Source organism: Sarcophilus harrisii, chromosome 3 (assembly GCF_902635505.1).
Source record: "Sarcophilus harrisii chromosome 3, mSarHar1.11, whole genome shotgun sequence".
NCBI lineage: Eukaryota > Metazoa > Chordata > Mammalia > Dasyuromorphia > Dasyuridae > Sarcophilus > Sarcophilus harrisii.
Genome location: NC_045428.1, coordinates 19,097,696 through 19,169,784, shown reverse-complemented (window position 1 = coordinate 19,169,784; position 72,089 = coordinate 19,097,696). Strand labels below are relative to the sequence as shown.

The 72,089-nt window shown below is 41.3% G+C and overlaps 1 protein-coding gene and 1 pseudogene across 3 annotated transcripts; both read right to left on the bottom strand.

The window, feature by feature from the left end:
* Window positions 1–17,301: 17,301 nt before the first annotated feature.
* On the bottom strand, window positions 17,302–17,871 carry LOC100914124 (annotated as a pseudogene).
* Window positions 17,872–36,908: 19,037 nt separating this feature from the next.
* NMD3 (NMD3 ribosome export adaptor) lies at window positions 36,909–59,177 on the bottom strand. Of its 3 annotated transcripts, none has more exons than XM_031957607.1 (16): window positions 59,079–59,177; window positions 58,450–58,506; window positions 57,106–57,240; window positions 55,172–55,268; window positions 50,750–50,830; window positions 49,919–50,047; window positions 49,255–49,345; window positions 48,114–48,192; window positions 47,539–47,635; window positions 45,440–45,557; window positions 44,280–44,425; window positions 43,359–43,471; window positions 42,846–42,918; window positions 41,773–41,879; window positions 38,302–38,372; window positions 36,909–37,241 (listed from the first exon to the last, which is right to left on the bottom strand). In XM_031957607.1, the coding sequence occupies exons 2-16, from the start codon at window positions 58,491–58,493 to the stop codon at window positions 37,111–37,113; spliced, it is 1,512 nt and encodes a 503-aa protein (XP_031813467.1). In that variant the 5' UTR covers window positions 58,494–58,506; window positions 59,079–59,177; the 3' UTR covers window positions 36,909–37,110. The 3 variants fall into 3 exon arrangements, with proteins under 3 accessions (XP_031813467.1, XP_031813468.1, XP_031813469.1); XM_031957608.1 differs by lacking the exon at window positions 59,079–59,177 and adding an exon at window positions 58,991–59,063; XM_031957609.1 differs by lacking the exon at window positions 59,079–59,177 and adding an exon at window positions 58,987–59,044.
* Window positions 59,178–72,089: the final 12,912 nt, after the last annotated feature.

The following is a 72,089-nucleotide window of genomic DNA, read 5'->3' as shown; positions in this document are numbered from 1 at the left end:
CTGTGGGCATTATATTGACTTAGAAAACTACATATTAACATTATCTCCGTTCTATTGTATTTAAAAGAGTGCCAGGTCTAAAGGTAGGAAGACCCCATTTTCTGAATTCAAATCTGGCCCCAGAAACTTACTGCCTGTGTGACCCTGGGCAAGTTATTAATCCTATTTGCCTCAGTTTCCCCATCTGGAAAATGATCTGGAGAAAGAAATGGCAAATCACTCCAGGATCTTTGCCAAGAAAACTCCAAAAAAGGTCATGAAGAGTCACCCGACTGTACAAATGAACATCAGCAACAACAACAAATTGTATTTTTATTTATTTTGTTAAGTATTTCCCAATCACATTCCAATCTGATTCTTAGTATTGCCATGTGTTTAATACCTTTGCTTTAGAGTACTCTAATTTAATTTTGTTTATTTTTTTGTTATATTTTAGGTTCTAAAGTGTCTCCCTCCCTCCCCACCCCACACTAGAGAAGGCTACCACTTGATACACATACAGATATAGATATATGTAAAACCATATTTTACATACTTCTATTTATCAGTTCTTTCCCTTAAGGTGGAAAGCATCTCCCTTTGTAGGTAAGCTTTGTTTTGATTTGAGTATGTTTTAGAGCCCAGCTTCTTAAACTGGGGGTCATGTAAACAATGTGACAGTTGCAAAATCATGATTTATTATCAATAAACGTTAGATTTGCATACTTCTTTTATATATCTATATACCCGGGGTCATGTAAAAATTTCTCCAGTGAAAAGGAGTCACAAGTGGAAAAGAAATTAAGAAACCTTAGTCTAAATTACTCTAAAGCACTATGCCCAGGATTGTTCTGGACCTGACTCAGATCGACTTGAATCAATGGTTAAATGTTCAGTGTGAGCATTTGCACCCTGAAGTCAGCAAAGGCTTGGTTTATTGTTTTGTTGATTGTCTAGACTTAATAAAGTGATAAAGGAAATGATAATAAAGATTAAACTTAAAAGTGTGCCCTGCCTCAATTCAATCAATAAACAAACATCAATATCATCAACAAATCAATAAAATAAATCCTAAATGCCTACTCTGTATCTGGCCTTAAGCTAAGCAAAAAGAGACAAATGACATTCCCTGCCCTCAGGGAGCTCACAATCTAATAGGGTAGATTACAAACACATAAATATTCATCTCTAGCTATATCTGTATGTGTGTCAAGTGGTAGCCTTCTCTGGTGTGGGGTAGGGAGGGAGGAAGAGAGACACTTTAGAACTTAAAATATAACAAAAAAATAAACAAAATTAAATTAGAGTTCTTTAAAGCAAAGGTATTAAACACATGGCAAGAAAGCTATTATACAGGATAAACAAGAAATAATTAACAGAGGGAAGACTTTAGAACTCAGATGAGTTAAGAAAGGCTTTCTGTTAAAAAAAAAAAAATGAGATTTTGCTGTATAAATTTTTCCCCAAGAGTCAGTTGTTAAACATTTACTGGCACGCCTCTAGGTGTCTACATGAGGGGTGAGATGGAGTTGGTAAAAAGAAAGAAAAGAGAAATTCATTTTCTTGTCCCTTCTGGCTTCCATCTTCAAGAAAGATGATGAGCAATGTCAACCTTACTTCAGGTTGCTGAAGGGAGAAAGAGACTCTAGGCAGAAGCTGACATGAGAAGGGCTGTCAGGGTCCAGAGCGTTCCTGTCTTCATTTTGTTTCAGGGAAATTTCTTCCTTGGACATGATCTAGGACTCTCTCTAATAGTTGTGCTCAGTCACCTGACTCTCAATGGCAGAATTCCTTCAATCTATACATTTTCAAATGTATGTTTTCTCTGATTTCTCTGACTTGGACAAATAAGTTTCTTCTGTTTGCTATACATATTCATGATGAACCGAAGTCTTAGATATAGAACTTAGGGTTCTCCTTTCCCCATTAGTAAATAGCAATCAGGAATATAGCTTGAACCTGGGAACTACATCCCCTAGAAGAATAATATTCAGGGGAAAAGATGTAATTCTAGCCAGTGCCCCTCTTCTTGAGGAGAAAAGAACAGTGGCCACTCTCTGGATCCTCCTACGGGAAAACTTTATTCCTGAAAAGAATTAAAATGTCTCAGGGGATAAGAAATACGTCTAAACTTCATCTCATGGCATATACACTTGATGAAAAGTTATTTTCAGATTCTAATCTGTCATTGACATCCCTTGCGGTCTAATAACCCAAAATTTGGATAGATAAGGCAAAGCAAATGAATCATTTAGTAACTTTATTTTGGCATAATTCTGTTGTTTTCCAAAAGCCCATTCTCATTTTGGATAACTTTCATTGTTAGGAAATTTTTCTAACATTCCATCTAAAATTCTCCTGTGCCAGCGTCTTGATCTTCATCTGGGCACAATTAGAAAGAATGAGGATGGCTCACATCCAGCCCAGCCCAAACAAAAGCTCACCTCCCTATGAATCCATCGAAGTGGAATTTTTAAAGGTCATCTAGTATAGTTTTCTTCCACCTAAATTCCCGGGTATTCAATAACTTGAAATTGAAAGCTTATCAAGCCTGGGTTTTGCACTGCCCTCAGAAATCTACTGGCATTCAATAAAAAACCACAAGGATGCTTTAAAAAAATAATAAAGCTGGAAAGGCCTCAAATACAGAGCTTGTCAAGAACAAGATACAGACGCAGGAAGAATGCCAGATTTTAAGTCCAAGAACCTCAGTTTGAGTCCTTAATGTTGTTAATACCTATGTATCCTAAGGCAAACCTCTTAATTTCTCTGGGCCTCAATTTCCTCATCTATAAAATGAAAGGATTAGATTAGATGGCCTCTGAGGTCCCTTGTAGCTCTAAAGGGATGGTCCCAGAGGGAGTGTGCTGGAGTCAGCTCTACCCAGCTTTCAAGAGTCAGTTTGTTCACTTTTCAGTGTGAGCATCTATACCTTGGAAATTGGGAAAGGCTACAGATTTAGGCTGGACTTATTGTCTTGTTGATTTTCTAAACTTAAGAGAGTGATGAAGAATATGTTAATAATTCAGATTAAGCTAAAAAAGTATGCCATACATATGCTTTTTCTGAGAGCGTTGTTAAACATTTAACACCACATCCTTGCCCATCACCATTCTTAAAGTGAATCATGTATTGCCTTGAAGGCTGTTCTTGGAAGTCCAAAAGGCTAAAACTTACCTTTCACTTTTGATTCTTTATTTATTTATTTATTTATCCATTCATTCATTCATTTATTATTTTATTTATTTATTATTATTATTATTTAGGTATTTTATTGTATTTATTATTAGTTGTGTGATCACAAACTATTCAACCTATTTTAACCTCAGGAAACTAAGACTTAGCTACAAATTTCTTCACACAGAATCCAAGAATGATGTCTAGTCAAATATATCTGACACAAAATGCAGTTCTGTCCCTTACATGTTTATTATTTTATAACACATCATTTATGTAAGTTAAAGATGCTCAATCCAATCAAAAACACCAAATGTTGCCAACGTTCCTACTGTGTGTGGAATAGCAAGGATACAATTCTATTTTAGGAAGCAGCATGTATAACCTCTATTTGCTTTTGATATAATACAATGGAAAACAGAAGAACCCTATCATGGAAGAAAGCTATCACATTCATATACAAATATATGTGTGTGTGTATATATATATATATGTATATATTTATATATATTATATGCACACATATACATATTTGTATGTATGTGTATATATGTAGATATATGATATATATGCATATACATACAAAAACATATATTATATCTTTTCCCCAATTACATTAAAACTATTTTTTAACATTTTTTAAATTTTGAGTTGCAAATTGTATCCGCCCATCTCTCCCTGAGATAAGCCATCAGATGTAGGTTATACATGTACAATCAAAAGCTATCACATTTATATCCTATTTGTTTTGTACTTTCACTTCGTGATCTTGTTCACTTCTTATCAGAACCATAATTAAGGACAGTAGGAGTAACCAGAGACAGAGGCTTTGCCCAAGGGCACCAATATGAAAGCAAAGCTTCATTCCAAAGATCATGCATTCTGGCATTGCCCAGTGTGATTGCCTCACCTCACCTGATCTTAGGTTATCATTCCCCAAAGGCCCTGTTACTGGAACACCTTTCTCTGAACAATCAATCAACAAACATGTGGGATACGTCTGCTACATACCAGGCACTCTATTGAGCACCGAAGAAGAGAAGATAGTGAAAGAAAAAGAAAGGATAATGAGAAGAAGAAGACAAAGAGAAAGAAGAGGAAGAAGAAGAAGAGTAGGAGGAAGTAGAAGGGGAGGAGGAAAAAGTAGAGGAGGAGAAGGAGGAAGAGAAAGAGGAGAAAGAAGAAGAGGACAAAGAAGAAGAAGAGGAAGAGGAAGAAGAAGAAGAACAAAAAGAAGAACAAGAAGAGGAAGAACAAAAAGAAGTGGAAGAGGAAGAAGAAGAGGAGGAGGAGGAGGAAGAGAAAGAGGAGGAGAAAGAGGAAAAAATTATTCTAATTTCAGAACTAACGCAGCCACACCTCTATTGCTAGAGATCCCTCTGTGGAGCTGTGCTATTCATTAAAGGCACAAGCTGGTGAGGACTCTATCCCTGTGCACTCTGCCCCCACCTACCTGAGCTGCTGAAGCCTTTTTGTAACCCTCAGTCTTCCTTCAGTGCCAGGAAGGAACAGTGAGTGCATTTCAGGCAATGGCAGACAGCTTTATGGTCCAGGCTGCCAAAGTTTACCTACCTCTCTCAAGTGCCCAAAGATGCCCCTGCTGAGCCTTCCAGTTCCCATCACTCTCTCCTGGCTGAAAACTGAAACCCAGCAAAGCCTTGAAAAATTAAAATGGCCCGAGGTCTTGTGATGCTCTGTGGAGATAACAGAGCCAGCACTGAGAAAATAAAAATTTCTTCCTTTTCTCATTTCAGACACATATGTACCCTTAAATAATCCATTTGGGTCTGTAAGAGTGCAGGTCTCCAAATACCAGGGAAGGAAGGGGAGAAAATGAAATGAGGGAACAAGAAATCAGATTTTAAAATGTTAATCGAATGAGTTTTTGACCAACTTCGGCCAAGTGCCAAGTTTTCTATGTTAGAATCCCAGAATTTTAGTTGAAAGGAACTTCAAAGCCTTTTGGTTCATCTCATGACCAAGACCATAACCCAAAATAGAGCCACTCATTCTTTGCTTTTTGTTGTTGTCATTGTTGTTGTTGTTTGTCCTGTGTTCTAGAAGAGGACCGTGACATGAGGGAGGGAATGCAATGGAGATTTCCATTCCACTTTTGCAAGTCCCAATTGGGAGTTTTTCCTGATTTCAGACTTAAATGTTTGTAACTCTCTTCATTTCTTCTGGTTTTGGACCCCAGAGCAATGAGCACAGATATAGTCCCTATTCTACACTCATCCCTTAAAACTTCTGCATCCAAATTTACCCTCCTCTGGATGATCCCAGACTATAATCAGCTCAGTAGTATGCTTACTACTAGACACTTACTGAATGACTCTAGGCAAGTCGTTTGCCTCAGTATCCCCAAATTGTAAAATATTAGCAAAGTTGTTGTGAGAATTAAAGGAAATAATATTTGTAAAAGTGCTTAGTCAGTATCTCCCATATAGTAAGTACTATGTAAATAAATACTTATTCCCTTCCCATCCTTGCCCTGGTATTATTTTCTCCCTGAATTATAGAACGAAAAAGGTACCTAACTGACCCATCCATTCTAATGCATACCAGAAACTACACTACAACATCCCTGACATGTGAGAACTGTCCTCTACTTGAAGACCTCCAGTGAGAGGGAACCCATGACTTTTCAAGATACCCATTCCACTCCGGGATCATTCTAATGGTTGAATTTTTCCTGATAGCCACCAGCTACTCTTAGTCCTTCCTGCTAGAGCCAAGTACAACAACTATAACCCTCTTCTATATGTCAACCCTTCAATATTTCTTGAAAATTCCCGATAAATCAGTAGAGTCACTTTGCTGTAGTCATACGTTTAGTATGTATGGAGTATCAAAGCCCTCAGTATTTGTGGTTCCTTGTTCTGAGAAACATACGCCAAAGAGGAAGCTGAAATATCAAAAGTCTTGCCAAGTCCCATTAAATCATTTGTTCAGATCTTTCTAGATAAAATTCAATCAGGATTTATTGAGCACATGCTAGAGCAGAGTGCTCTCCAAAGAGCCAAGTCGCGCAATAATTACTTTAATACTAAATTCAGTCTATAAGCTCAGCCCTGGGGTTCCTCTCAGCTTCTGACAGGTCATAATCTATCCAGGATTGTCCATGTTTTCCCAAGGAGGATCCACCCAATATCCTGGAGATCCCACTCGGAGGCTTGAAACATTTAACACTTATTTGGGTTGTCCATCTTTGTCTCTTGGAGAATTGGTCCAGAGCACAAATAGTGGATAAAAGATCCCTTGCTGACCAATAGTGGGATCAGACTCACTTCCAGTCTGAGCAGAGCGATAGATCCAGCCTTGGAAGAAACAAAACCAAGATGATGCTTCCTTCCTAAACCACCATGGTCTCTGGATCATCTGCAACCTCAATCCTTTGACTCTCTTCCTTCTACTCCAAGAGTTCTTAATCCAGAATCTTTGAACTTTTAAAAATATTTTATAACCATATTTCAGTAAAAATTGCTTTCCTTTATAATCCTGTATATTTTGTAATTTTATTTATTTTATTTTGCACATTGAAAAATGCTAATCTGAGAAAGGTCCTTTAGGGTCCATGGACTGCCAAAGGAGTCCATGACTCAAATAAGGTAAAGAATATCTTGAAAAGAGCCTAAAAGAGGGAAAAGGACCCTATGTACAAAAATGTTTGTGTCAGCTCTTTTTGTTGTGAGAAGGAATTGGAAACTGGGTGGATGCCCATCAGTTGCAGGATGGCTGAATAAGTTGTGGTACCTGAATGTAATGGAATAGTATTGTTCTACAAGAAATGATGAGCAGGCTATTTCAGAAAAGCCTGGAAAGACTTATGTGAACCAATGCTGAGTGAAGCAAGCAGAATCATGAGGTCACTGTACATAATAACAGCAATATTGTATAATGATCAACCATGATAGACTTAGCTTTTCCCAGAAATACAGTGATGCAAGACAATTGTAATGGAAAATGCCATTCACATCCAAAGAAAGAACTATGGATTGAAACATACTACTTTCACACATTTTTGTTTGTTTTTTCTTTCTCAAGGTTTTTCCCTTTTGTTCTGATTTTTCTTTCACAATGTGGCTAATATGGAAATATGGGTTAAATGATTATACATGTATAACCTATATCAGATTTCTTGCTGTCTTGGGGTGGGAGGAGATAAGAGAAGGTGGGAGAAAAAAAATTGGAACTCAAAATCTTACAAAAATGAATGTTGAACCGTACACCAAGATAAGGTCAAAATGGGTTCATGATCTAGGCATAAAGAATGAGATCATAAATAAATTGGAAGAGCATAGGATAGTTTGCCTCTCAGACCTGTGGAAGAGGAAGGAATTTATGACCAAAGAAGAACTAGAGATCACTATTGACTACAAAATTGAAAATTTCGATTATATTAAATTGAAAAGTTTTTGTACAAACAAAACTAATGCAGGCAAGATTAGAAGGGAAACAATAAACTGGGAAAATATTTTTACAGTCAAAAGTTCTGATAAAGGACTCATTTCCAAAATATATAGAGAATTGACTCTAATTTATAAGAAATCAAGCCATTTTCCAATTGATAAATGGTCAAAGGATATGAACAGACAATTTTTAGATGATGAAATTAAAACTATTACTACTCATATGAAAGAGTATTCCAAATCACTATTGATCAGAGAAATGCAAATTAAGACAATTCTGAGATACCACTATACACCTGTCAGATTGGCCAGAATGACAGGGAAAGATAATGCAGAATGTTGGATGGGGATGTGGGGAAAACAGGGACACTGATACATTGTTGGTGGAATTGTGAATACATCCAGCCATTCTGGAGAGCAATTTGGAACTATGCCCAAAAAGTTATCAAACTGTGCATACCCTTTGATCCAGCAGTGTCTCTACTGGGCTTATACCCCAAAGAGATACTAAAAAAGGGAAAGGGACCTGTATGTGCCAAAATGTTTGTGGCAGCCCTGTTTGTAGTGGCCAGAAGCTGGAAAATGAATGGATGCCCATCAATTGGAGAATGGTTGAGTAAATTGTGGTATATGAATGTTATGGAATATTATTGTTCTGTAAGAAATGACCAGCAGGACAAATACAGAGAGGATTGGCGAGACTTACATGAACTGATACTGAGCGAAATGAGCAAAACCAGGAAATCATTATATACCTCAACAGCGATACTGTATGAGGATGTATTCTGATGGAAGTGGATTTCTTCAACAAAGACAAGATCTAACTTAATTTCAATTGATCAAGGATGGACAGAAGCAGCTACACCCAAAGAAAGAACACTAGGAAATGAATGTAAACTGCTTGCATTTTTGTTCTTCTTCCCAGGTTATTTATACCTTCTAAATCCAATTCTCCCTGAGCAACAAGAAAACTGTTCGGTTCTGCACACAGATATTGTATCCAAGATCTACTGTAATCTATTTAACATGTATAGGACTGCTTGCCATCTTTGGGGAGAAGGCGGAGGGAGGGAGGGGAAAAATCGGAACAGAAGTGAGTGCAAGGGATAATGTTGTAAAAAATTACCCTGGCATAGGTTCTGTCAATAAAAAGTTATTTAATTTAAAAAAAATGAATGTTGAATGTTTACATGTAATTAGAAAAATAAAATACTCCTAAGTAAAAAATAAATAAATAAATGTCATTAAATTTTTAAAAATAATTTCTGACCTACTCAATTGGCCCAGATTGTTGTTTGATTGAAGTCCTTGTTCTAGAGAGTTATACTACCAAATTAACTCAATGAGTTATTCACCCAATTGCATGCCATAATCTCAATGATATCTATTCTTTTTTTCTTAATAAAGCTTTTTATTTACAAAACATATGCATGGGTAATTTTTCAACATTGACCCTTGCAAAACATTCTGTTCCAAATTTTTCCCTCTTTCTCCCCATCCTCTCCCCTAGCTGCCAGGTAATCCAATACATGTTAAATATGTTAAAGTATATGTTAAATCCAATATATGTATACATATTTATACAGTTATCTTGCTGCAATGGTATCTATTCTTCATCCACTTGTTTTTTTTTTCTTATGTGGATTATTAAATCAATTTCTTTTGAATAGCCATGGACCATAGGGAGATGGACCTCTAGTGTTTTTAAAGATATAATAGGCAAATGAAATTTATAGAGATCAGAGAAAGTGGGAGATTTTAGCCCCTCAAATGAAACAAAATTAAAGAATTATGCATATTTTAATCCCTGAGATTAAGAGTAGTGGGTAGATATAGCCTAAAGCCAAGAAAATCGGGATTTAAATCCTGCTCTGACAAACTCTGGCTATATGCCCTTGAGATAATCAGTTAACCTGTCTGTGCCCTAGGTAATTCCAAGACAATAAGTTATAAAGGATGTGCCGATCTGCATTGATAGGGGGAGTTTCTGTGATAAATGAAATCACAATCCCTAGGTAATTTTACTAATTTTAAGGGTGAAAATTATTTGTTTTTTAATTTAAAGACTGTAAGTGGAGACTGAATGAAACTATGGGAAACTGGCTACCCTATACCTGCCCACTTCCCCCTCTATTTCCTCCCCATAGACCATTTCCGCCTCATCCATGAATCTCCCTGCTCTGAGAGGGGAGTTTTGCCTTTTCTTGCCAGAGTCCAGGCTTCCGCCGGTTCCCAGTGGTCTCCTCACCAATTCACTCCAACACTTTCCAGTAATGCTTTCTGGATTTCACTCAACAAAATGGAGGTTCCCAGAGGCAGGGATTGTCTTACTGTTGTTTGTATCCTCAGCAACTAACCCAGAGCCTTATACCTAGCAAATACTCCATCTTTATCTAAGTCTTCGTTGGTCAGTCTGTCTGTCCATCCATCAGCCCATTTTCTGTACCTATCACAAAGGGCTGGATGGGCTGGACCAGGATTCTAAGCTGAGGACACAGTGTCAGATACTGTGAGTTCCTTTGTGGATAACCAAGCATGGCTCAAAAGTGGGGTTTGCAAAAATGAGAACTTCCTGGAACAGTTTGATGATAGCGACAAGCAATGTTCCCTTCATGTACCTTCTGTCCCAGTTTAAGGAATCACAGAGCGAAACAATTGACCTCCCTCTGCCTTATGGAAGATTTGAGAAGCCTCAAGCTAAACCATCTAAGTTCTCACCGCTTTAAGGCTGGAAAAAAAGCCTTCTGGTTTAACCTGCTTGTTTTAGAGAAAGAAAATTTAGACTCATGGGAGTTCTGCCCAGATTCACAGAAAGTAAGTGGAAAAGCTGATTCGAACTCAGGTTCTCTGACTCAAAATCCAATCATAGTCTTTTTTTTTTTTTTTTTTTTTGGCTTTTTTTAGTCCTTGACCCAAAGTTTAAAAGTCAGAAAATAATTAAGCAATCATAGACAGGAATTTCTTAAGCGCCGACTGTATACCAACCATTGTACAGAGAATTGGAAAGTGTCAGTACAAAAAATAAAAAGTCTGTGCTCAAAATGCTTAATGAGGTCAGACAACACATGCATACGTATCTACATATATTCAGAATGTATATGAAACATGGGGGCGGGGAAAGCAAAACATACTCATTGTAGGTGATATTTCAGGTTGCCTATGAGGGCCTAACCTCAGACACTCAGCAGCTGTATGTTCCTGGGCAATCATTTCTCCCTGTTTACCTCAGTTTCCTCATCTGTAAAATGAGCTGGAGAAGGTAACAGCGAACCCCTCTAGTCACTTTTGCCAACATAACTCCAAATTGGGCCATACAGAATCAGACAACTGAAAAGACTGAACAACAAAAGGCCGGTGGTGGGTAACCAGAGGCAAACATTCCCTGTCTCTTCACAATGGATGTGACTCCTCCAAACCCCCAGATTTCTCCTGGAAGGGAAAGTCTCTAACTGACCCACGACCTCATCTCAGGGTCCAGAGGAAACAAAAACCCGGTGTTTCCTTAAAGGTGGCTCAAGCTCAGGCTGCCCAGCTTGGGCAGAGGCAAACAATCTTTCTCTTAGTGGGTAGTAAAAAAAAAAAAAAAAAAAAAAGGCACTGGTTTGGGCAGAGGTCATTCCCCAGCACGGCGGGCCAGTCCAGCAGAACAGTGCAGGTATCCACAAGGCCCCGGCCCAGGCTGACCTGCCTGCCCAACAACATTTGCAGCCAGGAGCCCTCCCCCACCCCATCCCCAAGGCAAACCGGTTTCATTCATGCAAATGTAGGGAAATGACATGCGGCTGCCACATAGATCAGGGGTGTGAGCCTCGTCCAGGAGTTTCAGAACAAGGCTGCTTTTGTAGGCCAGGATCTGGTTCTGCTTGGAAAAGACTCTGCTCCAGGGCTTCCTGGCAGACTGGGGATGGACCTCGGCTTTGGGGACCATCAGCAAGTCATCTCACCTTTGACTTGGGGACCTTGTTTGTAAGATAAAACAATCTGTATAGATTATATAATAGATAGATAGAAGACTGAGTCTGGAATTGGGAGGAGTTGATTTCAAATCACATCATGGACTCTCACTGGCTGTGCAATCCTGGGCAAATCAGTTAACTTTTATGGATCTTACTTTGCTCATCTTTAAAATTAAGATGCTGGACTCAATTAGCCCTAATGTCACTTCTAGCTCTAAGGCTATGATTTATCTGGTATAGTAGATAGAGGGCTGGATCTGAGTTAGAAAGCCCTGAATTCAAATCTAGCCTAAAGCCCCCATCCTGGGCAAGTCACTTTGAAGATGCTTGAACAAGGATATTGGTCGTCCATATCTAGGATGCTCTCTCACCTTCTTCTCTGCCCACTCCACAGCTCCTTCTCCTTCTGGGCTTCTCCAGTAGCTCCGGCCCACATTACTCTCTCTCTCCTGATATCCTAGTCTAGCATAGATTGGCGCTTGATTAGGCAAGAGTACTGTTCCAAGATCTAGGAGCCTCAGATTCTAATCCTGCCCCAGCCAGGTGGTCTTAAGCAAGTGAATTTATCTCTCAGGATACAATTTCCTCAGACTCCTAAACAGAGAGGTGAAACTTTGGGCTGAAAAGTCCCTTCCAACAGAGCAAGCACTAACATCATGGGACCATAGAGCACGGCTGGGAAGAGTCCTCAGAAACCACCCAATCAGAGCCCCTCATTTTACAGATGATTAAGGCCCAAAGAGGTTATCATTTGCTCCCAGTCACACAGGTGGGAAGGCTTAAATGCAGCAGGGAAAGCACACATTATTCTGTGCAATGGTCAAATTTGGAACATTCTTTGATATGTTTTAAAATCATGGGCTTTTTTTAATTTCCTAAGAGGCAAGCACATCGCTGTTGTCAACTCTTCAGCAATAGCGTCCATCATCCTAGTAAACATTGGCTAATTGGAACAAAAGGTCGTCCTTGAAATTAATTCACAAGACCATTCAGAACTTCATTGGGATCCAGCGGAAAAGGAGAGTATATTTAGAGTCCTAAAAACTGGGCTGGGATCCCAGGTCTGGCATTTTCTCACTTGGTGACATTGGGCAAACAAATACCTTACCCTTTATAAGCCCCTGTTTTCTCATCTGTACGAGAATTTTCTACAATGATGATGATAGTCATGGTGATGGCAATGGTGACACCGCAGAAATGATAGACCTGGTCCATCTTGGATCCCATCCAGGAAGATTTAATTACCGAGTGAAACAAGCCCATTCTAAAATGATCTTGTGAATGAGAAAGTCCCATATCATAAATACTGGGAGTAGAGGAATAAAAATGGGTGTATCACTTCTAATCCACTCAATAATCTTCTGATTTCACCTTCCGGGCATTTTTAGCCCATTCAATTAGCATTCAGTAGCTCTATCTCAGTGCCAACTATGGATTTTTATGGGAATGCTTGCTAGAAGTGTTGAAAGCTAATAGATCAAAAAAAAAGCTTTCAGCTTTATTCCTTCTTTTACTCTTTTAGCCTGAGAAGAGAACAATAAAAAATGGAAAATGCTATATAAATGTGAGTTATTAATAATATCATTATCATGAATTATGATTATATCAGACTTTTTAATTCCCCAAAGTTCATGGGCTCAGGAAAACCCAGCTCAGCGATCCCAGGTTAGGAGGGGCCTCACAAGGCTTCTGGCCCAACCAACCCTTGTCATTTTCCAGAGGAAGAACTCAAGACCCGGAGAATATAGGTGATGTACACAAGGTCACACAAGTTTCAGGACCAGGAACCTAACCCAGATTCCCTGACTCCAAACCCGGCTCTCTCTCCACTACACCAGATAATTAAACCCATTTCCTACCTGAGAAGTATGAACAGCCGATCAAGAAGTGCCATCCAAGTCTATTTTGATCCTGTTTCCTGGCTTATTTTTAGTTGGTGAATTGAGTTGGTGGAACAGATTGCCATTTGACAGCTGTAGCAACATAAGCCCTCGGTGTTTCTGCTCGGCAGAGAAAGGACAAGCTGCTCCAAGGACTATTCCTGGCTCCTCTTCCCTCTGTGCACTAATACCTTCACCTCCTCACTCCCCCAAGCTCAAGTCTGCTTTAGCACTGTCAAGGTACTTCCATGGCCAGGGGCTCCTTCCTGTTGAGTCCAGTCTTGAAAAAAAGAACTGGCTTGGAGTTACAAGTCAATTAAAACACAAACAGAAATCATGGGAGGCTGAATAGAAATTGGGCCACATATCTTACTGAAAACTGTATAGCAGTCCTAAAAATAATGTTATGTCAGATTTCTTTTTAACAGAAATTTACTGCTCATATCACTCCATCTTATACAGAGGCTCACATATTGGGCTTGGGGTAAGATCCGTGTTAAATCCTAGCTCTGGTTTTTACTGGTTATGTGATCAGGGGTCTTTACTTCTACTGTCTTATCAGCAAAATGAGCATGATACCTGGCATATCTTCTGTCCTTCAGGGCTGATGTGAGACTCAAATAATAGAATACGTATTAATCACTTTAAACTTTAAAGCATTATAAAGGTGGTGGATGCAAGATGGAGGAGTAGAAGCAACAACCCAGGCAAACTCTCCCAACATTCCCTTCTACACAACTTTAAAATAATGAGTCAAGTCAAATTTTGGAGTGACAGAGCCAATAAAAGCTCAGAATGAATCATTTTTCCAACCCAAGACAACATGGGAGGTCAGAAGCAGAGATCTGTGGCACTAGGGCAGAGGCTAGCCTAGAGCAGTAACATAAAATGAAAGTGGATAACCGAATGGATTAGAAATCAGAAGCCAACGATATGCTTACAACATACAACAATAACAATATTGCTTACAAGAAACATACCTGAAACAGAAAGACTCACAGGAAGAATATAAGGGGCTGGAGTAATATCTGTTATGCTTCAGCTAAGGTATAAAAGATAGAGGTAGCAATCATGATCACTTGCAAAGAAAAAGCAAAAATAGACCCGATTAAAAGGGATAATCAAGGAAATTACACTTTGCTAAAAGGTACCATAAACAGTGAAAAAATATCAGTACTAAAAATATGAACACCAATTGACAGAGAATCCCCCTTTTTTTTTTTCAGACTTGTCAATGTGGGAGTTTTATTGCTGGACAATGATGAAGATTTTCTCTTTTTCTCCCTTTCCCTCTTCCTCTCCCTCTCTCTCTTCCTCTTTCTTTTTTTTTTAAATAATTATAACTTTTTATTGACAGAACCCATGCCAGGGTAATTTTTTACAACATTATCCTTGCACTCACTTCTGTTCTGATTTTTCCCTTCTCTCCCTCTACCCCCTCCCCTAGATGGCAAGCAGTCCTATGTATGTTAAATATGTCTCAGTATATCCTAGATACAATATATGTGTGCAGAACCGAACAGTTCTCTTGTTGCTCAGGGAGAATTGGATTCAGAAGGCAGAAATAACCCGGGAAGAAAAACAAAAATGCAAACAGTTTACATTCATTTCCCAGTGTTCTTTCTTTGGGTGTAGCTGCTTCTGTCCATCACTGATCAATTGAAACTGAGTTAGATCTTCCCTTTGTCGAAGAAATCCACTTCCATCAGAATACAGCCTCATACAGTATCGTTGTTGACGTATATAATGATCTCTTGGTTCTGCTCATTTCACTCAGCATCAGTTCATAGAAGTCGCTCCAAGCCTCTCTGTATTCATCCTGCTGGTCATTTCTTACAGAACAATAATATTCCATAACATTCATATACCACAATTTACCCAACCATTCTCCAATTGATGGGCATCCATTCATTTTCCAGTGAGAATCCACATTCTTAAAGGAAAAATTAAATTAGTGACAAAGGAAATAATAAAACTATACTAGTGGAAGATCCCAACTTTCCCTTATCAGGATTAGATGGACCTAATCATAATGTAAATAAGAAAGAAGTTAAGCAATGAATATATTTTTTTTAAAATTAGGCATGTTTAAAAAATTTCTATAAGTGCTTTCATTTAACTAGGTTACATTTATGTTGAATTACTTCTACTATACCTATTTGATATGTATTCATACATGTGCATGTTGTGTCCTTCAAAAGATTATGCTTCTTAAGAGAAGAGGTTGTTTCATTTCTTATATTTGTGTTATGGCTGATTTACTGATTAAAGGAAGTGAATGACATATGCTATTTTATATCATATGCATGTGATATATATGCATATATATGTTTATGATGTTATATATGTGTAATCTATGTAAAGCAATATCAATAAAATATATTCTTCTATTTTAGTGAAAATTTAGTGGAAAAAAATTAGGTATGCTAGACATCTAGAGAAGATTGAATGAGAATAGAAATGAGTCTTTTCTTAGCATATACTTAGTATATATTTACAAAAATGGACATGTATCAAGGCATAAAAATTCACAGACAAATGCATCACCAGAAATAGAGAATCAATTCATCAGATGATAGTGTACAAAGGGAACTCAGAGATCATTCCTCCCCACCACCACCTATACCCCCTCCTTTTTTTTTGGCTAAGAAAGATACTAAGGCTCAGAGAATGTACATCATTTGCCCAGGTTCACACAGCTAAGTAAATATCTGATAAAGGATTTGAACTTGAGTCTTTGTAACTCCGGATCCTACATTCTATCTGCTATCTTTCTCCTTAGCAAAATTTTATAAGGATCATAAAAAGTCTTGTAAGTCTAATTTGTGGTTTCCTTTGGTGGGGAAATCCAGATAGTGATATTATCAGTGATGAAGTTCCATCAGGTGTCATGGTGGCTAAAATGATGAACCTGAAGTTGGGAAGAACTGAATTCGGATTTGCCTCAGATACTTAGGAGCTGTATGATGTTGGACAAATCATTTTCATTTGCCTCGATGTCTTCAAGTATAAAATGAGAGCAATAATAGCCTCTACCTCCCAGGATGGTTGTGAGGATAAAAATATGTGAAGTATTTTGCCAACCTTAAGCTATTAAATAATTATTATCAAGCAATATAATTATTATTATTATCATTATTGTTAATATAGAAGTAAGATACCACTGGGGAAAGCTATTGATGCCCCTGTTCTGCATATAAAGCCTTTAGAGAGTTACCTTTTGGCACTGGAATTGACTTGGCCAGGACATGTCAGAGATGAGACAGGAACATAGGTCTTGCTGCCTCAGAAGACAACTTCCTGGAGCTGGGATCAGTTATTGTTGCCCTTAGAACCAGATTAAAATCAAAATATTTAGCAAAATAAAAATGTAATAGACCATAGATGTTTATTTTTTAATCATTATGTAGCCTTCAAGGATAATTAAGTAATTTAGTAGACCCAGTTTTTCTGAATTTGACTCCATTGCAGCCTGTTAAGAGTCCAAATTATTTTAGTACAGCTATACAGTATGTCCCAAAAATTCTAGTGCAGTTGAAACTTTAATAGCTATTAAAACACTGAGTGTGAAACTAGAGGTACTGGGTTCAAATTTAGCCTTGAACCCTTACTGCCTTTGTGACTTTAGATAAGTCTCCTTCTTATACCTCAGTTTCGTGACTTATAAAGTTACAGTACAAATTAACGTCAACTGAGGCACAAAATTCTGAGCACAATCAATTTATTAGTTAGGCTAGCAATAACCAACAAGTTGAGTCAGTGGCTCTCTTGATGACCAGAGACCTTAAATGAGGGATGATGGGGTCCTTTATTTAACAATTAACAAGATGACAGAGCAAAATTGCAAGCAACATAGGTGTGTCTTCTTCTGGGTGCTACCTGTGACAGTCAGAATTGAGATTATATTATTTGAGCCTCCCCTTCTTCAGAGCCAAGACATGTCACAAGACAGAGATTCACAGAAATGGGAGTTACTACAATAATTAGGTCATTATCCCTAAAGCTGAATATCTGCAACTTTTTGAGCTTTTCAATATCTGGTGACATGATTTCAAAATCATTGTCACTTAGAGAAGGGCAAGTAGGAGAGTAGAAGTTTGCAGAAAGAGAATTTTTATTCAAATTATTTTAAGTCAAGTCAAAGACCTGCATGGTTGGTAAAGAGCCAAATCCTCAGGGCAAAGTATTTAGCCTGTTCAAACCAAGACTTGGTGTTTGAGTTTCTGGAGGCTCCTGATTCACAAGGGCAACTCTTGATTTTATTTTTTTTTATAATTTTTTTTAATGAAAAAGTTCAGCACTTCCAAATTCTGCAGTTCTGCCACAGGAGGGACAACTGCTAATTCGTTGTGGCTGAGAACCAGTTGTGTTATTGGGATAAAGTTGTGGGCATCCAGAATGTTAGAGATGTCATGTTTACACATGTCCACCTCGAGCTTCCTCCTCCAGCTTTTTCACAGCTTTGGACATGGCTGTGGAGGGCATCAATATCGGGGGACCTGCACTGATCAAGGGGGAACCCAGAAGAGTCGTTGGTATATATAATCTTGCTTCTGACCTTGTGCTTTCCCAAAATTTTCCGCTCCAGTTAATTCTTACCTTAAGAGGATGAGATATTTAAGAAAATCATGATTATACAGTTATCAGTATTCTTTAACAGTAGGTTATTCTTATCCCTAAATTCATTGGCTACACAAATGGACTTGTATATAAAAGCCTTATTTAATTTCATTTGTAACCAACCAAAAAAAAAGTCTTACAGTGGGATCTATAAAAATATCTCAAATGACTTGTTCACATGTAAATTGCCTATAGTTCAGAACATGATCTACATACAGGTTTTAATTCCAAATTATATAATAAACCAAAGTAAAACTGCATTTCCCTTTGAGATAACAAGAGATAGTTCAAAAGTTACTCTCCTCTAAGACAACTGCATGGAAATTCTTTCCTTTAAAACAAAAGATGTTATACATTAACATATTTAATATGTATTGGTCTACCTGCCATCTAGAAGAGGAAGTGGAGAAAAGGAGAGGAAAAGTTGGAACAGAAGTTTTTGCAAGGGTCAATGTTGAAAAAGTCCCCATGCATATGTTTTATCAATAAAAAGCTATTTTTTAAAAAAGATGTTTCTGATTTTAATCTTACAAATTAATAGATTTATACCTTTGTTCCATAATCTTCTTCATCTTTGTCTAATTTCTCCCATTCCATCCTGAGATATTCCAATGATCTTATCTTACATAGGAATATATAACCATTAACAAGGAGATGATAAGTTCAAGAAATAATTTACTTGGTTGCTTACAAATTCAGATTGTGAACAGCAAGACCTTTCATACTTGTTTCCCCTCATAGCACAGCATGCTAGAGTATTGCATCAACAAGATTCATTATATTAAAATATATATAATTTAACCTGCCCAGATCAGAGAGACTTGCAATGCAAGGAAAAAGCAAGGACATAGTTATAAGAGCATTAACTGGTCTTTTAGGCATAAGTGTAAGGATCCAGAATAACTCAATATATATATGTGATAGGATACAATATCCCTAGTTCTGTTTAATTTCAGTAAGAGTCATAGTAACCATATCAGAAAGCCAATAATACAGCAAAATTCTACCTTATTTATAGCATATAATAGCCAGACTCAGACAGGAAACAGTTCTGTTCAAGAAAATAATACCACGGGGAAACCGGTGTCAAGAGGATCCTACCTTAGTACCTCCACCATTATCCCCTCAAATTTTCCCAGGCACAAATATCTGCCTGTGATAATTCTCAAGCTGGATTTCTTTGAGCAGTTACTGGCATCTCCCTTCAATGGTGAATTACTGACAAATTATTAAACAATTATACCATATATAATTCAAAATTCAGAATAATATCAGATTGTAGTCCTATGAGATTTCACCTCAAATAGCAAAGTTTCATTAATTATAGTTTAGGACTGGATGCAGTTATTATTACTTTCATGTTGCAGTAAATTAGCAACAAAAGACCTTACGTACACATATACACACATAGGCAAATCACTCAATATCCATTTCTTCTGCTTTTTCTCCTCCAGTTTAAACTCATCTTGGTATAAAAATCACTCATTAAAAATTAAGAAAATAATTACATTTTGAAATTTCCTATAAATAATAGTAAAGAATGAATATATGATTGTTCGCTTTAAAGAATGAAAAACACTATCTAATTACTACAAGTGACTCAGAATGACAAGTATCCATTTCCTAAGTATTGTATATTAAGCCCTTAGGACAAAAACCTTTAAGACTAAAGTCTGTTGGGATTAAGTTGGATCAAGATGTAATTTCAACATATAGTAATCATTAATAGATATAGCTTCATAATTTTCATAAATTAGTCAAATAATCTTAAAGAAAACTCATTCTTTGCTATAAGCAAGTTTGTAAATTTTCTTCTCTCCTTTTAAAATAAGTAAAAGAGGGGATCCTAGTTCTGCAGTTAACCAATTCATTGTCTTGGAATTCTACAACATTCAGGAACTTCTAGTACAGGGTTGTTAAGGTTTCTTGACCTTGCTCAAAAAGATGGTCCCAAGAAACTTGTCAAGTTTACCAATAAGAAGATTTTAAAAGATCTCTCCTCCTCCTTTTCCCCCACACAACTCAAGTCTCACCACCTTATTACATGTGATAATAAGCCTTTCCTTATTAGTTTCCTCTCCTACTTGAACTTTGGATTTATCTATAAATGTAAATGATGGGGCAGCTAGGTGGCACAGTGGGTAGAGCACCAGCCCTGAAATCAGGAGGACCTGAGTTCAAATCTGACCTCAGACATTTAACATTTTCTAGCTGCGTGACCCTGGGCAAGTCACAACCCCAATTGCCTCAGAAAAAAAGAAAAAAAAAGCTTCAATAAATATAAATATTATATCTTTCTAGGCAGCTAGATAGAATACAGCATTTGAAGTCACAAAGATAAGTTCAAATCCTTCCTCAAGTCTTCTGGCTTACACCCAGCTGGGTGACTCCAAGCAAATCAACATCTCTGTGACTAAGTAAAATGTCTCAGAAAAACTACCCTGTGCCATCTGTAAAATGTAGATAACAATATCACCTGTCTCACAGTGTTAGTGAGAGGATCAAATGATTTAATATATGTAATATACTTTATAAACCATACTATGTAAACTTACATACATACATATATATATGCATATATACATATATGTATATCTAGGCCTGCAATACATGAATTATATATATTAATTTTTTATATTTCAATATAATACAAATAATTTATATATTTTATGTATATTTGTAGGTATGTGTATCTGTACATACACATGGGGAGGGGGGGCAATGTAGTGTGTGGACATGAGTGTATTCCATGAACGAGGTATACAAAGACAGAATAAAAATTTCCTGCTCTTAAGGAGTGTACATTCTACATATATACGTGTATGTACGGAGGAGAAAGAGAGAGAGACAGAGACAGAGAGAGAAAAGGAAGGAAGAGAGAGAGAAGAAGGGAGGAAGAGAAGGAAGGAGAGCAAAAAAAAAAATGGAATAAATTAAGCATTTTGCAAATGTTTAAAAATAAAAATAAATTGAATCTCTTAAATGACCAAAATATGAGTCATTGAAAATATTACTTCTGAAGCACATGAAGATTTGCAAGAGGTGAAATTATTTCTGACAATCATGTTGTCGATAAAAATCTAATGATGGATGTATTAAAATTAAAATGAGGAGAGGTACAAATGTCTGAAAAATTCAGTTTACAGTAATATGACCATCAGGCACTACTGCCATCTGGTGGAAGTTTTAATTAATTATGAAAATTCATTGGTTCCTTTCACAAGTATTCAAGTATTTCTATAGTCTAACAACTTAAAAATCCTGTGCATTGTGAAATTTAAGCGCTGTGGGTTTTTCCTTTTGTTTGTTTTTTAATTTATCATGATTTTCCCCTTTTGTCCTGATTTTTCCTTCCCAACATGACTCTTATGGAAATATGTTAAAAATAAATGTACACATATAACCTGTATTAGGTTGTTAGTTAGCATGGGGAGAGGAAGAAAGGTAGAGACAAAGGAAAGGAGAGAAATAGAGACAGACAAAAGATTAGAGTGATTTTAGCACCTTGTTCTGTATCTTCTACATTTCCATTTTTAAATTAGAGAACTTGCTGGGGAGAGAAGGGGAGAGAGGAGAGAGCCATCCCAGCTAAAAGCAATGTTGCATCATTTCAGCTTTGCTAAGGCTTCTTCTAATCAGACCTGATTCCAGCGAATTACAACAGGGCCACACCTTTTCTCCAACTTTTTATCTAATTGTGAAATTTAATCAAATGGGCTCCTGCAGGTACAATCCTGTTGCTTTTTAAATAGATAAACAGGAGCAGCAGGGTAGCCACCCACCCTGGAGGAAGGGAGGTATCCAATTAAAATGGCACCATGGGATTCCAGAGCTGCACAGGGAAAGGAAGCTTGAGGCTGGAAGGAAGACAGAGTTAGAGGTGAAAGCCCCACCACTTACTACAGATGGGACTTCAGCAAGGCCCCTAACCTGCCCTCAGTTTCCCTGTCTGTAAAATGAGATCTAATTAGATGGCCTCAGAGATGGATCCCTTCTAGCCCTGGACCCATTAACCGCTCCGAGCCTCAGTTTGCTCATTTGCCAAAATGAAAATATTAAACCAGAAGCTCTCCAAGACTTCTTTCTTCCAGCTTTAAAACTATGACCCACACTCTTCTTGAAGTAGGAGGCAGATGGATAAGACGAAGATCTGTGGAGCTAAAACTAAGTTACATTGGGGGTTTTAAGGTCGACTCGAGGTTATTGCTAAAACTGTCAAATTTAGATTTCCTTCGCTTGTCTGCAAGAAGCAGTTTTAGACACATAGATCCAAAAGCAAATGTACACCTAGAGGCACTTGGATCAAAAAGCCTTTTTGCAAAATTTAAGCTGTTTTTGGTTTTGAGCTCGTTAGATAAAAAGGAGGAGGATAGCAAACCCAGATATAATTTCTATGCCCTTTTCTGTTCTAGAAAGAGAGAAATCATCCTCCACAAGAGGGCCATATCTCAGCAGAGATAGAACCAAGCCATATGAACAAATTCCCAAGAGAAGAACTGCAACAATTAACAGCCACATGAAAGATGCTTCAATTGATGAAAACAAAAGAAATGCACCTCAGAATGCTGAAGTTTCACCTCAGAGGATTTGACTGAGATGATAAAAGATGGAATACTCTGTGTTAGGGAGATTGTGGCTGTAGGAAAGTGCCTGAAAGACCCCCTACCTTTGGCCCCAGGGATTCTCCTGTTGAGGCACTTACATCCAAGAAGATGACTGTCAAAAAGTATAGATAATAGTGCTTTTAGTGGGACCAAAGAGCAGGAAAAAAGCCCAGCAACTGAGAAATGGTTAGACAAATTATGGAATTTAAATGACTTTGCCTTAAAAGATGGTGAATAAGACAGAGAGGCAAGCATGGAAAGTCTTTATGAATGGTACAATATGCAGTTCGATGGTGTCATGGTGAATTGAGACTCATTTTGTAGAATTCAAACCTGTCCTCAGAGACATTTATTAGCTGTGTGACCCTGGGCATGTTGCCTTTTCCAGTTTGCCTCAGTTTCTTCACCTATAAAATAATCTGGAGGAAGAAATGGCAAATGACTTCAATATCTTTCCAAACGGGATCACAAAGAGTCAGACGCAACTGAAAAATGATGGAACAATGTGAAATAAATGGAACCAAATTGAAGGTAGAAAAATGACAATGACTATGTTTGGCCCCAAAGAAGAGGGATGATAAGGCACCACTTTCCTTTTTTTTTTTTTTCTTTTTTTTTTTTTTTTTGCAAATTGGGGGATCATGGATATGGGTATTTCATAAAAGGTCAGATTTTTGCGAACACATTGTTTAGTTTTATTAAACTGTAGTTTTTTTGGGGGGGTTGCTCTTTTTTTATTCTTTATTATAAGGGACATTTCTCTGGGAGGATGAGGGAGGAATGCATCAGGAAACATAGGCAAAACTAAAAAATGTCAATTATCAGTAACAATTTAAATTTTTAAAAGTAGAAAAATAAAAAAGGAAGAAACTTCCAAGAAAAAGAGAAAGTTGGAGTCAATCTGAATCAATATATTTCCAAGTAAAAAGAAACAAGCAGTGCAAATACAAAAATTTCACTTCACACAAGCCTCGAATTTTGTCTATGGCCTAACTCAAGACTGGAAATAATTACTAATGTTCCCTGAAGCTGATGTGCCTTTTGTCTGAGACTCCGGTTCTCTTCCTTCCCAAAAGGAAATTAATCTACTCAGCTGAAAGCAATATTCCGAGAAACAAAGACAAATCAGTTCAAAATCAGATGATTTAAATTTAAGCTCCTATGTTATGTCATGGCCTCAGAGTTAGAGATATACATATTAATTAAATATGTACATGAATTCAAAGTGCCTGATGGGTCTAGTTCCATTTGAAACCATAGTGCACAATCTCTTACGGATGTGTTTCCTTTTGTTTTAATAAGCCAGGGGCAGGTTGTATAACAGATAGAAAGATGGCCTCAATTGACTTTGTAGTCAGTCAAAAAGACCTGAGTCTTAATGTGACTTCTTACACATGCTGGTTAAGTGACTCTGGGCAGATCACATACGCCCAAAGTATTTCTTAATTTCCCAAGACTATAAGCTGCCAAATGGGTACAACTCTGTACTTCTCGAAGGAAGTCTCTAAAAAGGAAATCACAACTCCCATTTAAAAAACAAAAAGAAAACAAAATCTATTCAAAGCCAGAAGTAATTAGTGAAATAGCATACGTGTTACATGTATCAGGAGGAAATTAAAACTATTCTGCAACAACTAATAATTGATCCTGTAATTGACTCTATTCTGTAGTACTGCCCCAGCTTGGATAATTGCTCCACCATATTTCTCTAACCCTGAATTAAGCTCAGAAATGCAATTCTTCCTCTGAATTGCTTTAAAGTTATACATTAACTTAATACCATCCCCAAAGTTATATCATTCAATCTTGCCTCGTCTTGTACAAGTAAAGAGAGATTTAGTTATCTCCTCAACAAACTCTCCTGCCTGCCAAGGAGTCTGCTAACACAGGTCAAGTAGCTCTGCTAACAAGAATGGGCAAGATGCTGATGGATCCCATAAAATAATTACCATTTCTTAATTGTCAGAGAGGGATGGCACACTTGCCCCTTTCTTTAAAGTAATTACTCATGGGGCAGCTAAGTAAAACAGTGGGTAGAGCACTAGCCCTGAAGTTAGGAGGACTCGAGTTCAAATCTGTTTTCAGATACTTTACACTTCCTGGCTGTGTGACCCGGGCAAGTCACTTAACCCCAATTGCCTCAGGGGAAAAAAAATAAAGTTATCACTCATATTATCCCTAGCCTTATGCATTACCTGTAAACAATTATATTGTCTTCCCCACTCTGTATTCCCCAAAACTATTTTAAGGCTGGTGAGCCCAACAGGGATCTTTCCTCCCAATGGAGAGGTCCCCAGACCCACAAGTTTTTCCATTCTCCCATACTGCAAGGGAAGGAGGAGAAAGCAAAGGATATGGAAATATAGGAAAAGTAGGAAAAGTTCCCAGAAGAGGTGGGGCTTTGTCTGGGCCTTGGGCCAATAAGGTGAAAAAGGAGGAGAACAAGAGGTGAGGGCAAGAAGCCAGGATAACATGAGCAAAGGTGAGTCATGACTCTACAATGTTTACAACAGTTTTTTCAAAAACAATTTTTTTTGTACAAACATCTGTAGATAAATGATAAGCAAAAGAAAATATGAAGTTGGCCATTGTAGAGTTAGCTCCATCCAAAGCACCTTCCACCATATTCATTGCTACCCCTGCTAGCTTTGAAGAACAAGGGAGGGCGGCCACACCTGCCCTTACTTCCTCAAAATGACAAGTACAACTTACTAATTTCACCAAGAGAACCCTCTTCCCTTCCCACTGGGCTAGTTCTTTCAGAGTTTATCGGGAAATGGAGTAAAGGACAGGAAATAACAAACAAATCTATCTTGTTGACTATTCAGAGCCTCGAGTCCCAGCACAAGGTGGATAGACCTAAAATAAATACCTGTTAGATTAAAGAAATACAATTAAGCTTCTAATAAATGAAACCCATTCACAAATAAAGCAAGATAAGAAAAGAGAAAGGTTGGAGCTGTGGAAGTTAAGGCATTCAATAATCAGAATTAAGAATGAGCAAACTGAGTGTACCCCCAGTCCTGGCCCTGGGGCTCAGGTTCTCCTTCTAACTTTGGCATTGGTATACTGGGAAACCAACCCTCAAGAAACCAAGTTTCCTCTTGTACTTCAGCTTACTAGGGTGGACTTCATGTAGCCTTCATCTACGTTCAATCCCTTCACACCCCCAGCCCCATCCTGAATGAAATGGCTCCCTTTATTCCAAGCGCTCCTTTTTCCCAGCCATCCTTGACATAACTATCAAAATAACTTTACCGAGTTCTGACCACATCACAATGCTATCACAATAGCCTCTAGTGGGTCTCCCTGGGTCTTCTCTTATCATCCAGGACTCCTTCATTCAGCTGTCAAAATGAGGACCTTCCCAAAGGGCAGCTCTGAACAAGTCACTTCCTCATCCCTTATTCATCTAACTCCAGGTCTTCCTGTTACATCTAAGAAAAACCTGAAATCCTCTGTTTGGTCAACCTGTCCACTCTTCTCACACCATACTCCACATACCCCATTCTTCAGTGATTTGCTGTTGCTTGCACTGTGCAGCCCCACTACTTGGAATGATCTCCCTTCTCACCACTGGCTTCCTTGGAAACATCTCAGATCCCTCCTTCTTTTTGGGATTTCTTTTTTTTTTTTCTTTTAAAAAAGTCTTTCAATAGTATTTTACTTTTCCAATTACATGTAAAGATAGTTTTCAAAATTCATTTTTGCAATATTTTGAAGTCCAAATTTTTTTCCCTTCCATCCTTTAACTTTCCTCTTCCCAAGACAGCAAACAATCTGATTATAGGTTACACCATGTATGCACATTTTAAACATATTTCCATATTAGTTATGTTGTAGAAGAAAAACAAACAAAATAAATAAAAAACAAATAAAAAAGGTGAAGATAGTATGCTTCAATCTGCATTCTCTCTCTCTCTCTGGATGTGAATGGCATTTTCCATTCCAAGTCTTTGGAATTGTCTTGAATCACTGTATTGCTGAGAAGAGCTAACTCTATACTACTTGAGCATTAAATTTAATCTTAAAAATTAAGTTAATCTTAAAAACTGATTCTGTTCACTTTACTTAGCATCAGTTCATGTAAATCTTCTCTGACTCTTCTGGAATCAGCCTGCTCATCATTTCTTATAGAACAATAATATTCCATCACATTCATATACCATCACTTATTCAGCCATTCCCCAATTGATAGACATCTATTCAATTTCCAATTCTATGGCACCACAAAAAGAGCTATGAAGCATGCTATTTTTTCTTTCTTTGTCTGTTGTTTTGTTTCTTTCTGTTTGTTTCTTCTTCTGTTTCAGTCTTCTTTTTTAATTTTTTTTAACTAAAGCTTTTTATTTTCAAAACATATACACGGATAATTTCAACATTGACCCTTGCATAGCCTTGTGTTCCAAATTTTCCCCTCCTTCCCCTGCCCATAGATGACAAGCAATCTAATATGTGTTATACATGTTAAATATAGGTTAAATCCAATATATACATAGTTATACAATTATCTTGCTGCACAAGAAAAATCAGATCAAAAAGGAAAAAATGAATAAGAAAATGAAATACAAGTGAACAACAACAAGAGAGAGAATGTTATGTTGTGATCCATACTCAATTTCACAGTCTCTCTCTGGATGTAGATGACTCTCTTCATCACAAGATCATTAGAAATGGTATCAATTATCTCATTGTTGAAGAGAGCCATATCCATTAGAATTGATCATCAAATAATACTGATGTTGCTGTGTACAATGATCTCCTGGTTCTGCTCATTTCACTCAGCATCAGTTCGTGTAAGTCTCTCCAGGCCTTTCTGAAATCCTCCTGTTGGTCATTTCTTAACGAACAATAATATTCCATAATATTCATATACCACAATTTATTCAGCCATTCTCCCACTGATGGGCATCCACTCAGTTTCCAGTTTCTGACCACTACAAAGAGGGCTGCCACAAACATTTTCTTTTTTAAAATCTCTTTGGGAAGTAAACCCGGTAGAAATACTGCTGGTTCAAAAGGTATGCACAGTTTGATAACTTTTTGGGCATCTTTCCAAACTGCTCTCCAAAATGATTGCACCCATTCACAACGTTACCAACAATGTATCAGTGTCCCAGTTTTCCCACATTTCCTCCAACATTCATCATTATCTTTTCCTGTCATCTCAGCCAATCTGAGGGGTGTATAGTGGCACCTCGGAGTTGTCTTAATTTGCATTTCTCTGATCCATAGTGATTTATCTTTTGAGATTTCTTCCCTCATCCCTCAGCTGCTAGTATCTTTGTTTGGAGATTTCCTCCCATTTACTCAGTATCTATATTTATATGGCCATTTGTTAACATATAAATTTATGTACATATTTGTGTTGATCTGGGGGTGTGTGTGTGTGTGTGTGTGTGTGTGTGTGTGTGTATGGTTTCTCCCTTTAGATCATGAGCTCCTAAGGGCAAGAATTGTGTTTTTGGCTACCTTAGTATCCCCAACTGTGAGGACAGGGCCTGGCACAAGAAGAAGGGCTTACATCCTTCTTGATTCAGTGACTGACTTTCCACCCTTGTTTTATCTTTTTCCTGTTCACCAACTCAACTTTCCAGTCAAACTGGCCTGTATCGCCAGACCTGACCAAACTTCCCTTCTAGTTTTATAAACCTATGAAATCCAGCCTCACACAGACAATCCATGTGCCAAGTTATTTCATTCGGAGAGCAAGTGGCAACCTAGCAGCCTCGGCATCCATCCTGTTTTAATGGTTCCTTCATGGAGGTACCCAACTGCTATCGGGTTTTCTGGATTTTGAAAAGCAAGGCTAGCTAACTCATCACATTCCTTCTAAGGACCCAACTCCCCCAACAATGAGTAATAATGATTCACCAAATTCCAAATGTTCATTCGCTTAAAGACTATTTTATGGAGAACTTCACAAGGCAAGTGCTCAGAGGAAGGTCAGGAGAAATAATATAAGGATCTTAAGGTTTTTCTAAAGAACTCTGGAATCGATGGTGTGACAGGGGAGATGCTGGCAAAGGACAACCATGGCATGCCCACAACAAAGAAGAGTTGGAATAGCTCAAAAGCAACATGAGATGGCCAAGTTAAGAGACATCTCCACTCCAAATGTTCATCTGAACTATTTGTGTCCAACCTGCGGTCAAGCCTTCTGAGCTCCTATTGGGCTGATCAGCCATAGTCGGACACAAGATTGAGTGACCCCAACAGAGTGATGTCATTTTGGTCCACTTCAATTATCAAGGACAATGACTATACGATTCTCTATAAAGACTCTGAGAATTTTTTTTAACTGGGAAATTCTGCATGGCCTAATTATTTGAGGGATTAAAGAGTCCAATTCTATAGAAAAATTTTCCATGGCCTATCAGGTATTCCCAGGAGCCATGGTGCAGAATGATAGATTGTTAAGAGCCTGGCTCCAGAGTCAGGAACTGGATGCCTAATCCTGCCACTGATGCTTGAGACCTGTGTGATCCTGAGCAAAACACTAAAGCTGCCTGCACTTAGTTGCCTTGCCGGTAAAATGGACCATTTGAATTAAATAATCTCTAAGATCCTTTCTTCTCAAGCTGTGATTCCTTCAAGCTTCAATCAGTATTAGCAGAATTATCCACTTTATCCTATCATTACCTCAGTGGGGAAAAGTTAGGAATGGGCAAATTTGAACTTGATATCAAGGAAAATTTTTCTAACAAGAACTTTGTTGACATGGGTAGCCTTAGCTCTCCCTTCTTAGGGATTTTATAGCAAAGACTGAAAGGCCATTGCATACCACAGAGAAGATTCCTGTGAGGTTCCTTCAATCCATATTTATCAGCCAAACAAAATTGTTGTCTCTGTTATCCACTGATCTCCAAGACAATCTTCCTTCCTCAGAGCTCACTGCCAAGCTCTTTGCCCCCAAACTCTTACCCTTATCCCAGGCTACTTCTATATACATACCCTAATCTCCCAGCTCCTTACCCATGACCTCCTCTTCCACCCCATCTGAACCACATACATATTCTTGCCCTTACCATCAACCGCAAGGGTTCCACATCTATATTGAATTCTGAAACTCTTGTCATGGTACCTTTCCTTCTGCCTGTAATATCTGATCCTAATGTTCATCCTCGTCATGATCTCTCATTTCTCCAACCATCCCTACACTGGTCATATTTCCCTCTCCATCATCTTGACTCCTTGGTGAACCGATTCAAGTCTACACTAAAATCCTCTTCTCTTGAATTCTTTACCTCTTTATCCCGTCTTTGATCTTGCCAAGTCTCAGTCTTGAATTACTTCCACCATACGCAGCCTTTACTCTCATTTCCATGCTGGTGAACAAAGCTAAAGAAAATCGTGAAACTGTGCTAAGTGGGTGCACTGCAAATTCATGGTATATTATCTCAACTGAGTCCTCACTGGAGCGAGGCAATGGAGTCATTATCCCCCTCTCCATGAGGGTATTTTTCAAACCTTTCCTTTGATCCCCCCTTATCACAGGGCCTGGCTTACAGCTACTGTGGTGGTGGTTGTTAATCACTTCATTTTCAGAGAGGACTAATATCACCAGGTGATATCTTGACTCATAAGTGAACTAAAGTTAATAAAGCTGCTCAGAATCAGTGGTCTCATTCTCTCTTCTGGGGTTATCAAAATCTAAGCATATATATATATATATATGTAAATATGTGTGTATGTATATATGTATGTACGTATATGTATATATATATACACATATATATATATCAACAATATATGCTAACAATATATATACAACAATACATATATATCAGCTATATATATATCATCAATATCAATAATATATATATATATATCAACTATATATATATCAACAATAACAACAATATATATCAACTATATATCAACAATATATATATTAACTATATATATCAACAATATATGTTAACAATATATATGTCAACAATGTCAATTACATATATATATCAATAATGTCAACAATATATCAACAAATATATCTCAATAACTTGAATTTAAAGCTTCTTTGGTATTTTCCAACTGTGAGATGCTGAAGGTCTAACAAAACCAGAAAAAATCTATCTGAATTGTTTCAAAAGAATTTTGTATTGTTCTTCTTCTTCCTTTGAGATAATTAGTACCTTCCCAACAAAGATGATTTGGAGAAAAGGAAGCTATAAAATCTGCTGAAAATATCACCAAGGACAAAGATAAAAAGCCAGATTTTATTCTGTACTGAGAATGAGAATCAAAAATTTATAGTCATGGAAAGAAGCTTGGAGGTTACTTAACTACAATGTTTCATTTTACAAACAAGGAAACTGAGGCTCAGAGGGGAAGTGATTCACATAAAGTAACATAGCAAGTAAGTAGCAGAGAAGGGATCGAACCTCAAGCCCCCTAGCACCAACTATGGTGTTCTTGCCATTACCCCATGCTGCATTTCCTATGAAAGCAATTTATTTTCTAGAGGGCTACAGCCAGAATTCAAGGACCTCTTTCAGGATCAAAAACCATCTTTTCTCCTCTGCCCCACTCAACCCCAGAAACAGAACAGCTCAAATACTGCTGCCACAAATGGATATGTGACTCCCAGAGAAATTCAAGGGTATTTTTCTTTCTTTCAAGTAAGCATTTTTGGAACGGAGATTAAAAGCAGACAGCTGCCCGGTCCCTGCTGGACCAGCCTCCTCATTCAGTGTGTGTGGATGAAAGCAGAGAAATTAGCTGTTGACTCTGATCTGAAGATTTCCCCGGGCCTTTTTTTCTCTTCTCGAGCTGAAACAGTTGCCTAACTTGGTTTCTTCCCTGTTTTTCCTTTCAATGGCAATATGTTGAAAAACGATGAAGGAGACTTTTATGGAAAGTGGGTTTTTGATAAGAAATGCATCCTATTGATGTGGGAAGCAAAAGATGCATCGCAAAATCGTAAATATACTTTTGGCTACGGCTCTAACCGATGGAAATCTATTTATGGATGTGCCAGACTCTGAGAATGACACCAAAAAGCACAGCTTCTCCCCTCGAGGAGCTCATCTCCTGCGCCACATAAAGAATCAATAATTTAGAGCTAGAAGTGTTCTCTCACAAGTCGCCATGACTAACCCCCTCATGTACAGATGGGGAAACTGAGACCGGGTGGGTAACAGTGATTTGTTCAAAGTAACTCAGGCAGCAAGTGCCAAGCCTAGCTCCTTTACTTTCAAATCCCTTGCTCTGTCCAGTGGATCGTGCTCTCTCTGCTAAAATACATTTAAATGTGTATTTATCCACATGCAGTAAAAGTCTGTTTGATAAGGCATTTTCCAGATTTCAGCTGTTTCATGGAGCTGTTAATACAATTCTAGGTACCAAAGTGAGGGGAAATGGGGTAGAAGAGAACGATCATTCTCCTCCTCAAAAGCCAAGTTGCCCAACAATATGGTCATTTGTGTTGGTGGTATGTTCCTCCTCCCCTCCCACTAATAATAATGGCTAATATTTACATAGCACTTACTTTGTGCTTGGTGCTGTACCAAGTGCTTTACAATTATCTTATTTGATCCTCACAACAACCCTGGGAAGGAAGTGCCATTATTATCCCCATTTTACAGATGAGGAAACTAAAATTAAGTAAATTTCCCAGGATCACATTGTCTGAGGCTGGATTTGAACTCAGCTCTCTGATTTTAGGTCCAGGGCTCTAACCACTGTACCATCCAGTTCCTTGTACAGAGGAACACAAGGTAGATCTGGAGGCAGAGGACATCTGGCTATTGACAGAGTTGGACCTAATGAACTCTTATGCCCATCCAATGCTAACCCTTCCCATCTCCCTTATCTAAGATTAGCACCTTCCATCTACCACGGCACTATGCCTGGTATACATCAGGTGGTTAATATTTATCAGCTTCTCTAACTCCAGCACCTCAAGATGCCCTGAAGGAAGACATCACACAACATTAAGAGCATGACTCCTGACTGCATCTTCATTCTAAAGCCTTTGATGGATGACAAAAGCCCTGCCAAATAAACAACTTGATTTCTGCTGTTCTCACAGATTAGACGCCCTTCCCCTACTGAGACATTGGAGGCACTGAATACGGAGGCAGCATTCTACCATGTTGCAGCGGAAACAGAATAAAAGCCGGTTCCCCCACCTCTGAGGACTCCTTCAGACTACCCTGGCTATTCGCACTACACTTTTAGAAGGAAATCACCCCCTGCTAGAAGTGACCCAAGCCCAGCTGGACCATCAGGGGGGATCTGGGTACTCCATCCAGAGGCGGGCTGCTTCCTCAGCCCCCCCAGCTAACCGTAAGTCATCTTCTCCCCAGCCCAACCACCCACCCAATTTTCCTCTACTTCCTTTACAGGAAGACTCTTAGGTCTTAGAGTTCAGTCCTTGAGAAGAGACTTGACTTGACCAACTGATAAGTAGCCACATCGAGGTTCAAACCCAATTTCCCTAATCCCTTAATTGAAAATCTAATTCCGTCTCCTCTGGACACATGGAAAGGAGAGTAGCTGCATTGGCAAATTGCGGTGGAATTGACCTGTGAGAAGCCACAGAATTTCATACCTTCCACCTCCTCTTCTCTAAACCATGCTCCTGGTGCTTGGAAGTCTTCCATAATCATTGAAGGTCAGGATTCTCCGGCTCTCGGGAAGCCAGAATTTATTTTCTCCATCTTTCCAAATGGATCTGTGAGGCAGGCATTCCCTCCAAAAATGGAAATCTACAGTCCATCCAAGCATTCCCTCCGTGGGACTCTCCCATAGTGTCATCCCATGTGTTTGCCAACCATCCCGGTGCCCGTCTTGCCATCTCAGTACCAGTGGAACACATGGGCTATCCATTATTCCCTTCCCTCATCACTTAACAAGCCCATCCTCTTCCCATCACCTATTTCTGTAATGAAATCCTTTACTGTGTTTTTTTGCTAATCTGTTCTAGGTTGATCTGCCTATATTTACCATGTACACCTCCTCTTTGCTCCTTGAGTAATACCAGGTTTTATTATTATTCTTTGGAAGTTGAGTCATCCCATGACATTTCTATAGCACTATAAACATGCAATCTTATTTAAACTTCACAGTTCTGTGAGGCAGGTACTAACTGTGTCTACCTTATAAAGAAAAGATCAGACTTAAATCTTGGTTACCAAGCTAACGTGTCCAGAGGTAAAATCTGAGCCCAATTGTCCTCTTATTTCTCATTTTAAAATCTAATCCCAGAATTATCCAACACTCTCATTTCTCATTATGATCTGAGCCCAAAATTGTCCAATACTTTTATCTCTCATGTTATAATCTGAGCCCAGAATTGTCCAACACTCTCATTTCTCATATTATGATCTGAGCCCAGAATTGTTCCAATATTCTTATTTCTCACATTATGATCCGAGCCCAGAATTGTCCAACACTCATTTCTCATATTATGATGAGCCCAGAATTGTCCAACATTCTTATTTCTCATATTATAATCTGAGCCCAGAATTGTCCAACTCTTATTTTTCATATTAAGATGAGTCCAGAATTGTTCTAACACTCTTATTTCTCATTATGCTCTGAGCCCAGAATTATCCAACACTCATTTCTCATATTATGATGAGCCCAGAATTATCCAACACTCTTATTTCTCATATTATGATGAGCCCAGAATTGTCCAACATCCTTTTTTCTCATATTATAATCTGGGCCCAGAATTGTCCAACACTCATTTCTTATTTTAGACTACCTCTAACAAGATGGGCAAGGCTGACTGTTGCGTCGTTACTAACAGGTGTAAAAACTTGGAGGCAGGATTCTAGTACCAGAGATAGCTCCTTTATGAGGGTATTGATTTTTTTTAAATGGCACTTAAATTTTAAATTTAAATTAAAAAGTTTTAAATAAGCTAAATTTTAAAAAAAATTAAATTTTTTAAATGTCAAAAGGTTGACAAGGCATGGGTGGTTTACAATCTGTACTAGTGGATATACACAGCCCAGCAAAATCAAATTCATTTTCATACTAAAATCACCTTAAGTCACATCTATTTTGAGATAAACAAACTAGGTCTAGTGGGAGGTTACATGGTCATTTCAGCAGTCTTTGTGATGGATGGTTCTCATTATAGTCACCTAAAAATAAACACTGCTACATCCAATCGTTTCACTGAGAAATGTTCACAAGAACACGTTATTCAGTCTGGACTTGGGTGAAATCTAGCACTCAATTCAACTACTCCTTCCACCCATGAAGCCTGGAACCCTCCTCCTCCCTTTCTCATCAGATGTGATTCTTCTGAATTTTTCAGTATCTTTTTAATCAATATTCTGTATTCTTCGATACCTTCTTTTTAATAAACATTTAATGTGACCATGGAAACTAGTGTAATACTGAAGCTATTCAAACTGTTTTCTCTTGGTCTTAAAGCACAACCGACGCTTCTTGTTTTTGAGCTGGGCACCTCCTTGGCAAATTCCCTTAGGCCATTTCTTGGACGCATCATAGGTCATAACATCCTACAACCCACTTGTTTCCTACCTGTTCGGTCTTTCCTTTGACATTTGAGGTGGCCACAGTTAGTTCTACCGAAAATGCTTTCTTCCTCCAAGTCACTTTGGGACCATCTTGTCGTACCTGTCCAAGAGTTCACATGCCCATCTTGGATCTCACTGAGGTACCCCTATATCCCAAGGGATAATGCAAATGGTGGAACATGTGAAAATCCAATTGTCTGGGGAATGTTACATCTACGGGGAATACCTCGTTTGAAGAGAACGTTTCAGGAAAGACCCACCCAGCTAGCAGCTCCAACTACTGAACCCGTTTCGCCAACCATTGAGAAACAACCCCATGGGTCACATGAAAGATCCGTTATTTGTCACAGGATGAGACAGAAGGGAGGTATGAGACTCAGTCCTGATAGAAGCAGTTTAATGGAGGATGAAGAATCATCTGGAGAACGTTAGAACCGATGTGGGATCTCTTCTGAATTTCACAAGACACCTCCACAACAGTGAAGAACACCCAGCAAATCTACATCTCCCTCTTACATGCCTTAGGATTCAATTCAGGATTTAGTTCAGTTGGTTATTACCAATTAATAACTGAATTTGGTTATCTTGATTCAGCTATTATACTAAGTTTCTGACAAATAATTTTTTACTATATATTGACTTGGTTTTAAAATGTTTAAAATGTTACCTGTGTTTGATTATCTTTTTAATCATTTGTTAAGTGTTTCTATATAGCAAGACATGGACCACTGATTGACAACAAAAAAACAAGCATCACATGAATAAAAATGGAGAGGCCCATGGTCTATGTTGTTAATGCAACATTAAAACTCATGAGAAAGAACAGGAATCTGGGATGCCATGAAAGAACTAAGAACAGATGGAATAGTAACTATGAAAGACCAAAGGGATGATAGATGATAGATGATAGATGACTACTTTATCCAATGCAATCCAGAAAATGATGGGAAAAAATAGGAAGGTCTCCAATTAGCAAGCATTTATTAAGCACCTAGTGTGTTCTCACAAGTTGGGTAAATGCCTCGTGGCAAACTTTGGGAAAAGCTGTGGGCAGCCACAGGTACCACTGACATCACTGAAGGAAGTTCCCAAGTAATTAAAGCCCCAGAGCCATATATATGTGAGAATGTAGGAAACAATACAAAAGCTTTTTACCCAAAAAATGCATTTTTAATAAAAAGGACCAACACTCCTCCGAGTAGTGTCAGACATCTTTCAAAATAAAAACTGGGGCCCCTAATCCACTAAGAAGACTCCCTACAGACTACGTATTGACTTGGTTTTAAAATGTAATGTTACCTGTGTTTGATTATCTTTTTAATCATTTGTTAAGTATTTCCCCTTCACATTTTCATTGGCCACTCCTGGGAGGTTGTGGTACCTGTTTTGACACTTCTATTCTAAAGCACTATTTTGAGGGACTTTGGTTTTGGAAGAACTGAAGGGGATGGAGCCTGGGATGGCTGGATTCTCCCAAGGGTCTGGGTAAAAAGGCAAAGCTCATAGGGGGGAGAGAGAGGTGATGTGGGTAGGAGGCCAGAGGATCATCCTGGCCAGTGCAAGAGAGAGAACAGACTAGAAGACATGAGGGGTAAAAAGAAGCTCAAAGGTAAATATATGGAAATGTGAATAACATAACAGGTACTAGAAGGTATCCATTTTTTTCCTAAGATATTTTTAGTTCTTTAAAAAATATTTCCCCCTTTGGAAACCAATCCCAAAGTTATGTATGTGTAAGTATAACTAGGCTGCCATGTATCCAATAGACACTTTCCCCAAAAGCTGAAACCCAATATGAATTTTATTTCTCTATGACATGCAGATAAACATTTTCTACTCAATTTTTTAGACTTCAAACATTTTCAAAAGGCCTAAAATTTTATAGAAACAAATAATTCTAGAGCAGGAAGGGATCTCAGAGATTCCCGGTGCAAGCCCTCATTTTCCAAATGAGGGAAGCGTGGCCTGTGATGAAATGCATCTCATCAGCTCATCATGGATGCCCCTTCTCCCCCAGTGGCATCTTCAGAGATGTGGAGGTCCTCGAGCATCTCAGCCAGGCTAATCTGAGGGGCTCCCTCATCATCCGTGTCACTCTCCACGGGGGCTGTCGAAGCTGAGAAATCACCCGGCAGGAACAAGGCGGAGGAGAGATGGGAGAAAAAAGAGGACAATTAGAGCCCCGGCTCCACGCGCTGTCCCAATTCCAACTCTCAGCGACATCAGTGAAAGAGAGGGGCCGACCCCCCAACCCCCTGATCCCCAACCCAGCATGGTCCCAGCCACTGTCTCAGGAGCAGACAATTAAGACTGCTTGGAGAACCGACCTCCTCCTGGCGACCTTCTCACAAAAAGAACCTGAAGGACTTTGGTTTTATGCCCAAGGTCCATGGGAATGCCACGGCATCTACAACCAGCAAGAGCATCCAAGCAAGCTCCTCCAACTGCCAAGGCAGGGGCTTCAAGTTAGGAGGGACATACAGGGACCCCCGTGGCCTCCAGACCTGTGCAATGCAGGCCTTAATGGAATTCTGCTGCTCTCCAAATATATTTAAGGAAGCCAAGAATTAAACTCAAATGCTGTGGAATAACTAGATGTAAAAGGTAAAGGCCCAAGGAGACTATCAACTAGAGAATGGCTGAATACAAGGATGGCAGAGGAATGCTGTGAGAAACGAGGAAGGGGATGATCTCAGAAAAACCAGAGAAGATCTGGGTGAATTGATGCAAAGGGAAGTGGGTAGAACCAGGAGAAAAAACGTACACAGTAAGACCGCCATTGTAAAATGATTACTTTTGAAAGATTTAAAGTGCTTTGATCACCAGAATGATCGGCCATATTTCTAGAGGATTGTTGATGAAGCCGAGAGAGAGAAAGAGAGAGAGAGAGAGAGAGAGATGGATGGATGATGGATTCCAAATGCAAACTGAGACATATGCTCTTAGGATATAGCCAAGAGGGGACTTTGTTTTGCTTGATTATACATATCTAAAAGTTGCTGGGGGGGAGGGAGGGGGGCTGTTCTTTGAGGAGAGGGCAGGGAAAAAATTACCAAATGCTAAGGAATTGAAAAAAAAATTTAACTTATCTAAAGGTGACAACCCAATCAACTGCTCCCAATACTTCACTTTAGTTATAGAAAAAACATGACTTTTCAATTGACTTAAATTCTAACCTTTATAAATATTGACATTCTTTCTGATTGTCTCATCTTCTTCCAGATCCTCCAGAAAGTCCTGGTACTGCCTGCAGAAGGAAATTTGCAGAGGTTAACAGACCAACAGTCCATATTAGCCCAATTCTAAGCACAGAGAATAGGAGATCAAGGAATCTGCAATGATGAAAACTTAGGGAAAGATTTCAAGGTTGAAAGTTTATAAAGTTAATAAAACATAGTGATTTTTTTAATAGGACCATATTTTACTGTGGGAAAAGTCAGATGGTCAAGGGAAAAAGAAAGGCAAATCCATTTCCTATGGTCCATTTCCCTACTGACGTTCTCAGATTTTGCCTCCGTATCACCGCCTCTGTAAAACAGGGATTCTAAGAGCATTTCCTTCCCTCAGGGTTTGTGATGAGGATGAAGTGAAGTAGCAAATGCAGAGCTCTTCCCAAAGCCAACAGCGGTGACTAAAGGCCAACTGTGGTGGCGAGGTGACCCTGGGCTTGTCAAAGGCCAGCAGGTCGCAAGCTCCGGGAGCTTTATCAAACTGCAGACACCGAGAGGAATCCTGCCGTGGGCTGGGGGGTCTGAGGACCAACCCAACTCTGTTTAAAGAGGCTTAACTATGGGCTGCTTATTAGTCACCCAGCACCGAGATTTTTTTCCCCATAAACCATCCCCAAGAGCAGCCCCCCAGGAGGGAGAGCTGCTCGGTCTGTAGGGGTGGAGGCAGTGGCCAAAGAAAGGAAAGTGTAGATACTTCAATGTGATGGAGTACTGCTCCTATTGTAATATTTAGTAACTTCTTTCTTAAAATGGCTAATTAATTTTGATTGACCTGTTTTTTAGCATTAACACATCTAACAGACAGAACAGTTATCTCCTACTTTTTAAATAAATTAGAACTTCTTAAAAATCTATCACACTTTTCCATTTTTCAAAGTGAAAATAATTAATTAGATCCAAACTATTCACATTCCAAGTACTTTCATTCTTCTTACTGTCACCCTTTATGAGGCTACATAAAGCTTGAAGATTAAAATGCTTGGAGTTCAAAAGCATGAACTTGCGGCAAAGTTAATTATTTCTCGCCAGTTAGACAATATCTTTGCTTTTTACTTATTATTCATCAAGATTTTCCTTTTTATTACACACTAAAGAGAGCATATCTACCAAAGTTACTTTTAAAATTCAAGTTTTTAGGCTTTTCATTACTTATATCAATAGTAATAATATAGCCAACTCTCAATTTATCCAAATTACTTTTAAGCACCTTCAACAAAGCAGGCAATAACATTAAGGCTTTTGGAGACATAAAAAAGCTCCTTGAGCAGGAGCTGGGAGAAAAAAGCTTTTAAAATTCAAAATTAGTCGCTTCCCCTCCCTTGGAGAAGGTGAAAGCTGCTCCCCTGGAGCGAGGAGTCTGCTTTATGCCGAGAGCTGACTTATTTCATCCCAGCAGTGGGACTGGAAGCAAAGAAAGGGAGAGGAAGGGAGGCGGCCCAACAGGGCTGACCGGCTCTCTTCCCCCTCTGGGTTTAGAACTTCCTGTGTCCTGTCACTTCCCAAGTCGATCCCCAACTCTAGGGTTGGTCTTCAAGTACCAACCACAACTCACCTTTTTCCAGCTTCACTTGGGCTCACGGCACCCTTACTTCTAGCGCTTTCTCCATCCCTCTGTCCCTAAACTCTTTCCTGTTAAGCTCCAACCCAGCACTCGGGGTCTGGGATCGGGTCAGCCGCCTCCCCCACGTCTCCAGGAACTTCGCCTTCCCTCAGCTTAAGCACCTGACATTGTGGACGGAACCTTTTCTGGCGCATTTCCCTAATGCTCCAACTAGTGTTACCCTGAAGGTAATGAATGCCCATGTCCCCTGGAAGCTGAACAGCCTCCAACTCTGAGGGTCACCACAGGCACCAAAGGCAGAAGAAACGATGCTGTCTGGGAAAAATGATTCCACCTGAGCTAAAACGGCCTTCCCAAGTCTAAGCTTCTCCATCCCTTTCCTCAAGTGAGCACAAGGGAGACGGTGTTAGCTGTGCTTTAGCCAGTATGGGGGCTCGCCCAAGACCCTCCGCGCCATGGCTGAGGACCCACAACCAGAGGAGCGCAGGCCTGGGGCCGGTCTTCCACTGGGCCCAGCCCCTGCTTTTTCTCTTGGCAACGTGTGCCCAGGCTGGCGTGTGTGTCGGCACAGCCTTCCAGGAGCCCTGCCCTCTGAGATGGAAGAGCAGCCCCCGCCGCCAAGGAAGGCGCACCCGAGTGCAGACAAGGATACACTGTTTACCTCAATCCCCTTTTTTTCCCATTTAAAAGATGATGTTCAGCAACCCCAAAATTAGGTATTTCTTATTTCATTCTTATCAAAAAGAGCCTCCCTTTTCAGATGAAGATAGCACAGTTAAAGAGGCCTGAGATGACTATATCAGCAGCAGTAACAACATGAAGGGGGACTCACGTCCATGGGCCGTTACAAGGGGCGGACGCTTGACCCGGCACTAGCCTTACGAGAGTGGTGCCGGGCAGGAGCCCAGGTCACCGGTTTGAGCACAAACTTTACTTGTGGAACAGCTCAAGATAACCTGAATAATTATAGACAATTCCAGCAAAGACGATGGGAGGCAGTAAGAACATTACGGCTCCTGTCAGCAGTCCCGTCTCCCAGGCGAGGGTCTCCTGGGCATCCTCCCCCCACCACCCATCCCTTCCCACGTACACTTGGCCCGAGCTTGGGCCTGCACAGCCTGAGCTCAAAGCAACAAATCTGGGAAGCCTGTTTATTATTTTCCTCAAATTCTGAGCCAAGTGTGATCCAGGGCAAGTAAAACCCAACTCCAGAGAACAGCCTTAACCCAGAGCTGCCTCGTGCCCACCCTGGAGGCCTCCTACTTATTTCCCTGCTTGGTCTCTGTCCAGCCCATTTGTGTAGGTCACCTGATTCTCACTCCATCTACCTGCTCTGGGTTCCTGCAATGACTCGTGAGCCTGCACTGATGGGCTTTGGTTTCTGTGATTAAGCTGAATGATGTGACTAACCAGAAGCTGGGCAGGAAGTCTCACCTCTTTAATGCTCAGGGATTCTGGGACTAGTGACTTTCTCCTAACAGGTGGGAAGATCTTCTGGGAGGCCCCTCCCACCCCCCCCACACTCCCAGGGAAGCTCGCCGGCCCCCTCCCTTTCCATTTCCCAACACGGAACAAGAAGCAGATTAACTGCAGCCGGCATCTCTCCCATGTGCCAGGCCCGCTGCCCCTCGTTGGGGGAGGGGAGGCAGCCACGATACCCAGAGGTGAGCCCAAGAAGTGGCCCAAGGGATCTGACGGGGCCATAAGCAGAGGTGCCAGTCTGGCAAACTGCCCTGGCTCATTCATTTTCCAGAAGCCCCACCCTCCTCTATCTCCGCAAAGCCCAAGAGCCTCAGGGCCAGAGAGAGCTTCCCTGACCACAAGGTCAGCATTAAGAGCGTGAGCCCGGCCCGTACCTCTCATCATCTGTGTCCATGGTCTCTTTATCCCGATCCAGCTCCTTGAGCTTCCAGTTCCTGCGACGCTGACGTTTGACACGATCATAACTCTTTTTGATCAAGACCTAAACACCAAAGTAATCAGAGTGTTATTCAGAAAGCAACAGCGGCCTATTGGAAGCCCAGAGACTCTAAAACCCGCCGCGGAGACCACAGATAGGGCGGCGTGTCCCCGGCGGGGGGTCTCCCTCTAGCCCCAGCCCCTCAAGGGGACAGCTGGCCCATGTGGACACAACCGCGCCGGCCGGAGGCTGGCGGAGAGACACTCATTAAGCGGACCTTGCACTTCTGTTAGCCTCACACCTACGCCCCGGCTCCGTCTCCTGTGTCTCTGAAAACAGCCAAGTAAAAACAGATGGTTTCTCTCCCTCCATCACCTCGAGTTCACCTCCACCCTCTGCTGAAAAAAGCAGCACCTGTTTACTCCTATTAAAGGAGCAGGTAGATGGAGCCTCGCCGCACCAACTTTGCACAAACTCATCAGGGTTTTAAAGTGCCGTCAGGTTTCAAGGCTTGGGAGATTGTTGACAACCGCAATTCCATTCAAGTGGGAGCACCGCCTCAACCTTTCGCCCCAAGACCCACCCCTGATCACAGAGAATACAGAGGAGGAAAGCGGGCTCATCCATCAAGCCCAATATCATAAAGGTTTCCTCCACCCTGGCTTTTGTTTCTAAACAAACTCTGGCTGCTCCAGGGAATAAAGATGGAGGCAAGTTAAGAGTGGATCCCAAATACAGCCTGCAAACACTCCTGTGACTCATTCTGCTTTTGTGTCAAAGGGGTCTGAAAAGGTAAATTAGGAAAACTAAGGCATTTTGTGGGAAATGGTTGATTAAAAAAAAGGGACCAAAGTCTCGAATTCTAGGAAAAGGAGGTAACCCAGCCCCTTTCAAAGCGTTTTCAAAAGGAAAGGTCTCATTTGATCTCACCTTCCCACTCCACAGAGACCCCAAACAGCCCCATTCTTCACAGAAGAGCAGGTACCTCTCCCTCCCGGGTGAAAGCTCCCAAGGGGACGGAACACTCACCACGTCAGGGACACGATGCGTGCTCATTTTGTTGGCGTACTCATCGTTCAGGTTGCAGTTGGCCAAGTCAAAGCTGGAACAGAGAAGACAAGAAGCGTAATAAGGAAGATGTTCACCTTCCGTGCTGGGGGTCTGCTGCTTTACGGGCTCCCCAGACAGGAGAGAGAGGAGGCCCCCACCCCGGCCCAGGCTCTGCACAAGTGGCCGGGCGAGAAGTTGCAATGAAGGGGGCAGATGCTGCGCACGAGGCTCTGGGCTGAGACTGGACAGGCTGGTGTCTCCTCCACAGAACCAGCACCAGCACAGCCACCCAAGGGCCAAAGTGCATGTGGAAACCAAACCAGACCTCCTCCCTCTCCTATCCCAAGCCTCCTCCCTGTCTGTCCAGGCCCAGGCCTCCTCCCTGTCCTGGTCCCGGCCTCCTCCTCCCTGCCGGGAGCTTTCAGGGAGCAGCCCAGACCAAACTTTAGCCGGGGACCCCAGGTGCCAACGAGAGGCCCCTGGCGTACCCACCCCAGCACCAAGTCTCCGGGATTCAGCAGGTGTCCCAGGTGAGTCCGGCAGAAGTACTGGTTGTCCGTGTTCATCTCCGATGTCTTCTGCACCCAGACTTCGGCGAGCATGTGCTGGGCAGGAACAATGAGAGGGGCTGCTCAGTCAGTGGCCATGAGCTCCTGCTTCCTGATGGACACCTTCTGAGCACCACTAAGGGACGCCTGAGCCCCTTTAAGCCCACAGGCTTCCAAGGAGGGGGACGTCCCCTGCTGCCCACCCACCATCAGTGCCCTTGCCCCATCTGTAACACGGGCCCCGCCCCAGAGCCGGGGGAGCTTCTCCTGCGGGCGTAGGAGGCCTCCCCTGCCCAGGAGGCTCCTGATGGAATATAGGCTCCCTGAGGATAGACGCACACGGCAGCAAGTTAAATGCCTTCTGGCTGATAGGCTGGACATGGGGAGGGGGAGCGGGGCCTCGGGCTGGGACAAAGGGAAAAAGAGGGAAGGGACAGAGGTGCCCCCATGCCCAGGCCCTCATGGAGTCCTTGCCCAATGGCCCACCACTGCACGGAGTGGGACTAGGGCCCTCGGTCCCTCAGCAGCGGAGCCCAGGCCCGGGGCTCTGGCCAAAGCCGGCCAGCCCCTGGTGGGGAGGGGGAGGGGGGGACCCGGACGTCAGGAGCACAAGTCTGGAGGAGAACTTGGAGTGGCCTTGGTGGAGGCGGCCAGAAAGCGCGAGCCAGAGTCTGGCCTTCAGGGTCCTGGCGTCCACCCTAGTACAAAGCCCCCGGGCGCCCAGCAGGCCAGTGGTTCTCCTCCTGGCCCAGCTCCGGGGACCTCGTTTGCTCTGACTCCCACTTCCTGCCAGAAGGCCTGGATCCAGAGCAGCCCAGCATAAAACTGCAGAGAAAACGAGCCACGGGGGGCGAGGGGGCCTTACCTTGTTGGACCGCATGCCGGCCCCCGCCACGGCCTTCTGGTTGTGGACCAGGCTGCACTCCATCACGATGAACTCCTCCAGCTGCTTGGGGTGGCACAAGCTGCTGAAGGGGTACCGCCAGTAGGTGTTCCCATCGATCTCGGCGACTGCGGAGAAGGGGCGAGGAGAGCCCTGAGGGCCGGGCGGAGGACATGGGCCCTTGGGGGAACCCCAGCGATGCAGAAGAGACATTCCCGGTCACCTCCATCCCGGGCTCCGCCCCCATGTGCCCGTTTCTCCCCCAGCGTCCACAACCCGCCAACGGGCCGAGGGACGACCAGCACTGCATGCGGGAGAGGGAGAGGCCCCTCAGTGTGGCCACGGGTCTGGCCAGTCTCCGCCATGGTCCATGCACAATCCCTGCCTAATCCCCAGCAGGAAGAGCCTCCAGGGTGTACACCTTTCCTGCCGTCACTCTTGCTCTCCATATGGATTGTATCAAGATCATTTGTGGTTTCTTATCTAGAGACTTTCCATTTCTGTTCACTGTGTGTTAAGGAAAAATTCTAAACCGTTTTGTTTTTTAACTAAAACTAGAATTTTTTAAAATAAAAGCAGGCCGAAATGCATCTAAATAATTAGCCTTAATAAACCGTTCCTCTAGGATGGAAGTTTCCAAATGAGTTTTATCTAAACTCCAGGAGCGACGGAATGAGCTAACCACCCGAGCGCCGCCACATCCCCACTCCATCCCGGAAAGCAAATTGCTTTCCAAAGCCTGAATTGCTTTCAAATACACTGAAATGTGGCCATGAGGCTTTAAATGAATTAGACACAAAAATTAAATTGGAGAACAAACACAATCCAATTCCAGTAAAAGTTAATGGAACGAAACAACTATACAAGAAAAGATTTTAAGGAATAATAGAAGAGATAATTTCTATAAACATTATCAAATGATAGAAGAGAGCCCTTTTAATCAAATGCTTTCTTCCCAATCCGATCCCCATTCACCTTTTGTAAACACGTTCTGCAGCTAGGTTTATAATTCTCATTTTGAAAAATGAGGGTTTTTTCCAAAAATTAAAATTCTGTAATTCAAGGGCATAATATGAATAGTCTTAACTATAAAAAACCCCTTAAGACCATTTTTTCCATACTCCTTCCCCAAAAAGTCTTACTCTGCAGCGTGTTCGGATCAATGAGGTGGATGGCGCTGGTGACTCGGATGCAGACACAAATCTGGCTCATGTTTCCCAGGCTCTGCGCCAGTTTTGGAGAGAGACACACAACGTTGTCCTGCGCGGAAGCAAAAAGCGGCAGAGGTGAGTCCCACATCACAGCTCCCCACACGATTCTTTCCCAAGTCTACCACCCTGGCCCGTCCTGAGAACTCCTTCTAACAACCAGACGTGAAAAGCTCCTGCGCCCGCTTCTCGGAGATCCCTTCTCCTCCGCAGCCCAGCTACAACTTTATTACCCTGTTCTTCAGATATGGAACTGAGAGTCCCTCCTCACATTAACGTTTCTATCACACAACCACACGCTGACATTCTATAAACACACACCACATCTTTGGCAATTCATAACCTCTACAAACATCTACAAGAATACAAATTCAACTAAAGCAAAATTTCTCTGAGAACAGCTGTAAATGTCTTTCTCCAATACAATTCCCACTGAAATATCTTTTCTCTGTCTATATTTACATCTACATAGAGACACACAAAGATACTTGAGAAGAACTAGGAACTGAAACGCCAAAGTACCTAATGGTAGAATTACAGACTCGGAGAACAGAGAATGTGGAAGGGACCCTTTTTGAGAACAACATTAAAAAAAAAATCAAACTGATCTCAAGGACAGAGCACCTCCTTAGTGGGGGAAACAAAACGTTGATGAATTTCTAGGGTTTTAAGCTCTGGTACCAGAGTGGGAGCCCTCAGGGGCTGCCTCCATTAAACTACAGGCTCCGAGGACAGGGTCCCCGGCCTTCTTATTCCTCCGAACCCCAAACACAGGAGCAAGGGCATAACCCGCTGTCCACAAAGGTCTATGGTGTGAATGAAGAGACACTGAGGTTTCAAAGCTCTCATTAACTTTCTACCCTTTTTATTTTCAACTATTCCTAAGGTAACATCAGAGTCCAAGCTTTAATCTAAATATAGCGATGGAAATGACAGATGCACGGACTCCACTTATTTCCATCTGACAAACCCAGGACACCTACTGTCAAGCTACCAGCAAGCGTTCAGGAAGCACCCAGGGCCAGACGCGATCCTAGGCCCAGGTACAATCTAACAAAGAGCCGCTGACAGAGCGCCGAGAGGTTCGCAAAGCCTGTGACTTAATTTGTTAGATCTTAGACTTAAGTTAGATTTGATTTGGACTTAATTTGTCCCCCTCACTGACTGTATCAGCCCCATGGGACGGTCAGGGAGGGCTCTGCAAACCCCAGGGCATCCCTGATGACCAGCCTGGCCACAGAAGGCTCGCTGGAAGGCGGGAAGACACAGGCACAGACTTGCCGCGGGCCCCATGGGCCCCACAGCCAGGCCGGTGCACGACCAAGGCAGCCTCAGGGCAGGAAGGAGCATCTCTGTGGCCTGTGGGGCTGGGGCCAACAACAACCTGGAGAGTCTCTGTCTCCTGTTTGTAAGCTCTGAGCCAGACAGAAAAGAAAGGCCTTTTCACTAGAGTGGGAGGGGAGGGGCTGAAAAGCTGCTCTGAGCCCATGAAGTACAGGAGGACGAGGTCTGTTCCCCCCACAGCACTAGCTGGAGAAAGAGGGAGGGGGACAGGGGGACCTAACTGAGCCTGCCTTAGGCCCCGGGCACATCCCTCAGCCTCTCAGACCATGCTCCTCCTCCTTGCCCGTGAGACAGGGCACCCACGTGCAGACCCACGGTGGCTCCGCCTTCCACAGCCAGGCTGCTTTCTTCCCCAAACCCTAAAGAAAGGAGAAGCCCCTAACCACAAGCTGCCATCCCTGCCCACAGGGGCTTCCCCGAGGCCTTCTCAGGCCCACCAGCGGCAGGGCTGGGGCTGTTCTCACCAGGGCAGGCCTTTCAGAACCGGGACAGCGCCCGGGCCCACCCCACCCCCCACCCCCAGGTTCCCCCCGGCCCAGGCGGTCCCTTCTAGCCCAATCGCAGACACTTCTCCCCCAGCTCTTCTGGAGCTTCTAACTTATGTGAACTCATGAGGCTGCTCTTCTAAGTCACGTTAATGGACGCTGAATTCAGATTCAGTCAGATTAATGGGGCGGAGGAAGAGTTACCTTGCATATGGGAACAATCTCCACAGAAAAAGTGCTTTTGTAGTTATACGTATTGCTGTGAATGTCATGGGAGATCAGTCTCTGCGAAGACTTGGATCTAAAAATTAAAGAAACGACAAGGTTACCCTTAACCCCCACAACTGCCCTTGTCAAGCGCAGAGCCTGCCCCCCCCACCCCAGTATCCTTCCCCAGCTCCTTGTGGCCCCATTCCTGGGACTGTCCTTGTGTTCCCGGAGCCGGCTCAGGCCCAGCATAGGGTGGCACTTGGGTACTGCTGGATAAACCAATTTACCCCTGGAGATACCCCGGCCATGTTCCAGCGGGGGGCACCCCCCCGAGCTGATTCCCGCCCCCCGTGTCTGTACCGCCCCCCTCCTTCCCAAGCCCCCGACAAGGGCCTGCCTCCACCCTGGGACGCGCCATTCCTGCCACATTCACGCGCCCGGCTTCCCCGCAGCTTCTCACCCCCCTGCACTGGCGCCTGCGGCCCCGAGGGCCCCCCTGCACCCATGAGGTGCTTCAGAAAGGCCGGCCCGAGGGGCAGCCAGAAGGCCCCACCCCCCACCCCCCCTACCTGCAAGGCACCGTGCACTGCAGAAAGTCCACCATCTTCTGCGCATGCTGCTTCTGGGCGTAGTAGAAATCCAGGCCGTCTAAAAGGAACAGGAGGGCGGCCCTGAAGGGGCTTCCACAGACCCAAGGGGACAAGCGCTTCTGTGCATTAACTCCCGCACAGAGGGAGGGGCTCTGCAGGGCGCAGGGGGTCCCACGAGGGAGGGGGTCAGGGCCAGGCCCAAGCAGGGTTGCCGGCCAGAATTTTAGCCAACTCTGCCCATCTCTGCTCTCTGCCCCCTCCCCACCAATGCTCCCCCCAGAGCAAACCAAAGTCCCTTTTTCAGCTGCAAGGTCTCCCCGAGCCTGTGCTGACTCATTATGCCAAGAGTTCTCCCCAGGAGAGCGGGGCGCCCCAGCAGACAAGGAGGTCCCTTGGGGTCTGGGTACTCCTGGATGGGGCAAGCCTGGTGCCCAGCGGAGGCCTTCCTGACCTGTCTAACAGTCCACGGGCCGCAGGGGCTAAAGATCCAGGGGGTGGCCAGCCTGACTTTGAGCAAGTCGCTTGGCCGGTTCTGCCTCAGTCCCCACCTGTCAGTTCTATTTACGGTCACCATAACCACCCCCAAAACGCTCCTTCTCCCTAAGCCTTCAGAAACACTCCCCTGAACAAGGAAGCCGACCATTCCCAACAGGCGCACAGCTCCTCAGGGGGCCTCCCATCCCACGGAGCTGACAGCCCCAAGCTGGCATCAACAGTCCCATGAAAAACGTACTCGCCATCTTTGAATGCTGTCTTCCCATCAATAAATATAATTAGGTCATTATCCCTAAAGCTGAATATCTGCAACTTTTTGAGCTTCCCAATATCTTTCTTTTAAATGATGACTTTTTAAAGACATATTAGAAATCAATCTCTCCCCAAGCGCTCCCAGCCTATTCTAATGGATGCAAGCCCTCCGAGGCCTCGGCTTGTTTATGTCTCTGCGCTGTGCTCATCACAAGTGCCCCGAGGCCTCCACAACAGTGACAGCGGGAGAGCCTGTCATTCCCCACTCTCCCAAATAAAAGGCGCGCAGAACGTTCCATAAGGAACACGACATCTGGGGGGATCGTTAAAATGAAATTTCAAACGGGGAAATTCAAGGGGATCCGCAACTCACCGTGAATCTCCTTGATGCGGAGGGTGTTCTGGTGTGCTCTGTGTTTCAGGATCAGCTGCTCCAGGTAGTAGAAAGTTTTTTTGTGTAGGGTCTAGATAGAAATCCAAGAATAAAGCTGGATGATTCAACCCAAAACAAATATTAGAGGTCAAAGAGGAACAAAAAAAAAATCAACTCCGGATGGCACATTCATGCAACAGACAAAAACAAAATGGCGCTAGAGACATTTTGGTAAAAATGTGCCCTTGACTCATCGATGTTCACGTCTCAAAATAGCCCAGGCCCAAAGACCCCTGGGGGCTGCCAAGCTCTGGAGAAAGGGGGAAAGGTTCAGCCTCCCTCCCTCTCTCCCAGCTCTGGCGGCTCTGGGGGACAAGCAGGAGGGCCTGGGAGGGGCCTCTGTCAGACTGAAGACCCCTGGGAGCTGCTAAGCTCTGGAGAAAGGGCGAAGGGCGGGTTTGGCCTCCCTCCCTCTCTCCCAGCTCTGACGGCTCTGGGAGACAAGCAGGAGGGTCTGGGAGGGGCGTCTCTGTCAGACTGGAGACCCCTGGGAACTGCCAAGCTCTGGAGAAAGGGCGAAGGGTTCGGCCTCCCTCCCTCTCTCCCAGCTCTGGCACCCCTGGGGGACATGCAGGAGGCCTCTGTCAATCCGCATCATCCTTACCTTCTGCCTGACCTGAACCACAGCCTTCCAGAAATCCTTGGCTTCCACCCGATGGCAAGCATCGCACATCTGGGGCTGCACCACATATTCCACCACAAACACTTGCTGAAGGATGGCGCCATTCAGGACCTGGAGGGAGAAAAAGAAGTGTCTTCATCCATCTGTCCCCAGAGAAAGTCGCGTCCAAAGTCTTCTCACCTGTGGCTCCGAGACTTTCCATCACGTCACAGTTAATACCTGAAAGGCCCATAAACCTGTGCGATCTCATCATTTCTTTAATTGAAAATCTGTTCGCATAAGGACCTTCAGAATGTATTTCATATTAATTAAGGATAAACTACCCAGATTTAACATCCTATATGTAGAAAATGGTAGATTATTTGATCAAAAAGGTAAAAAGACATAGTGATTAAGCCCCAGGATGTCTTACATTAACATTTCAAAGGCTCTGAAATATTCTTAAATTAAAGCAGTTTCACTTGGGAATATTTTCTTTGAAGAAAGACGAGCTATATATAATTCAGCTGTGGAAACAGAGAGGGAGGTGGAAAGAGCATCTTCAAAAGAAACAAAAGCGTCTCCTGCCTGATGTTTTTATTTTAGTTGGAAACAACTGTCAGAAACTAATGTAAGCCTCCATTCTACCTCCCCTCCGCCATGTGTTTTCCCTAAGGACCAGCCAAGTGGACCCGTGACCCCAAAACAAGCAGAGAAGGAAGAATGACGGAATTAAACGAATCAGCCGGGAAATAACCCTCACTGGTCCTTGTCTGAAGCACACGCAGTGCAGCAGGACTCCGGCTCCCCCTCCGGCCGGCTTCCCCCGCTCACCTCCTTCTGGATAGTCAGCTTGACTTTAAGCCGCTTGGAATGAGGTTCTGTCCAAACAAAGCCAGCTTCAATCAGCCGTACCTTCAATGGGACAAATAGAAAACTAAAGTAAACTGTGAAGAACTCGCCCATCTCCCTGGAAAAGGGGAAACAAGCTCGGTGATGCACCAAATCTCACAAGATGTTCCCAGAAAGGCCAAGGGTTCCCCCGGAGCAGCTACAAGGTTTGGTGGATCGCGTCGGACCTGGAATTGGGGATATCGAAGTTCCAATTCAGCCTCAGATACTTGTTGATTGTGTGACTGGGGAAATCCCTCAACCCTGTTTGCCACAATTCTCATTGATAAAAGAAACTGAAGAAGGAAATGGCAAAACCCTGCGGGATCTCGGCTAAAAGGAACCCCCAATGGGGTCACAAGGAAATGGGTGGACATCAACAAAGGGTCCCCCCAAGGCCACAGGAATCACAGGCACTAGGGCAGGGCCAGTGAGGGAGAACAAAGGGACTGTGGGACCGGGTCACCCTGCACGTCCTAGGGTTCTCTGATTCTAACCCCCTCAGCCAGAGGCCGGGGGTGCTCCATTCCGATCACACTAAGTCAAGAGCCTTTGGTCACCATTTTTAGCTCTGAAATTCATGGCTGGCTACTTCCTGACCAAGCTATGACACAGTGTTAAAAATCCAGATTTGCAATCACATCCAGGACTGACAGTTTCTGCTTAAAAAAAAAAAGAAAGAAAAAGGGGAATGGGGGGAGGAGAGAAAACCAAATATCCATGTGCCAACCCTCTGGGAGTGTAGCAGTTCTGACAAGCTTGGGGGCTCTCAGAACCCTCAATATAAATTCTGGTTACTGAAGCAAGCAATTAAATGAAACTAGACTTCATTTAATAAGCAGCTGGGGGGGAAGGGAGGGGCAGTGGATAGAGCACCAGCCCTGAAGTCAGGAGGACCTGAGTTCAAATTTGGCCTCAGACACTTAAGTGTATGACCCTGGGCAAGTCACTTAACCCCAACTGCCTCAGCAAAAAAAAAAAAAAAAAAAAAAAAAGAATAAAATGTTTAAAAATTAAGACCAATTTTGCCTCTTGTCTTCTCTGAACTTTATCATCTATGTAATATCTTAAATAATCAGTTCAAGTCTCCAATGACGCCCAAATGCAACAGTTGTCCACTAATTCCAACCTTAAATGTCCTTCTTGGCTTGCTAGCTCTCCCGCCAACCCCTCCAAAAACTCTGTCCATTTGCTGTTTTGCTACTTGTATGTACGTCAGTGTAATATTCTTCTCTAAAATGTAATATTCTCTGTTGAGGTTTTCTTGGGGTCTCTGGGAGCAGCCTTCGTTTCAGTTCAGTAATCACCACACGAGTAGTCAGGGGTTAAAGTCCAAATCCTTTCTTGTCTCCTTCAAAGTCTTGTCTCCTTCACTTGGGGCTCGGCTAGTTTTTTGGAGGCCTCTGGATCTTGGTTTCAGTGGAGAAGCAAAGGAGGAGAACCTGCCGCTACTTCTGTCTTCCCTAGTTCTGATTCTGGCTGAGTTTGTCTGAGCTTATATGCTCTCTTATCAAGGGTGTGAATCTTGTAGGACTATAGTAAGTACGAAGTACATGGACTGAACTAGAGAACTAGTAAGCACCTGGCTAAACAACCACTGTCTCCATCAATCCCACTGACTTAGCCCCTTGTTTCAAGTTCTGGCCCATAACACGTCGGGGTAGGTCAGTATGGCAGAGGACAGAATGCTGGTCCTGAAGACAGGAAAAGCTTAAATCCATCCTCAGATAACAGCTCTGTGAACCTGAGCAAGTCACTTAACTAACCTGCCTGCCTCAGTTTTCTCAAAAGTAAAATGGGAATCCTAACAGCACCTACTTGAAGGGATTATCAGGAAGACCAAATGAGATATTTATAAAACACTCAGAACAGTGGCTGGCATGTAGTGGGTATTTTTAAAATGATTATTCCCTATAATAATATAAGTATAATAATATTACATTGTCTATAACAAATGAAAAATTGGTTGATTGCAGAAAAGCCTAGAAAGATTTCCATGAACTGATGCTGGATAAAGTGAGAGAATATTATACACAGAGATAGCAAGTTTATATAATGATCAGCTGTGATGGACTTGGCTCTTCTCAGCAACACGGAGATCCGAGACAGTTTCTACAGACTTGGGATAGAAAATGTCATCCACATTCTGAGACACAACTATGGAGACTGAATGTGGATCAAAGAACATATCCCCTCTCTCTTCTTTTTTGGTTCTTTTTCTCTCATTTTTTTCCTCTTTTATCTGATTTTTCGCACACCTCACAAATGTGGACGTTTAAAAGGATTGTATGCATAACCTATACCAAATTGCTTGCTCTCTTGAGGAGGGGGAAGCTAAGAGAGGGAGAAAAAACTCTGAAACACAAAATCTTACAAAACTGAAAGTTGAAAACTATCTTTTTGTATTATAGGAAAATTTTAAAAATGTTGATTCCTACTCCTCCCTTCCCTTCCCCCATGGCTCTGCCAGGTGCCTGCCCGTGTCAGGATTCAGGAGGCTTCCTTTTCATGGCAATTCCCTTCCATCTGTTCTCAGGACAGCGACACAGCCAACATTCCCACTTGGGTCCAATTCACATTTTCATGCAACAGCTTCTTCCCCCTCACCGGGACGGAGCTGCCTTTGTCGCGTACGACATCTGTCTCTGCTGACCTTTCTTCTCTGGCACTGATGTGGCTCCTGCTAGAGCTAGCTGGATACCGAACCACAGAGTCACGGGCTCGGGAAGCCTGCTTGTTTCCTGTCAAGAGCTGGAAATTTTCCCCCTTTAGCTGAAGTGACAGTGTCCGGCCCAACTGGGGTCTCCTGGCTCACCCCCCCACAACCTCCATGGGGAAGGTTGCCAAGCTTCTCCAAGTCCTGGTCTGAGCCCAACTTCCCAGCATGCTTCTTGCCTCCTGCCTTTGCCAACAGAGACATTAGGAATCGGCCCCGCTGACTCTGGATGCATTTCCATACGCCTTTGCTCTCTCCCACGGGCGGAGGTGCACCAGGTGTAGCAGTCACCCTCGTTCTCCACGCCAGTGGGCACCGGGTGTAACAGTCACCCTTGTTCTCCACGCCGGTAGGCACCATCCTTGGGCTGCAAGCTGGGACAGCCCACAGGGAGACACCCCAAAGGCTTCAGCCCATCCAGCTGCTCCTCTCCCATCTGAGGAGGACGTGGAATCGAGACCCGCTTCCCTCCACTGGCAGCACCTGCAGGCTCCTGCTCCTTCAGCTGAGACGTTTCAGGTCCTGCATCTGCTTACAAATAACTGGCAAAACCCCGCCTTCAGGGGAGCTGTGCAGAGCTCTGCGCCCCACAACTTTCTCGACACCTCTGCCCCTTTTTGCACAAAAGGACTGGGAAGCACGGTTTTGTATTTTCTGATGGCGGTTTTGTATTTTTACCTACGCAGCCTTAGCCAAAGTCTCTCCACTCCCAGGCAGACCATTCTCCAGGGAGCAGGAAGCCTGACACTGGAACCACACAAGCCTTCCGCTGGGGGAGAACCTCCCAGAGCTTCAGCACTACTCAGGCAGCCTTTGAAAACCCCAAACCCCCTCCCGCTGCCATGAGCCCAGGAAGTGGAAGAAGGGACTTCCATCCAGGACAAATCATCAAGACTTTCAAACGAAAGCCAATTTTCCTTTTTAAAAATTTCCATGAGAAAGCTTGTAATTATAAATATGAAAAAGTGGATAAAAACTTGACGAGGCAAGGTTGTGCAAACAATAAAAATGAGTTTAACGATCCTTAGCCTTACATGACATGAACTTCTTTTAACCTAAGAAAGCGTTTATAAATTCAGCTTTGATGGAAAAGAGCAAATCTATAAAATCTGATGATATTTATGCTACTGGTGTTATCTACTTTGCATAATGCAAAGGGACAAAGATGCTGGACTGAGTTGAAAGGTCACCGAATGCTGCCATAATTTACAAAATTCCATTCATTAAAGGATGAGTGAACTACTTTCTTAAAAAGCATTTCCAGAAAAAGGTTCTACAGGCATTACTGATAAATATTCTCATTAGTAACTTTAACATGAAAGGTTTGATTTAAATAATAATTAATTCAAACATCTTGAACTAACTCATGTAACCAGAGAATTAAGTGATTTATCAGTTTAAAAGGCACATAAGTGCAAATACATGCACAAACACACACAAGTATTTTGCCAAAATAAAATTTAAATTACATTCTGCTTTCCTTTTTGACTATTTTGGTACTTTGTAAAGAACCATACAAGAAAAAAAACAAACCCCAGCAAATCAGAATAATAATTTTTGAATCTTAAAATTTCTCCATTTTCTTCCAATTTATCCCCTGCTATCAAGGTCTGATCTTTATACCAAGTTCCAGAAGATAATTAATCTACCTTACTTAAAGAAGCCTTGATTTTTTTCAAACACAAAGTAAGAAGTTCCCTTGACTCTAAGGCACACTGTATCCATGTTCCCGGTGGCTGAAGATATCTAAGGATAAACAAAGAGAGAGTAAATTATAACTCTGCATGAACAGACAGGTATACACAGAACAATCAGCTGAAGCATTTAAAACAATTTCTATTCCCCAGGACAACTCAATCAGGAAGTTGTTAACCAGGTTAACAAAAAAAAAAGTCATTTTTTTTTTATATTAAAAGTCTCATGATTTATGTATGTACTTATTAAAAACCCAATGATAGGTCATCTGACTTATTTTGTATAAATACATAACATAAATTTCATTTTGATTTCATTAAGACAGAGTGTTCCTGGTAGGGTTCCTAGAAGATCTCCTTTCAAAGATGGGATTTTTATCAGTGTTCTCACTCTCATCACTGACACCGACGGCTGCCCCTCTGGTTGTAGGACCTGGAGAAGGGCGTGTCTCTGTCCAACCTGTGCAGAAGCTTCTCCCCAGCTGCCTGGGCTAATTCTCCAGCTACCTGCCGGTTGCCAGGTACTGACACATCCGTGAGGACACACTCCAAGCCTTGCCAGGTCATGGGCCACGTCAGACCACTGGCTGCTCCCCAGGCTGCCCAGGCTTTGGTTTAACACCAGTACATCCACATCACCGGGCCAGCCATGGGAGGGTCCCAAGCTTGTGGGATTTGTGCGCAAAGCCAGGCTGTCAGAATGCTGACCTTGTCCCTGGGAAATCTCCTTCTCCTACAGGATCCCCCCAACCCCAGCACACCTGCCTCATCAGGACTCAGCCTTCTGACTGAGGGCATGGCCACGAACGCAACGTTCACTGAAGCAGAGAACAGGAGAAAGATCTTCTGCGAGAGCCCCTTCCCCACCCTGCCCTCATTCCGGATTTCTTGGGTTTCTCTATTTTGTCATCCCCTCCCCCCCTCCCAGCCAGCAAGTCCTCTTCCAAGTCCCACATCCTCCCTCAAGCTTTCCATTTGGGGACTGGTTCTTCCTTTTGCCTGGAAGCTCCCGGGGGACGAGGGACTTTCTTTTTGTATCAGTATCGCCGGCACTGAGCAAATGCTGGCATTTTGTTGTTGCTGCGTCGTGTCTAAGTCTTCATGATCCCATCTGGGGGTTTTCTTAGCAAATGCTGGAGGGGTTGGCCATTTCCTAATCCAGCTCATTCTAGAGCTAACCCAGGGTTAAGTGACTTGCACTTGTATCTGAGGTCAAATTTGAAGATTAATCTTCCTATGAGCCCAGTACTCTAGCCACAAAGGCCACCACTAGCTGTCCTTATAATAGGTATTTAATAAATACTTATTATCAAAATAGGAAGAAAAGTTAACTATGTTTTTAAGTATTTAACACATATACAAACTATTTGTATTAAAGATAAAAATTCAACTGTATCCAAACTTAATGTTGATTGTTTTCATTTCACTCAACTAGTTAGAAAAAACTCAAACCAATGGTAATAGCTACATTCTTTCTTTTATTTTTATTTCTCCTTCGCATAAATCAATTTCTTAAAAACACCTACAGAAAAGACATTATAACAAGAAACAAACACCTTTATAATGATCTTATTTATTTCTTAAGAACTAGAAAACAGTGTAAAATTTGGGGCTCCCAAATATTTGCCCCAAATTTGTAGCTCCTCTCACTCTAGATCTGGGAACCTCCAGTGTGAGGGCCATAAAAGGCCCAAGAAATCATCTGCTTAATCAATCAAAAGCTGAAAGCTGGATACAAAAACCTCCCACTGCTTGAGTTCTCTAAGTCGATAATTTTATGTGGCCCTCAAATGACGTTATAAATATCCAAATGGCCCTTGGCAGGAAAGAGGTTCCCCACCCCTGCCCTAAATGAAAATCAGAATATAAAATAAGCTAAAATATCTTACCTTTCACACTGTTTGCAGAAGTTAATTGAAACTTGTTTGGGAATCCCTTCACTAATGTCCACTTGCGTCCGCAAACAGGCCACACACATGTTGGCTGGATTGGGGGGGATGGGGACACCGCACTCGCAGCAGAGGCTTAAGTAAATGGAACAAAATTAAGCACATTTTAGATTTCTGAAATGGGACAGTGACAATACATCCTTCTGAGAGCTCGGGGTGCACTATTAAGTTTTAATTTGAACTTTGACCATCTTTCTGATAACTTTTCCTCAAAAAAATTTTGGATATGTTGCATTCATTATGTGTCGGGATTGACTGAGAATAGCTGCCTACAATCATGTCTCAGGATGTTTTCCCTATGATGTCATTTCATTCTACAATCCAAGTGTAAAAATACTTTCAAAGGAAAAAATTACTTAGGGAAATAGTACTATATATCAAAGTTATTTTATTTATCCTATACATAGCTTTGTGGTGGGTATGTATACACATACATGTAGATGTATATATGTATACATAAATATTTAAATAAAATAATTTAAATAAAAAAATTAAATAAAAATTTACAGATGGTATCTCTCATAAGAGTGTAAGCTTTTTGAGAAGAGTGGTATCTTTGGACTCTTTATAGTTCCAGTGTTTAGTACAGTGCTTGGTACACAGTAAGCATCTGATAAATAATTATAGAACTGAATTGTAGAAGTAGGAGAGGTATAAAACCTTATTTTATGTCATCCCATTTTTAAGACTGGCAAACTGAGGTGCAAACATTATTTGGATCATCCAAAGGAGCTAGAATGGAGAATTCAAGCTCCGGTGACAGACCTGGGACTGATACTGGTCTGTTTGCTGGTGAATGATAATTATTTAATAAATCACTCTGGTCACTTTAAAATCCTGCCGGGTTCTCGTCCTGATTTTTTCCTGTTGTGGTCTCATTTTCCAAACAGTCACAAGTATTTGCATCTTTAGCCGAGTCTTGGGCCTGAATAAGAAGCCTAAGCCCCGGTGCCCCGGTTCTCGCTGCCGCACTTTCCGAAGATCTCTAAAAAACTCCGAAGTGAGCATCGGACCAATGGGCACCGAGCAGAAACCACAGAGAAGCGGCTCGTCCTCAGAGCCCCCGCCTGGCCCCGGCAGCCAATCCGGACCCACAGCAGACGAGCTCATGGCTCACCATGGAAACGCTAGAAATTACTCGTAATAGTTTGTGCCCAACTCGGGCGGGGACTCGCAGCGGGCGCCTGCCGGCAACCGGGCGGAGAGTCCAAAGTTCGGACCCCGTGAAACAGACCAGGTGAAACTGACAGAGAAATTGACAGGACAAAGACTCCGGTAACTCACACGCAGCCGGGGCTGCTCGCCGCGGGGCCCTTCAGATACTCCATGGTCCCGAACGCCCTGAAAAAGGGAAGGGGGTGAAGCGCATTCTTTGCCCCCCGGCTCGAAGGGACCCCCTCCCTCCCTCCCAGCCCCTCCCGGGCTTCTAACTCGCGCCATGTCCCACGTGATCTCCCCACCCCACCCCGGGCGCGGGCCGTTGGGACCCCCGAAGGGCCCGAGCCGTCCCGCCAGGTCTGGCTGCCAGCGCCCGAGGTTCTGGCCCGAGCTGGGCAGCCGGGGGTGCCCCGGGCCTCAGTCTCCTTCTCCGTAAAACTAGGTAGGGCTCGATAGCCGAACTTCCGCGACCCCGAGACCCTACGACATCGGCGTCGGCTTTCTCCTCCTCACGGGGGAAGGGGTCTCGAGGGTCTCGCTCAGCTCGCGACCTATGAGTCCCCGGCTCGGGCCTCAGCCCCGTCCCCGACCTCTCGGTGCCTCAGTTTCCTACTCTGTAAGGGAAGGGGAATCCCAGTCCCTCCCCGGCCCGACTCTCCTCACCCACCGCCCTAGGGGACGAGTCACGGCCCGGAGCCCCCGCCCGTCCCGGGACTGCCCTGCTCTCCCCCCCCCCGTTCTTCCCCAGAACTGACCCCGATCCTTCACGGGCTCTTCACACGCGGCACCGGCACAGTCGCTTCCGGGAAGAAGATCTCGCGCGAGAGAACGCATGAGACCTTATGAGAGTCTGTGTTTTCTTAAAGGGGCAAGTGTTGGAAAAAGAGAACGGAAGGAAAGGAGATAAAGGGAGACAAAGGAAGGAGAAAGGGGTTGTCTGTCTCTATAGTCAAGAGCCAACTCCCCCAGTCCTAAATTTAGTGGCTGCTACAATGTTATCCCTAGCAAGAACCTCAGAGCCATTTGATAGATGAGAGAACAGAAGACCAGGGAGCTGGAAGATTTTTTTTACTCTTTAAATGATTTATTGATCGGTTTTCTTTGCATCCCCAGCGTTTAGCTGGCATACTGTAGGTGCTTAATAAATGCTAATTTTACTTATTAAAGCTCTCTGCCACTTCCCGGCGACTTCTCCACATCCCCCAAAGAAGCCTTCCCTTAGAACAAATAAGAACAAAAGACAAATCAAGCCATTTGTGTGTCTAAAATTGCCTAAGAAGCTGAGTAGATCAGTTGGAGAATGGCTGAATAAGTTGGGTATATGAATGCTATGGAATATGTTCTGTAAGAAACGATCAGCAGGATGGCCTTGGAGAGACTTTCCTGAACTGATGCTGAGTGAAATGAAAAGGGAACATTGTACACAAGATTGTGATGATCAACTGTGATGGACTGGGCTCTTTTCAACGGTGAGGTGATTCAGACCAATTCCAATAGACCTGTCCACAGAACTAAATTGTATGAACACCGGTCACTGCACTGATTAGAATTCTGAAATTTAAGTGACTTTTCCAGGGTTATTACAGATAAATGTGAGTGAAAGGGAGGTAACCACTCCCCCCCCCCAGGCAATTGGGGTTAAGTGACTTGCCCAGGGTCACACATCTAGGAAGTGTTAAGTGTCTGAGATCCTATTTGAACCCAGGTCCTCCTGATTTCAGGGCTGGTTCTCTATCCACTGAGCCACCTCGCTACCACCGTAACCACTTCTTTAAGCCATTTTCTCTGACTCAGAATTTAGGATTCTTTCCACCCCACCTCCACACTGCCTCTCCAACAGCAAGAGAAGATGCATGCAATACAATGTGATTTTAACACATATATTAACACATGTTTAATAAATAAAAAACCAAGACAAAAACACTTATTGTGTCCAGAACATTGTAATTGTTAACAGGAAAATGACTTTAGATAAGATAGAATACCAGCCTTGTCCCGTCCAGCGGGACTCAGTTATTCGGGGGATCGAGGGGGACCCAGCCTGAAAGAGAAACGGGAGAGAAAGAGGAGGGAGACCGAGCAAATTTTGTCACGGCTCAACTTTATTCACGCAAAGGGTCTTGTTTTTATGCTATACTGCTACGTGAGACCATTATCTCTGTGTCAAAGTTCACATGGTCCTTGTAGTTAATGTTCTTCCTAGGACCCCTCGGGTCATTGTGCTCTGTGGTTAATGTTCTTCCTGGGACCCCTCGAATCATTGTGCTCTAAAAGCATTCTTCTTCAAACAGGTGTGTTTAACTAAGAGTGCAGTTGCCTTTGGGGAGGGGAGAAGGCCACCTGAACAAAGATTGTTAAAGGAGGGGGTGTTGGTTCCTGACACAGCCTTTCTTAGGCTTAAGGTATAGAAGGGACATATTGCACCAACCTAATAGTTATGAGTATAAAAATACTATACTAGTTATGTACTAGTATAGTATATTAATACAAGGTCAGTAGAAGGGAGATATTGTACTACCCAGATCGTTGTAGGATAAAAATACTCTACTAGATATATGCTAGTATAATATATTAATACAAGGTCAGTCTGTTGGAGAATAGTCCAAAACATGTTTTCGAAAATAAATTCCTTTAAGGCAGCATGTTGCCTTACATTTAATAGTATTGTTGAATTGAATTAAAATCCAAGAAGAATGGCCTTTAGGGACAGAATGTTCAGAGAAATCTTCCCTGAGCATCTGACATTTAAGTTGAACTTCAAAGGATAAGCTGGGATGAGCAGATAAAAGGGGTGCAGAGGTGAAGAATATTAGAACAGAGGGAATAGAAATCAAAACCTTAAAAGTATAAAATCAGTGAATTGCAGAGCCATTAGGGGAAAAAATGCTTTTGGCTGGGAATGTCAGATGGAAAGGTAGGATGAGGCCAGATTGTGGGAGAGCCACTGAAAACAAGTGAGCCTGTAACTTTAAGTATCCCACAGGCTCCTCACCTGAGTCCTTTCCTTCTCCCACTCTATGCTACTTCACCCATGAACTCATCAGCTCCCAAAGATTTAGTTACCATCTCTGGTGGTAGCCCATCTCTGGGCTAACAATTCTCCCATCTATCTATCTTGTCACAATCTCTCTTGACCTCCAATCCCACACCTCCAACTTCCTTTCAGACATTTGAAACTGGGTATTCGTGGACATCTTAAACTCAGTATGTTCAAAACTGAATGCAATCTATTTCTTCCTGAACCCTTTCCTCTTCTACCATCCTTATTACTGTGGAGGGCAACACCACTTCCCAGTCCCTCAGGCTCCCAATCTAGGAATCATCCTGGACTTTTCACTCTCTCTCCTCTTCATATCCAAGCTGTTGCCAAAGCTTATCCATTTCACTACTACATCATCTCTTGTAGAAATCACATCTACAGCATCTACTGTATATTTCGCTACTACAGCATCTCTTGTAGTTTTAATCTCTACATCATTTCTTGTAGATTCCATCTCTATATCATCTCTTATAGATTTCATCACTATACCATCTCTTGTGAATTTCATCTCTGTAGTGTCTCTTGTAGATTTCACCACTACATCATCTCCTGTAAATTTTACCTTTGTAGTATCTCTTGTAAATTTCACCACCACAGCATCTCTTGTTGATTTTATCTCTACATCATCTCTTGTAGATTTCACTTCTATATCATCTCTTATAGATTTCACCACTACATCATCTCTTGTGAATTTCACTTTTGTGGTATCTCTTGTAGATTTCACCACTGCATCATCTCCTGTAAATTTCACCTTTCACCTCGAATCTCTTGTAAATTTCACTACAGCATCTCTTGTACATTTCACCACCACAGCATCTCTTGTAGATTTCACCACTACATCCTCTCTCTTGTGGGTTTCACCATTACATCAGCGCTTGTAAATTTCACTTCTGTCATATCTCCTGTAGATTTCACCTCTGCCACATCTCTTGTACATTTCATCTCTATAGCATCTCTCAGATTTGCTCCATTCTTTCCTCTGAAACTACCCTCTCATCCTGTCACACTTGGTCTACTGCTATAGTTACTGGTGGGGTCTGCCTGCCTCCAGTCTTATCCCACTCTAATCTATCCTCTACTCAGCCACTAAAGTGATTTTCCTAAAGTACAGATTCAACCAATTCATCCTTTTACTCAATAAACTTCAGTAGTTCCTTATTACCTCCAGAACCAAATGCAAAAAAAAAAAAAAATGCTCTGTTTGACATCCAAAGCCCTTCATAATCTGGCTGCTTTTTACAATATTCTTAAACCTTACTGGCCATCACGTATTCTTTGATCCAGTGACATTGGACTCCTGGTTGTTCCATGACACGATGCTCCATCTTTCAACTGGGGCATTTTCTCTGGCTGCCCCTCATGTCTGGAATGCTCTCCATCTTTGTCTCTGATTTGGTTTCCTTTAAGCTACATCAAAACTTCACCTTCTACAGGAAGCTTTCCCCAACCCTTTTGAATTCCAGAATTCTCTGTTAATTATGTCTTATTTGACATAGCTTGGTTGATCATATTTGTTTGCTTGTCTCCTCCCATAGATTATTAATTCCTTAAAGGCAGAGACTCTTTTGCCTCTTTTTTGTATTACCATTGCTTAGTAGAGAATCAGACACTTAAAAGGCACTTGAAGTTTACTGGCTGACCTCAGTTTTCCCATCTGTAGAATGAGGGAATTAGACTGCATGATTTCTGAAGTTCCTTTCAGCTCTAAATCTTTAAGCCCATGCATCTTTCCTGTAAGATCTCACAAAAAAAATTATCACATAATATTTTATATCTGGAAATCTGTACTCTTCTTATTCAGCTTAACTCCTGGTATCGAAGAACAAAATGTTTATTCTCTAAACTTTCTCTTTCAGCACATAGCACATACAGTAGGTTCTTGGTATTGAGTAGCTAAGTGACACAGGGCCCTCCAGCCTGGACTCGGGAAGACCTGAATTCAAATACAGCCTTAAACACTTATTAGCTGTGTGACTTTGGGCAAGTCATTTGACCTCTGTTTACTTCAGTTTCCTCAACTATAAAATGGGGACCCTGAAAAAGGAAATGGCAAACCACTCCAGAATCTTTGGGGTTGTGAAGAGTTAAAAATAACTAAAAAAAATTATTTAATAATAACCACAAAGGTATTTAATGTTGAACTCCATTTTTTTCACATAGCAAATGAAGTTCAATGATCTCAAAACCTTCTTCCAACTCTCTTTGGTTATCCCACTTTTGCTAAGCTCTGATTGTTGGCAAGTTGTTTTTTTTTCCTCATTAAGCCTAAATCTGCTTCTATTCAACTTACCCAATTTTCTCCTAGGAGAATAATCTAAATCCATCTTCCACTTGACAGTCATCTTAGTACTTAGGAATGTGAAGTTAGTCTATATACATATCCAATGTGTTATAAATACCACATAGGAGATTGGCCATGGAAACAATGTTAACAAAAGTCTGGCCAGCATTGTATTAATACTACAATAAATTCCAAATAGACAAGATATATAAATTTGGGGGGGGGGGAAATAACATCACAAAAAATTAGAGACAAATGGAAAGTCATATCTTTCACAGTTATAAATAGAGGAAAATTTTGTGTACAGATTAATAAAAGACAAAAAAAATAATAAAGCCAAAATAGAAAATATCTATTAGTTATTACTGAAGTTTTGCACAAATGAAATTGATGGTAAATACAGTGCTTGGCATAGAGCAAATACTTAATAAATATTGACTGATTAATATAGTTAGAATCAGAATTAAACATAGGAATGGAGAAAATTCTGACACCCAAAATATACCAGAGTTTACAAAAATCTAAAAAAGTTAATAACCATTCTCTAGTAGCTAGATGGTCAAGAAATGTGAATATTTATCAAAAGAATTATAAATTATAAAAAAATCTATCTGAAAACTGTTTCAAAATCACTAAGAATTCTATAAATACATATATTTTGATGTAACAAAGTAGCAAAAATGGTAAAATCTGGGAAATCTCTTTGTTGTAAGGGCCATGGGGAGATGGGCACATTAATTCATTGCTGGAGAAGTTGGGAAATGGTTTAACTATTTTGGAAAATGATTTGAAATTATGCAGAGCAAGTTACAAAATTATGCATAGTCTTTGCATCAGACGTTCCACTACTGGGACTATCTCCCAAATAGATTGTTGAAAGCAATAAAATGCTCACAAATAAAATTATTCATAACATTATGATTTTAAAAAAACAGGATAAAATATGTGCCTAACAATTCAAAAATGGTTTAGATAAAATGTTCTATATGTATGGAAATATTACTGCAGAGTACTAAATGAGGAATGTGAGAAATTCAGAGAAACATGGGAATATATGTATGGAGTGATGCAAAATAAATAGACCAGAGTCAAAGAACAGTATACATGACTACAACAGTGTACATAAAGTTGACCTTGAGAGGCAACAAAACTGGTCAATTGTGATGATCAACAGATATCAAAGTTAAGGGACATAATTTTCCTCTATTAATAAATCAATAAATTGTGATCAAGGAATGTGTTTTGAATCAGAACTTCTCTGGGAAAATATTGGAAAGATACCATTGTATCAATACAAAAAAGTATTCACAAAGCTGAATAGTTTTGTAAAGTGGTAAAAAAAAAAAAAATGCCCACAAATGCAGTTATCAGCTCAATCATTTGCCTAGGGTTAGAGGACCTTGAGTCGTAAATATTAATGGTTTTGATGATGATAAACAAGAAAGCAAATAATTAAGTTATTATCAAGTAGTATTCATTTTTGTGATATATTATTATTTCCGAAGATTGAAGTGGTCTGAAGAGGATACTCATCTGCACATTTTAGAAACCCTATTAATTTTTACAGATTCAATTTCCAAGGACAATTGGGATAGCTGATTAGAGTAAAATCTGATTATTTGTAATTCATGCTAATGGATGGAAGTGCAAGGGAAGGAAAACACAACTAACGCCCCAGGAACTGATGGGAATGACAGAAAAATCTAGAATTTTTCAGCAAGTCTTTATTACACAGTTTTATAACTTTCAAGGATTCAAAGTAATGATTGCCTAGCATAGCCTTTACCACCATGTTTTAATAAATAAATAATGGTGGATTGCAACTGGTACATTAAATGTATATAAATTGAGGTAAGTTGGTACAATGGAAAGAACTGTGAAGTGGGCTGAGTATTGAAGTCAGTTATTCTGGATTTAAATCTTGACTCTCTGATGCTTACTATTTACTAAGATTGTTGGTATAACACCTCCTAGTGCACAGTTTCTTCTAGAAACTGAAGGGATTAAACTAGATGGTCTCTATGCTTCCTTCCAGCTCTAAATAAAAATCCATGAGGCTTCCAAAGCACTTGAAAAGTTTATTTTGCAATATTTTGAACTCTGCCCCATAATGCAGTACTAATTAGTAACATGAAAAACATCACTTTCTATGACTATATATTCCAAACATAGATACCAGAGTACTTAAAAGAGTTCTTTAACAAGATTTTATTGTTGTACTTTGTGAGAATTATCACTGACTGATGACATATAGTCCTGGAGTGTTTTGAGTAAGAAAAAAGTGGGAGGAGAGAAAATATTTCCTAAAAATAGCCTTCATTGGTATCCCAGGACAATTCATTTAATTCTGCTTGCCTCAGTTTCCTCATATGCAAAATGAACTGGAGAAGAAAATGCCAAACCCCTTCAGTGTCTTTGCCAAGAAAACTCCAAATGGGGTCACGAAGAGTTAGATACAACTAAGCAACAAATAACAACATATATCTTAGAAAGTCCCTGTAACTGGACAGCTGAATTAAATAGGAAATTGGGAGCTTGCTGGATCATATTTGAGATAATTCTGTGAATTTTTTCTTTTAATAAATATATAATACTAAATTTTAATTTAAAAAACTTATCATTTCTACACTCACAAGATCCCTTACATCTATCTCCTTCTCTCCAATTACACATTACCTCTCACCTAGATATTGCAAGAGAATTCTAATTCCTGTTTTAAATTCCTTCCCCACTCCATCACATCCTACACACAGCTAGAAAAGTAAGTTTCCTTAAACATAGATCACCATGTGATTTCCCTTCAGCTCCAATAGCTTCCTGTTGTTAATTCAACGATACAAGATACAGATTCCCTCTGTTTATTAATAATATGCAATATTTGCATAGCATTTCAGGGTTTGTAAAGAGTTTTGTAAATATTATTTAATTTTATCCAACTACAACCTAGAAGCAAAATGCTATTGTTATTTCCATTTAATAGATGAAGAAACCAATGTAGAACGAGCTTAAATGGTTGCTCAGAATCACACAGCTAAGTAACCAGGTCCAGTGATTAAATCCCTGTGCAACGTTGCTATTTCTTATTTTTAAATTCTATGCAATTTGGCCCCAACACAACTTTCCAGTTGCAATGGACATTGCTCCTCCTCCAAAGTCCAGCCACATCTGCCTCTTCTCTTCCTGGTACTCAAGCTCCATTTCCCATCTCTCTGCTTTTGCACTGACACACACCCCCCATTCTTATAATGGGGACTACCTTCTTACCCCCACCTCCCAAATCCTCTCTCTTCCTTTAAATTTTAGGCTTTAAATTTAAGCCTTTAAAATGCAGGCTTCATCTTCCACACGAACCTTTTTCTGATTCTATCAATTGCTAATGTTCTCCCTTATTCTAAACTGCCTTGGATTCATCAGCTACTTTGTACATACTTATGTCTATTAGCTTCATATTCATTATTTATATAATCTATGTGTACTTGTTATTCAGAATTAGAATTTTCTTTTAGAAAATACCCATAGAATATGAAAATTAGAATATAAGTTTCTCTTATTTCCTTGTATTTGCATTTCTAGCACCTAGAACCTGTCATGTAGTAGGTGCTTAATAAGTGCTGAGTATGAACAGTGCAAAACATCAGAAAAGCCTGGAAAGACTAACGTGAACTGATGCTGAGTGAAGTGAGCAGAGCCAAGAGTTGCAAGCAGTAACAGCATGACTGTGCAATGATCTTAGCTCTTCTCAACAGTACATCGATCTAAGACAATTCCAATAGACTTGGGAAAACGCCATCTGCATCCAGAGAGAGAACTATGGACACTGAATGCAGATCAAAACATCATATTTTCACCTTTTTTTTTCACTTATTTGCTTTTTCTTTCTTGTGGTTTTACCCTCCTGTTCTGATTTTTCTTTCACAACATGACTAATATGGAAACCTGTTTAAAATGATGGCACATATATAACCTATATCAGATTGTTTGCTGTCTTGGGGAGGGAGAGGTGAGAGAGAAGGAAAAAAGAAATTTTGGAACTCAAAATCTTACCAAAAAATGAATATTGAAAGCTATGTTTACATGTAATTGAAAAAAAATACTATTGAATTAAAAAATAGTAAAATATCTTCATAATGACTTTCACACACAAAGTAACTAAAAAGACTGAGAAATGGTGGGACATCTACCACCAGTCTAGGAAGGTGAGCCAGCCAGCCAGGTCAGAGATCCAAGAGAATGGTGAGCAAGTATAAGGGAAGGAATCAGTGCCCTGGGTCCCTTGTTGGTTCTCTTAATTGATCTGACATTCATCCTCAAGGGAGTACCAGCAGCACCCTCGGAGTTTCAATTGGAATATAACAAATGTTTGTCATTACTCAATGTTGAAAGCTGGTTTTTTAACATGTAACTGAAGGAAAATAAAATACTAAATCAATTCCAAAACGTTAAAAAGAAAACCTAGGATTAAAAAGAAGAGTAATGTAGGGGAAGCCCCATCCCTTGCTTGAAATGAGTGTCCCACAGCAGGAGGTGTTAGGTCCCAGCAGAGAGCTCATTTTCACCCCAAGGGGCTAGGGATTCTTTCTCCTGCCTCCTCCCCTCCAGCACTAAATCTGATCTCTTGGAACATGTCACAAAGACTTGGTGCATCACAAAATGAACATGGTTGGGGAGCCCAGAATTAAGCAATGGATTCAACCTCTATAGCATCACCTTCTTGCTAAGTGTTTATAGGAAAATCTGCAGACCATAATGAGACATTAATAAACATTTATGAATAGAAAACACAGAACATGTCACCCACCACTGAGTCAATCATTCCAGGATCCTTGAATCAGTAGCGGGACCTTTGGCTACTGATCTGAGTCCTGGGGATACCAACAAAGGCTCCTGAGCCCACATAGCATCTTTTTGTGGATGCTACTACAGGCTGACTCCATCAGCTGCCCCATCAGTTATGTCCTCTATTCAATAACCTCCAATCCACAGTACCAGGTGAACAATCAAAACAATGAATTTAGCTTAGCAAAAACAGATTGGGATTCAACCAATCCTTGGCTATATTCACCGAGTTTCCACAGGAAACTTCCAAAAGGATAAGTGATGGCCCAGAAAATGATTTTTATTCATGAGTTGTTGTCCTGCAGCCACAAACCCTCAGTTCCCATGCAAGAAATACATCTAGCTTTAAGTACTTTGGTTTCCTTTTCCAAGAAAGACCAGACCCATTTTCTTCCTAGAGCTATAATGGCAAGGAATTGAAGAAACTCGGAATATTTCAATACTAAATAGCAGCTACTCTGATTTGATGACAAATATTGCCACATGCTGTACTCCAAAGGGCAATCTCCATCCCACAGGAGAAATGACTAATTGTCTTGCGTTTCACTGCAAAAAGGCTGCTGACAATGTCTTAACCTTTCAGCAGAGATCTGTGCCCAGAGGACAGTATATTCTAGCTTCGTGAAAAGCTTCTAGATGTAAAATAGAAAAAGAATTTTTTAAAAGACAGATAATTTTGTGGATAGATTGCCAGGCCTGGAGGCAGGAAGACTCATCTTCCTGAGTTCAAATGGGGCTTCAGACACTTACAAGCTTTGACCATATGCAAAAGTCACTTAACTTTTTTTTTTTTGCCTTAGTTTGCTTATCTGTAAAACCAGCTGGAGAAAGAATAACAAATCACTCTAGTTTCTCTGCCAAGAAAATCACAAATGAGGTCATGAAGAGTCAGAAATGGCTAAAAATTAAACAACAAAAATGTTAGAATACACCTTTTAAAAAAAGGTTTACATTTACAGTTTCACATGCAATCCATTTTTATTCTTTTTATACTGAAATGTATGCATTTGTTGATGAATAGTCAAAAAGCAACAAAAAAAGGTTTTTTAAAAGTTTCTGAATGTTTCCAATAGAGGATCCCAGATCAAATATTTTCAGGTAGCTAGGCAGCACAGTGGTTAGGATGTTGGGTCTTGAGTCAGAAACATCTCAATTCAAATGGTAGCCTCAGACACTTAAGTAGCTATATGGTCCTAAAGACCAAAGTTACTTAACCTATAGGTTTGCCTCAGTTCTCTCTTCTATAATACGGGGATAATAATAAAATGTCCCTCACAGGGTGGTTGTGAGAATTAAAGGAAATTATATTCACACAGGGCTTTGGAAGTCTGTTATTATCTATTAAGGTTTCCTTATGATGAAGATAAAGAAGATTACTCTTTTGTGTCTGAAAATTTGGGATGGAAAACAGGAAAATTAGTATCTACATTGTGCCTACTATGTCCAAGTACTGTGTTAAATGCTTTATCAATATTATCTGCTTTGAGCTTCCCAACAATATTTAGAAGCATGTGCTATTACCCCCATTTTATGGGGGTTGAGAAACAGACAGATAGAGGTATAATGATTTTTCCAGGATTATCTAGCTAGTAAGTATCTGATGCTGAATTTGAATTCAGGTCTTTCTGATTCCACTGAATCATGTAGCTTCCTAGATCAGATTAAAAGGAAGAGTATGTTGAATACCAATGGATATTAAACGAGAGAAAATTCGAAGATGGTCAGAATCACAGAAATACAGAGTTTGAAGGGTCTTTTCTAGTCTAGGGATTCTTACCTTTATTTGTATCCTGGACCACTCTGGCAGACTCGGGAAGTCTATGGATTCCTTCTCAAAATAAGACTTTTAAATGAAAATAACAAATATAAAAGGAAATCAATTATATGGTTCTAAAATTTTTGTATCAATATCCTGGGGAAATGGTCTATAATTTTCTTTCTCTGTTTTAGCTCTTCCTGGTTTAGGTATCAGCGCATTTGTGTTACAAAAGGAATTTGGTAGAACTCCTTCTTTGTTCATTTTCCTAAATAGTTAACATAGTATTGAAATTAGCAGTTTTTTAAATGTTTGGTAGAATTCACTTGTAAATCCACTTGGTTGTGGGGATTTTGCTTAGGAAATTCATTGATAATTTGCTCGATTACTTTTTATAAGTGTTCTATTTTCTGTACTGTCAATCTAGGCAACTTATATTTTTGTAAATATTGATCCATTTCACTTAGATTATCAAGATTACTGGTATACAGTTGGGCAAAATAGCTCCTAATTATTGCATTATTTCCTTCTTCACTAGTGGTAAATCCACCCTTTTCATTTTGATATGGGGAATTTGGTTTTTGTTTTTCTTTTTTAATCAAAGTAAGATTTATCTATTTTTTTCCACAAAGCAGTTCTTAGTTTTATTAATTCAATAGTTTTCTTATTTTCAATATTATTCATCTCTCCTTTAATTTTCAGGATTTTCAATCTAGTGTTTAATCAGGGATTTTTAATTTGTTCTATTTCTAGCTTTAGAAATGTAATTATCAATGTATTTTTTAAGTTCATGAACTCCAGGTTAAGACCTGGTCTAATTCCCCATAAATAACCAAGAATCCTCAGCATTTAAAGCAATCTTCATTTGAAGACCTTGAATGTGAAGGAAATCAGTGCCTATTTGAGGCAATTCATTTCACTTTTGGACAGCTCTCTTTGTTATCAAATTTGTTCTAATACTGAACAAATCTGCACCTCTGTCCCTTCTACTCAGTGCTTTGAGATCTACCATGTGGGATCAAGTATAGAATCTAATTCTTTCCCATATGACAACAAATATGGAAAGATAATGATCCCATCTTCCCGAAATCTCTTTTTTTTTCCCAGTTAAATACTCAGTTTTTTCAACTGACACATATATGGAAAGGATCGTGGTCCTCTCGTGACTCCTGCTGCCCTTTCTGTATGTGTTTCAGTTTGCCAATCAATGTCTTCCCTAAAAAACTGAAAACAATATTCTAGTTGTGGCTGGATCAGGGTAGAAAACAGCAGACATATTATTAATGATTTCCTTATTTAGACAGGTGCTCAAACAGCTGTTTTATTTTTGTTGTCCCGCCACCATCAAGTGATTCAAAATTCTAATTTTTCCTATATTTTTTTGCTTAAAGATCATATGAGTATGAACCATTTCTCTCAAGTGATTTATGAGCCATGACTGTAGATAAAAGATTACTTTTGAAATATCGTAGTAAGGTCAGGAGTTTTTCTAAATAACAGCTGGTGTAGAAAAAGACCTGGAGATTTTTCTGGGCTGAAAGTTCACTACAAGTCAACAGATACCCTCCAAATCTGATGCCATCTTTTTTTTTTTTTTGAACCAAACCTGTGATTTCACTGATGCAGGGGAGCACCCATGAGGAATTTCCACCATAGATCAATAAGCATTTATTAAACTCTTACTGTGTGTCAGGAAAGGTGCTTAACTGCAGTTCCCATATGAGTTCTAAAATCTTAAGCAGTTAAGCTGTGCAGTGAAGTGAGCATGAGACCCGGAGTCAGGAAGACGGCCACTGCAATCCCACTTCAGACATTTATTAGGTGTGTGACCCTGGCCAAACCATTTAACCTCA

Coding starts and splice junctions, on each gene's coding strand:
- NMD3 (XM_031957607.1), bottom strand. CDS start 58,493: ATGGAGTATCTGAAGGGCCCCGCGGCGAGCAGCCCCGGCTGCGT. Junction 45,558..47,538: donor AGATTGTTCCCATATGCAAG/GTAACTCTTCCT, acceptor GCTTCCGCGCAG/GACAACGTTGTGTGTCTCTC. Junction 38,373..41,772: donor ATGGACACAGATGATGAGAG/GTACGGGCCGGG, acceptor TTCCTTCTGCAG/GCAGTACCAGGACTTTCTGG.